This window comes from Carassius auratus, chromosome 22, assembly GCF_003368295.1.
Source record: "Carassius auratus strain Wakin chromosome 22, ASM336829v1, whole genome shotgun sequence".
In the NCBI taxonomy this organism is placed as follows: Eukaryota; Metazoa; Chordata; class Actinopteri; order Cypriniformes; family Cyprinidae; genus Carassius; species Carassius auratus.
In genome coordinates this window covers 7,248,941-7,321,029 of record NC_039264.1, presented here as the reverse complement: position 1 = coordinate 7,321,029, position 72,089 = coordinate 7,248,941, and the positions used below count along the sequence as shown (strand labels likewise).

The 72,089-nt window shown below is 35.7% G+C and overlaps 2 protein-coding genes across 7 annotated transcripts in view; both read left to right on the top strand.

Moving 5' to 3' along the window:
* The window catches only part of LOC113039552 (uncharacterized), a 30,489-nt gene extending 7,594 nt beyond the window's left edge, over positions 1-22,895 (top strand). For 3 of the 5 annotated variants that reach the window (XM_026197456.1, XM_026197455.1, XM_026197458.1), the window contains one exon: positions 6,553-8,086. In XM_026197456.1, coding sequence (XP_026053241.1) covers positions 6,553-6,597 — 45 coding nt within the window. In that variant the 3' untranslated portion in view covers positions 6,598-8,086. Of the gene's footprint in view, positions 1-6,552; positions 8,087-12,171; positions 12,331-13,290; positions 13,618-13,890; positions 14,218-20,317; positions 20,441-22,758 lie in introns of those variants that run through there. The other 2 variants (XM_026197457.1, XR_003275044.1) reach the window with 2 other exon arrangements.
* Positions 22,896-45,986: 23,091 nt separating this feature from the next.
* Positions 45,987-53,096, top strand: LOC113039550 (uncharacterized). 2 transcript variants are annotated; one of them, XR_003275043.1, is made up of 6 exons: positions 45,987-46,117; positions 46,776-47,105; positions 47,633-47,971; positions 48,847-48,978; positions 49,108-49,133; positions 52,846-53,096. XR_003275043.1 is itself a non-coding variant. In XM_026197451.1 (5 exons), exons 1-4 carry the CDS (start codon positions 46,075-46,077, stop codon positions 48,951-48,953), a joined length of 819 nt encoding a protein of 272 aa, XP_026053236.1. In that variant the 5' UTR covers positions 45,987-46,074; the 3' UTR covers positions 48,954-48,978; positions 52,846-53,096. The 2 variants fall into 2 exon arrangements, 1 of the variants encoding a protein (XP_026053236.1); XM_026197451.1 differs by lacking the exon at positions 49,108-49,133.
* The last annotated feature ends 18,993 nt before the right edge of the window (positions 53,097-72,089 follow it).

The window sequence follows — 72,089 nt, the reverse complement described above, 5'->3', positions numbered from 1 at the left end:
GGAAGAGCACGCGTTCCCGTACAGCAGAGCACAGCAGAGACATTCACTGATCAGAGCGAGAGCGAATGGGCTAGTTGCATATCTCCGCCATCTTGGATTTCCGGTCTTGCGAGTGTGTGCGTAGATATTTCCGGTTGTGCTAAACGTCAGTGCAGAGAACCGGAGAAGTCCAAATATTACCTTCTATATGTTTACAGGATTAATAATATCACTTCAAATACAAATAAGATATACACTGCTATTATTACTATACTATAAATGTTAACTGAGCCAGTGGATTTGAATCTTGTGAATGTTTGGGCCGGTGAATGGATTAAATACACTAATGTTCACTACTGTTCACGAGATGAAAGTTCAACTCATGGTGTGTATACACAGCTAGATAATGTATTTTTATCTTACCAAATATGTGAACGTACAAATTACTTATTTCTCGAAAATGTTTGCATTATTATTATTTTTGTTTATTAAATATTTACCTCTTGAGACGTGGGCTGCGATTTATCTTCAGAAGTATCCATTTCTCAATTGTACACATACATCAGTCTGTCTCATCGTTATTTTCACAACATATTTTATTATTTTACACAGTACACAATACATGACTAATTTTAATATCTGTTTAATCTGATAATTAATGCAAAATATTAACAATATACATGGCTGCTTATAGACAGATAATGATTCATGCTGCAGATCTTTCACAAAACAAATAAACAGATAACAACACACATGAATGCAAACAGCGATCTTTTATTTAAGGCAAACCTACCATAATTATATTAAGTTTAATTGTACAGTTAGTTAGAAATTATGTTATCAAATAAAGTTAATAAAACAAGCTTTATCAGAAATCTCTGTGCTTCTTGTTTGACAGTCAGAAACATTGATCTTACATAACAGTCAGAATAAAACCAGCTCTTCGAAAATGAAAAGTATTGCATATTTGAGTGGTTTGTGTTTAAAAGAAGAAATCCCTGTGGACCTTACCTGACGCTGATCCGCATAATCAACAGAAGAATAAAGCAATCTCCGCGTTGTATCTTGATGAATTTCCACACAGAGGTACGCAAAATATAGGAAGGATGTTTCCCCATGTTTTTGATATACCACTATCGGCTGTTAAATTTGAAAATCATTAATTATATACATCTAGCCAAGTTTCGTATGTAAGTTTCCCTTACAGTCAATGCTTGCGTCGCAAGACCGGAAATAAGTACGCACACACTCGCGTCGCTGAAGCTCACCGGCGCCATCTTGTGCACCTAGCCCATTGTCACAAAAGAACTGTGTTTTTGGTTGCAAGGGCAAGACAACCCTGCACAGATTACCAAAAAACAAAAAAACAAAACATCATTAAGGGACCAGTGGATGGAGTTTATTTTTACAGAGCATCAACGGAGCTGTGCAAGTGTTTTTGTTTGTTCCCTGCATTTCGAAGATGCTTGTTTTACAAACAAGGCCCAGTTTGACGCCGGATTTGCATAATCGTTTATTTCTTAAAGATAATGCAGTCCCAACAAAAAAGGGTCACGATCGTGTGTTGGAACCGCAGGCGGTGAGTAAAACTGCTTCAAATATCTCTCTGTTGTTAACTGAGCTATCGGCGCGTAAGCACATCAAGTAAACAACATGCGATGTTGTCATCAAACTGCACTTTCCACATGTACCGCTTAAAAAAAAAAAAAAAAAAAAAAAGACGTATAAAGTGGAACTTAGTCATTTTCCAAAACCGCTAAGCAAAAACACTGAGGAACGGAGAGCTGTCACGAGCTGCGCTGAAACATCGAGCTGCTTCTCTGTGAACAGTTTCAATACATACTAGGGCTGTGCAAAAAATCGAATGCGATTTTCATGCACCTCTCATCAGTAAAGACGCTCCTGTAATTAGAAGTATATCTCCAGCATGTGCGTTCAGATCAGGGTTGCCAGGTTTTCACAACAAATCCTGCCCAGTTGCTTCTTAAAACTAGTCCAAAACTAGCCCAGTCTTGTTTCCGGTAGGTTCCCCGATAAAAAATTGCTTCCCGGGGTTAAAATATAAATTTTTGGGAAGGGTTTCCCAGGTAAAATTAGCATTTTAGGGGCTAAATATCACGTTATTGGTATTAGGATTGCTTCAAACCGCGGACATGAAAAACAACCGCAGACTTGGCAACACTGGTTCAGGTGGAGCGGCAGTTACTACACAGAGCCGTAGTCTACCGACAACTAACACAAAATCGCTTTCAAAATCGACAAAGAATTGCCTGCGATTTTATCATCGATTTTGTGTAGATTGTCAGTGAATTACGGCTCGGTGTAGTAAATGCCAACCAGTGTTGCCAAGTCTGTGGTGGTTGTTTTTCATGTCCGCGGGTCACAGCGACCCCAATACAAATGACGTGATATTTATCCCCTAAAACGCGAATTTTACCAAGGCAACCCTGCTAAAAAACTTATATTTTAACCCCGGCAAGCAATGTTTTATCGGGGAACCTTCTGGAAGCGGGATTGGGCTAGTTTTGAGAAGCAACTGGGCAGGATTTGTTGTGAAAACCTGGCAACCCTGATCTGAACGCACATGCTGGAGATATACTTCTAATTACAGGAGCGTCTTTACTGATGAGATGTACATGAAAATCGCATTCGATTTTTTGCACAGCCCTAATATAGAGACGTCGTTGCTGATGCTGCTCTTGTTAAATTTCAGCCTCTGGATCTGATTCTGGATCATAAATATACGCTGAATCTGACTGTTAGCCATGGTTTGTTTTGGATGTTTTTTTCCTCACGGTAATGTCACAGCTTCCAAACGCTCAACGCAAAAGCCTACTCGTGCTCGTGATTCTTTAGCTCCAACCACACATCACGCTTCCAGGCGCTAGTGTTTTTCTGGGAAAAATCGGTACAGTATCTTACTCTTATAAATATAATAAAACTAAAGACTTTTTGGAGTTATGAAGGAAGCAATACTACTCTATAGGTACTCAAGATTAACAGGATATTGAGTGAAAACGAGCATTTCACCCCCCCCCCCCCCCCTTTAACATAATTTATTCATGACTAACGTAGTTAGGTACGCAGGAGCTTAACCATTTAGGGCATTATACTGTAGGTAAGTAATGATAATTTGTAACTGATACGGAACTTAATAGGTAGCGAATGCAGAGACTAAAATTGGGGTAAAATGATCATATTTTCTTGAACTGGTAAGGACTCTAGCTGCTGCATTTTGGACTACCTGTAGCTTGTTTATTGAAGAAGCAGGACAACCACCTAGAAGTGCGTTACAATAGTCCAGTCTAGAGGTCATGAAAGCATGAACTAGCTTATCTGCATCAGAAACAGATAACTTGTTTCGTAGCTTGGCAATTTTTCTAAGATGAAAGAATGCAGATTTTGTAACATGGGAAATATGATTTTCAAAAGACAAGTTACTGTCTAATATAACACCCAGATTGTTGACTGTAGAAGAAGTAACAGTACATCTGTCTAGTTGCAGATTGTAATTTACAAGATTCTGTGCAGTGTTAATTTCGCTGACTAAATATTTTCGTCATTATTTTCGTCACGAATATATTTATGCGGACGAAAACGAAACGAAAACTAAAAAAGAAGGCACTGATGGAGACTAAAACTATGACTAAATTGATTGACATTATCGTCAACGAATAAAGGACGAGACGAAAATAGACTGTGACGAAAATCAAATCAGCAGACGGGAGAGATGCGGGGAATGAGCAAAAGAACCGGCAAAACGGAACAGGCGAGACTGCATGAGAGAAGAGAACCAATCAGAGCCTGACTTATTGAGACGTGAAGCGAAGGTTTTCAGTTTTTAAATGAGCTCCCGGGAAGTCGGCATTCGAAGAGGTGATGTCTAAAAGAGCGACAAAATGTCCACAGCTCACTTCACGTTTGACGACGAACAAAACAAAACAAAGCGTAAAGCACGCGGAGCGCTCATTCGTGGCAAGAACACAACCAATTTGAAAAGACATTTACAGACAAGCCACCTGGACATTTTCTCAAATGTAATTTCACAACGATGTTCTTTTGTTTATTGAGCTAAGCAAAATTGGAAGACTGCAGTGCGTAAATGTTGTAGCATTAAATATTACAAACTAAAAAGTAGTGTAAAATAGCCCCTTCTTCAAGTTAGATGAGAGCACAATACTAATACGTAATATTATGATACATACATTTGATTAATACTAATGTTTAGTATATTTGATAATGTTTTACTTGTTGACAATATCACAAATATTTATATATTAGTCATGTGAAACGTGAATGTTCACATCCTATCATTATACATACTAATCTAGCAATATTGTAGTATTTAAAACATACAATATTGCTAGACAAATGAATACCTTATAAATATTAAATATTAAATATTTACTTTAAATGTATGCACTCCTTGTTCGGCTCAGCTGTAAGCTTTAAGGTCCTGGACCTAACTTTATTTTTCTTTTATTGATGGTCAATTGGCAGCTAGTTATTGTTTACATTATCATGACAGTGTTTGTTGCTGCATAAAAGCTTTTGAATCGAAATAAAGACACAGTTGTGTTGAAATAAAGTTGAATTTGTGTTTTATATATTTTGGTTAAGTTTGTTTCCTATGCCAGCTGTAAAAAATTGTCTAGTAAATCTGTTATTGATTTTAGTCTTATTTTAGTCGACTAAAACACCAAGCAATTTTAGTCGACTAAAATACCAAGCAATTTTAGTCGACTAAAATAAGACTAAAATTAAAACAAATCAGATGACTAAAACTTTACTAAAACTAAAAAGAATTATAGTCAAAAGACTAAGACTAAAACTAAATTAAAATTTGGTGTCAAAATTAACACTGATTCTGTGTAGTGTTTTTTGGTCCAGTAATTAATATCTCTGTCTTCTCCGAATTTAATTGGAGAAAATTATTTGTCATCCAATCTTTTACATTTTCAACACACTCTGTTAGCTTAGATAATTGAGAAGTTTCATCTGGTCTCGTTGAGATATATAGCTGAGTATCATCAGCATAACAGTGGAAGCTAATTCTGTATTTTCTAATAATATTACCAAGGGGCAACGTGTATATTGAAAGTAGAAGGGGACCTAGGACGGAGCCTTGTGGCACTCCATATTTTACTGATGATAAATGAGATGACTCCCCATTTAAATAAACAAAATGGTAGCGATCAGACAGGTAGGATCTAAATGATCTTAGAGCCTGCCCTTGAATACCTGTATAGTTTTGTAATCTATCTATGAGTATGTCATGATCTATGGTGTCGAACGCAGCACGAAGATGAAGTAAAACTAGAAATGAGATGCAGCCTTGATTTAAAAAACCTTAAATATCTTGGCAGTGTGCATAGGGTCATTGTTGGAAGGGGGAACCTTCCAGGTTTTCATTGAGGTTATCTCTGTACATTGCTCCATTAAGCTCTTCCTCAACCCTGACCAGTCTCCCAGTACCTGCCGCTGAAAAACATGGTGAGCGGTGCCTGGTTTCCTCCAGACCTAATGTTTTACTTTTTTGCAAACTCAAAGCAGGAGAGACTTGCGTCTAGCCACTGTGCCATAAAGATCAGATCGGTGGAGGGTTGCACTGATGGTTGTCTTTTGGATCTTTGAGTGACCATCGGGTTCTTGGCTTCCTTCTCTCCTGGTTGCTCAGTCTGGCCGGGTGATCGGCTCTTGGAAGAGTTCTGGTTGTGCCAAACTTCTTCCATTTGATTATTATGGTGGTTTTCACAACGGAGGAATTTCATAGTTCCTAGAACTATTGGTGGAAGTACTCAATTTTTGGCATGATCAAACCACAGGAAATTATCATGTTTTCTAGGAACTCCGTTTGGGGGAACTAAATTAACTCCTACTTCGGAGTATGGTCTAAAACAGTTCTATAGGAACTACCAGTGACACAAGTGTACACTGATCGGCCAAACACATATGAAACACAAGATACCCTGCATTTAAAAAAAAAAAAATCCATGTAAAAACAGCGATAACAATGACCTGTTGTCTGTAGCATTTTTTTTTCAGCCTTGATTATATGTAACACTGCAAGTTTTCATAGGATATTCAGTCACATTTTTGTGCTCTTTTAATCATGTAAGTGTTTAATCATGTTAGCATTGCATCTCCGTTATCACAAAACTCACGACACACAACAAAAACAGCTCCGATCATGGTGTACTTCATTCACCGGTTAACGATGTTTGTAAATGCTGCGCATAAAGATGTCACCCATAGTTCCTGCTGCCAGGGCAGATGCAGACAGAAAATGGGCCTGAGTGGGAAATTGGTTTTCTGAGAACCACCCTGCTGGCTAGTTCCTTGAACTAAGTTCCTAGAACTACACAGTGCAAAAGATCATGTGACACTGAAGACTGGAGTAATGATGCTGAAAATTCAGCTATGATCACAGGAATAAATAAGTGTTTAATATATATGTATATATATATATATATATATAACAATTAAGTAAAGAATACACTGCAATATTATTTTTTTTCTCAGTCCTTTCCTTCTATTCTTCTTTACCATCAGTGACTCTGTATATGTTTACAGGTGAATCAGAATGATGCTCCAGTGAATAAAGAGTCCTTACTGTAGGAGACTGCGACATACTGTTGAACACTACTGATGGGACAGGGACATCCTTAAATCAGACTGAGTCTTATTATCAACTGAAAGTTTTGACCTAAATATGTTTTTCAGTTAAAATGATTAATCCTAAAATAAACATTAGTAACCTACATTTTGTAACATCGGTTGCTTGCACACTCACAAGATCTCCCGGTTCTCACTTGTGAATTAATTAATTTTCCACTGGTTGAAACTCACAACACTCACAGAAAAATAGTGTTATGATACCAAATTTTCCCTATTCGGTAGACCGGTCAAATTTCAACACACTATTTTACACATCAATACCACCACAGTAAAATAATTATTGTTCATTATTAGTCATTTATATGATAAAAAGTTTTGCCCATATATTTTTTTAATTATAGTAACATTTCTTCTCCTTTAGAATTCTACTGAACTGAGTCTGTTCTACTGATACTGTAGGTGTTGTTACTGGTATCATTGCTGTTACTGGATAACACTGCTATTGTTACATTACAAATGAACCTATAGCCCAGGGATCCTCAAATCTGGGCCTTGAGGTCCACTTTCCTGCCGAGTTTGGCTCTAACCTTAATCAAACACACCTGAGCATGCTAATAAATGTCTTTGGGATTATTAGAAAAATCACAGGCAGGTGGCTTTAATCAGGGTTGGAGCCAAACTCTGCAGTGCATTGGACCTCCAGGGCAAGATTTGAAGAAGGGGGCTTGCTATAGGCCTTTAACTATTTGAACCAGCAAATGTGCCTTCGTCAACCATCTTGGTCAAGAAAAAAAAAAAAGATGACGAACAGAATGTTTTTTTTTTTTTTTATAGCTATAGGAGCTATACACCGGCATTAACCATCTTGTTGATTTATTGTATAGACGCTGAAACACTGAAATGTTTTTTTTTTTTAACATTTAACATGTTCCATGTCTCTACCTGTATGCACAGATACATCTGTACATCTGTGTTAAATGTTGTTACTCTTGTATTCAGCTGATAATACTTCATGCACTTTTGTGTTTGTTTTTCGTGTTTCTTGACAAAGTCTGCTTTAATTGTGTCATTATGTGCAGGTGTGTCTTGTCATTAACATTTACTCACCCATATAAGTTCAGTGTGTATTTGTCTACAAATATGTAGAACATTAGTCAAACAGAACAAAAACATTTTTGATGTTTTAGTGTTAATCAGTTTATTTTTGCTGCAATTTTTTTTTTCTCATTTATACATTTCATGTGAGGAGGATGAAAACTGTGTGGGTGTTACATAGAGACACATTCTTGTATTATTGTTATGCTGTGTTTATCGATGTTTTCATTTGTTAGTATTATTAATGGTAACCCTATTTTAAAGATCATACATTAGACAGTACTGAATGATTAATAACTTAATTTCTGTTTTATTTTTATCTTGCAGTGCTTTATTGCTTGTTTCTGAGCTAACACAACTAATTAGCCAAGAATAAAACATTTGTGCAATTGAACTTGTTCTCAGTACACAGTGTGAATGTGTACCTTATTAGTATGAAATACACATAGAATCGTCATTTCAACAAACATTTAAATGAATCGAGAAACACTGATGTTACATAAAATCACAGTCTTTAGCAGTTGTTTTATACTAACAAATATGTTTTTATGTTCGTCACCACTCCAGTAATTCAGCTTTTAAGAGGTCTTTGAGCATTTGTTCCCCTAGATCTCCAGACTGTAGTCTCGCAGACTCCTCAGAATCTCTCAGTGTGTTGAGTGTGAGCACCTGTCTGAGGATCAATGAATACCTCTTTATGGTTCACAGTTAGATGGTTAAATCCAGCATCTCTGAGACAGTTCCCAGCTCTCCAGCCGTCTGACACAACAGTGTTTCTCTGTCTAACATCAGACAACTCTCAGAATGAGTCTTCAGCACTCCTCTTTGACCCCAAGCATTCAAAACACCCATGATGCCCTGTTGCTCTGTCTTCCACAGTTGTACTAAAATGACTATTTATTTTATCATTCATCTTTACTATAAAAATACAATTGTTTTTATTATTATTATTATTATTATTTTAAATGCCAATATTATTTTAAATGTGTTCAAATTTGGCTTTATTGTTATTTGTTTTAAAGATATCGTTACATCCATGTTAGTGTTTCAGTTATATTGCTACACTGGACATCAGAACACTGTTTTGCGTGTTCTGATTGTCTCAATTATCCTCATTTGTGTCTGTAACTTAAATCCTCAGTTCCCCTCTGTGTTTGTTGATTCTCGTCTAAGTTCATGTGTGTTTCAGCCAGTTAACTCTGTTTGAATCACTATTCTGATTCTCCTGCCTGTTTCTGATCTACTCACACATGTGACAAAATACAGAGATCTTACCAACACAGAACAGACTGACGTGACATATTTAATCCCAGTGTCAGTCACAATTATGTGCGAGTATATATATGTTCCATTATGTTATTACTTCAATATAGGGTGTTAAATCTAAGTTATCCAATTGTATTCATTTTTACACAGTTTATTATGTAACAGAATTTGTTTATAATGTCACACATTTAGATATGCACGTTGCAGCATTCTAGTGCACAGCAAAATCCCCAGTGTTAATTTAACACTCTGAGTGTGGATTATATAAACACTGAAGCAGTGTTAAAAGTAACACTGAAGCAGAGTTGAAGTTAATGAGATAATTAAGAAGTTAATTGAGTTATGATTGAGCATTATTGAAGACACCTGATGTTAACAAGCAGAATCACCAAACGAGAAAATCACAATTTGTGTGTCACCATTATAGTGGTCAGTGATTGCTTTAGTTGGGATCTTGGCTTGTGACGTTTTAAATTAAAAGTTTGTTTGTCAAACCAAGAGCAAAAATCACTGGGTGTTGATGATTATGTTTTAATGTAATTGTTGCTTGACCTTAATCACTGAACTCTTTTACAGTCTCTTCTCTTCTTATGGATCATTATTGATTGTAACAGCTTTGATTACACAACAAAAGAGTCTGTATTTTCTATACATTTTGTAGGCATCTCTTGTGATTCTGTGATTCAGATTTTTTTTTTATTAAAGAGTTTTAATTTTAGGCACACACAGATAACAATAATCAGCGTATGAATCTCAAAAACGGTGACAAACAACATATTCAGATAAACAGACCAACTCTGAACATCACAAAACTAGATACTAAAAATTCACATAAAAACAGCAAAAATAAAATATAGTTAGAATAAAAAGTTAAAAAGACAGTTCAGCTCATAATTTATTCATGCCACAATGCATGATGGGAGCCATGGATGAGTTTTTATTGGCTACAACATGCTTTTTTGATGGTCACCATGTTGTGATGCTCACGCTGATTCTTGATGTCTGTGTGTCTAAACTAAAAAACTTTTTCTTTATGTAGAACTAAGTTTTAAAAACATGTCATATTATGGCAAAAATGCTGGATCACTTTTTTATCCATCTTATTTATGTACACAGTAAAGAAACCTGAACTCAGGCATTCAGGTCAATCCATGACAATTAGTCCAAACCACAATCTGTATGGTATAACTCAGTTAGCACAGCCACACAAAATCTAAAGTTAATAATTGAAGGGTCAAAGTACCAACTAAAGCAAACAGTGACCACTATAATGGTGACACACAAATTGTGATTTTCTCGTTTGGTGAGTCTGCTTGTTAACATCAGGTGTCTTTAATAATGGTCAATCATAACTCAATTAACTTCTTAATTATCTCATTAACTTCAACTCTGCTTCAGTGTTACTTTTAACACTGCTTCAGTGTTTATATAATCCACACTCAGAGTGTTAAATTAACACTGGGGATTTTGCTGTGCATGTGAAATTCCACATACTACTGCACAACCAAGAAATGGTTCTCAGGTCTGTTCAGACACAGTCATTTTTTGAAACCCATATCCCACTCAAGAGGGCTGAGGGTGAACATGCAGCGCTGAATGAGAATCAAGAGTGTACTATGTGATGTGCAAATGAACCCTCGTGAAGCACCCAGGCTTTTCTCTGTCTGTCTCGGGTAATGGTTCCAAGCTTTGAAAGTTTCGAAAACAGCGCTATCTGGTAGTTAATAAAAAAATATAAATAGCAGCCAAAAGCCTGTGACACATTCCACAGATCGATTTAAGTTAGATGGACAAATAAAAGCCCAACGGTGTGTGTGTGTGTTATTTATTATTATTTTTTTATGTCTCTGATAATTTAACTAACCCATTAAACTGTGCAATTTAATACCAGAACATAAACATGCGCATTGTTAAAAAAAAGCACAACTACAAATGCAGTTATTGCTATATTTTGCTATATTTTTTTTTCTCGCCAATGTGAGCTGTTGACAACAGAGGACGCCGTTTACAAGCAGCAAAAATGTTTATAGTTATGGATGGACGTTTATCCTTTTTGGGGAACAGAGGTTGAGCCCGCAAGGTGTTTTAATTTTCAATCAGGTTTTTAAAATAATTAAAAAAAAATGTATATGCATAAATGTAAGTGTGTTCAGTCAACGACGCGCTTTGTATTAGAGCCTAGCCTGACGTTGTCAGACTCGATATTTGTTCATCTTTAATAGGTTTCCCCCATGTATAAAACTAAAAGTTTTATAATGTAGGAAAGCAAACACTTACTTAAAAATAAAACATGGATATTAAATTACCGGATTAATTTAGTAGATGCCTGCAGAAGTACTTAAAGGTCATTTCCACTCCCTAATAGCCTATATATTTTTGAATTCATTAAATTATATTTAGACATTATGAATGACAGTAATAAAAGATGTAATATGTTTGCTACATCTGTAAGACGTCTGCCAAAGGTCTGGGAATCATCTGCTGTGTAGCCTACTCTGATAAAGGTCTCAGAAGCAGTTTTACATGCATTCTAATACATTTCTGTTTGACATCTGACAGGAAACATCTTAGAGACGTACTGCAGATGAACAAGCACTCTTAAAAATACACCTTGAATGTAAATGCAGACATTAGATGTCTCCGAGATGTACATGTGTGATTATGGTGAGTGCCTTACTGTCAGGTGCTAGAGCCACCTTCTGAAGAACTTATTGGCACTAGTTCTGGTGTCCTCAAACGTTAGTTTCATTAGTCTGGAGACCTACAGTGCTTCTCGAAGTCAACAGTGTTAGAAGAATGTTCTCTGAGGGAACTTTTCACTGCAAAACAATAATACAAATGCTGCAAATAACATCGCAAATTTTGAGAAAAGCCGCAGCAAAATCAGTCATTTCGATCGCAAAATAATACTAAATAAATAAATAAATAAATAAATAAATCGTGAAATCCTGGAGGGACTGTATAATAAAGATAACTAAGAAAGAAACATAAAGTATCATTATTATCACTATAATTCTTATTAATAATTATGTATTATGTACTTATGTGTATAAGTAAATACATAATACAAAATTATGTATTATGTATTGCCTCTGACTCGCCCCAAACCCAACCGCCTCGCCCTACAGAGTTTCCCGGTTGTCGGTATCCAAACGTAGACAGGTATGGACTCGTCAGTAAGGTAACGAAGCAGGTCACGTGACAGGATCGTGTAGAAACTTGTCGCGATCCTTGACTAAACGTTCGAAACTAGGTGTCCAGGTGAAACTAGGGATATACGTTTCTATCTTTTTTTTTTTTTTTCTTTTTTTTTTCATGGCGATTGTGGAATGGCGAATTTGTTATTGTTCTTTTGGGTTTTAATCCACCATGGTAAGCCATTTGTATGCTATCTGCATGCTAACGATAAAAAAACGAACGTTTCTGTTTGTTTTTCAGCTCTAATCGCCTTGCTACCGTTTCATATTTTGCTCAACTATTGTTAGAAGATCAGCTTAGGCAATAAATATGATAGACTGTCGAAGTAAAATGTGTCAAACTTTAACTAAATAACATGGCATCACCGTGAGTAAATGTTGATAGATTTCAACGTTATGTTAGTTTAAAAACTGATTAAATGTTGTCTGCCTTGATGGTAATGTGAGCTTTGTTTTAAACCTAACAAAATGAAACTAAAAATATACATCTCACGTGTAGTATTCAAAGTAGTCTTACTAAAAAAGATTTGAAAATTAATGTTTTTGTTTTGTTTTGTTTTGTTTTTTTTTAGGGTGGGAGGGGGGTTGATAACAATTTGTATAATCACACAAATAGTTAATGGTTAAAACCAAGTTTAATTTGTGAGTTTGGTATAACTACAATAACCAGTTTTTGTTGTTATTTAGTCTGTTTTTTTCTTTCTTTTTTTTATCTTTGTGAAACCATTGTTAATTTTCATGAAGATAATTAAAAACAATATTTTGTAATTAAAAACACAATTTTCTTGTTTATGGATAATTTTCATCAATAGTATTATTCATAATGAGCCATTTTAATTAAATGGTCTATGAAAACACTTTATTTCATGACTACACTTGCAGTGAAAGCAGCTAATACATGAATCAAGATTTGGTTTGTATAATTATCATTAATTTGCTAAAGATTATTCATGACTTGAGTAGGCTATTGTGTTTGCATGGATTGAATTCAGACGGGTTTCTCTACCTATAATCTGTATGATCTGGAAAAAACATTTTTCGCAGTTCTTAAATTTTTTATTTTATTTTTATTATTATTATTATTATTATTATTTTGGGGGGGCTTATAATGAACTTTTCTTCATTTCTTTTTCAGGTTTTGCTCGTGTTGATTTCAGAGTATCAGTGAATGAGGGACAATCAGTCACTCTAAGCACTTCTGGTGAAACAAACCAACAAGAAGATATTAAGTGGTATTTTAATGACATTCGAATAGCTGAAATCAGTGAAGATCTCAGTGATTACTGTACAGATGTTGAGTGTAATGAAGGGACTGAGAGATTCAGAGACAGACTGAAGCTGGATCATCAGACTGGATCTCTGACCATCACAGACACCAGAACCACAGACTCTGGACTTTATGAACTAAAGATCATCAGAAGCAGCAGTATCAAGGAAAAGACCTTCAATGTTACTGTTTATCGTGAGTCACTTTTTTTTTTTTTTTTTTTTTTGCAGTAATAGAGTAGTTATTTTCTCTCAATGTATTTGAATGCTGTATATACTCAATCTATTTGAAAACACATTTACAGTTAAAGTATTTAATTTAAAATAAGTTTGTAAAATATGTGCAAAACAAATAAAATACTGCAAACAGCATGATACATTTTCATATTCACAGTGCTTTCAAATTGTTGTTATTGTTTGTTGTTTTTCCCCCAAAAGATCCTTCAGCCGCTGTTGGTTTATGTTTCAGGTGATCCTGTTGAAAAGTCAGTGAAGGAGGGAGAATCTGTCACTTTACATTCTGGTGTAGTAAGACAACCAAATGAGGTGATGAGATGGTATTATAAAGACATCCCCATCGCTGAAATCACTGGAGATCAGAGTAACAGTATCTGTTCAGATGTTCAGTGTAAAGAGAGATTCGGAGACAGACTGAAGCTGGATCAGACTGGATCTCTGACCATCATGAACACCAGAACCACAGACTCTGGGGAATATAAACTGGAGATCAGCAGAAAGGGTCGTCTTGGCAACAGTGCGATCAATGAGAAGAGCTTTGGTGTTAACGTTGCTGTTAGTGAGTATCATTTAGTTCCCTTGTGCAATTCCTGTGGCTCAGTGGTAGAGCTTTGCATTAGCAGTGCAAAAGCTTGTGGGTTCAATTCCCTGGGAACACACATACTGATTAAAAAAAAAAAAAAATGTATGACCTGCATGCACTGTAAGTAACTTTGGATAAAAGCATCTGCCAGATACATAAAATGTAAAGGCAATTTGAAAACACACACATATAGATGGATAGATAGATACAGTAGATAGACTTTGAGCTGTTTGTTATGAACAAATCAAACAAAAGTAATTGAAATATCTCATCACTGTGAATGTTTCAAGTGTTTTCCTAAATTTATTCAACTGAAAATGCAACTTTTAATGACTTGTGCACTCTCAAAATTATTCTCGAAAGCTTCTTTAGTACTTAGTAAAGTTCACTATTGCTGTAATTAACTGCTGCAAAAGAGATACATACAGAGATGGGGACTCGAGTGCGACTTTAGTCGCACAAACAGTGACTTCAGACTCGACTTGAGACTCTTCCTCGAAAGACTTCAGACTCGACTCGGACTCGAGCTCCGGGACTCGTGAACAATGTTAATTTTTAGTAAACGTCAGATGAGCTCGCTGTTAGAGTTGTGACGTTCGCGAACGAACCGATTCTTTTGAACGGCTCATAAACATGAACGATGGGAGCCGAGTCACGGCTGGAGGGGAGCCGTTCTTTCTGTCGCTCTTTTTTCCTATGCGCGTTTCAGAGCGCGTGTTTCACACAGATGCACACAAATGAGCTCCTCCGCGAGACCGAACAGTTATAGGGGAGGGGCGCACCCAGCGCAGGCCAACCCTTTATAGCGTGATGATATTAGTTATTAGTTGTGCACGCATCCTTCACGTGAGTACTCCAGTGGAAAAAAAACCTGAGTGCCTCTGTCATTGGGTAGGAGCGGAGCCATGACGTTTTGCACAGTAATTCATTGCAGCCCACTTTGTTATTGTTCATTGACTTGAAGGGGCTGATGTCCTATTTGCAAAGTTTACAGTAGTAATAGTATGTAGACATTTCCATTTTATTTATTCTAATTTTATCTACTTTAAATATTTTTGGTTCTCTATCAAAATGTTCTTGTGTGATAACAATGTTCTTGTGTGGAAGTGTTTGTAGTAAAAGCTGTTTTGCACAGAAATTCATTGCAGCTGGCTTTGTTTTTGATGTTTATTTGTGAGTAGGTATTGTATGAATAACATAAGTCAGCGTAGCTTTGTTCATTCTTAAGCCAGACAAGAGGTGTGCAGCTATACAGCCAGGACAGACAGAAGGCCATTACTGAATCCATAAATGCAAAATACAGATATTAACTTAAAAGTAAAGCATTCTTGGTGTTTTTGTCATGTTGCAATAGCCTGTTTACACTGATTTTATACCAAAATCAAAGTTGATATTGTATGCTAATAAATAGAGTTGTCATAATAACATATTACATGCTTTGAATTTCTTATATATAGCTATGCAGTGTTCTAAGCAGCTCTGATGGGTCGCTGTACGTGATGCAACATTTATTATAACCAGAGACTTAATATAATAAAGAGACTTGAGACTTGACTTGGACTCTAGCTCAGAGACTTGAGACTTGACTTGGACTCTAGCTCAGAGACTTGTGAGCATCTCTGGATACATACATAGCCAGACACCAGCTTCTGGGAGTGTTGCTGGAGAATCTTTGCCCATTCCTCATAATCGATGGCCTGCAGTTCAGTAATATTCTTGGGTTTAGATGCTGAATCTTACAGGACTTCTTCTGCAATCAAGTCTTGGTGGAATTTGAAGCATGCTTGGGATCATTAGCCGCATTTTCACTGTCGGGCCAGTGGTAGCTAGTGCTTTGTACGGGCCGGGCGGGGCTAATACGGGGAAGTCGTGGCCTAATGGTTAGAGAGTCGGACTGGCAACCGAAGGGTTGTGAGTTTGAGTCTTGAGCCAGCAGGAATTGTAGGTGGGGGGAGTGCATGAACAGCTCTCTCTCCACCTTCAATACCACGACTTAGGTGCCCTTGAGCAAGGCATCAAACCCCCATCTGCTCCCCAGGTGCCGCAGCATAAATGGCTGCCCACTGCTCTCTCTGTGTGTGTGTGATCACTGCTCTGTGTGTGTGCACTTCGGATGGGTTAAATGCAGAGCACAAATTCTGAGTATGGGTCACCATACTTGGCTGAATGTCACTTCACTTCACTTCACTTAATAGCCACGGACCTGTAGCACCGAGGCCAGAATAGCACAGGGTTTCCACAGTCTGGGCCTGAAGTACGCTGCACCTCACTAAAACACACCCTTTAGACGCCTCTCATGAACAACGTCACACAACCCCATCATTTATCCAACAAAGAGAAGTTATCCGAAAACTAAGAAATAAGTCACTGGAACATGCGCAATAAAAAAATGAATATGCATGCTTTGTTAAACATTTTAATTTAAAAGCATCAATGTTTTACTATAGAATAAGTTATACATTGATCATAATGAATTAATTTATCAGGACTCAAAATTAGAGCCCGACTGATAAGGATTTTTGGGGGCCGATGCCGATTTATAAGCCGATATTTTGAAAATAAACTGGATATTAGACCCATTTCCTATAAACTGCACTTATACAACATTCAATAGCAAAATATCTGCCTGTTCTATGTATGTGGGCTGTATAAACCATTTTCCAGAAGGGATTTATGTTTTAAAAAAAAGCCTTAGATTACAGTCTCAATGACTAAACAATTGCACATCAAAAGTATATATTTTTGAATTATCAAAAAAACTGTCTGATTTTAAACATTTAATACTTTTACTCTCTTCCAGTTGAAGCTGGTTTTAACAGTCTGTGTGTGTACTGTAAATAAATTATAATACTAAAGTTAAAGTATTTGCAGAAGTAGTCCCACACTTTGCTGCTACAGCATTCACCTTTTTCAGCCATCTGTAGGGCAGAAAGAGAGACAGAGAAAGAATAAGCATGTGTATTAATATTATCACCATGTATCATTACTCGTGTCATCATTAGAATTAGAATAATAATAATAAACAGGGATCTTCTAAATAGGCAAAAATGAGATATATATATATATATATATATATATATATATATATATATATATATATATATTATTTGTCAAGCAATAGGTATGACCTATTACCTACTTATATTTAACCATATTATTATTTTTTTTTCCTGTTATGTCTGTAAAGCTGCTTTGAAACAATCTGTAAAAAAGAAAAAAAAAAGAAAAAAGCGCGTGTTCAGCTCACATTTATTTACATGTCCCCTCTGGTTTAATAATTTCTGACGCACCTACTGTAGTTACTGTAACTACACTATATTTGCTCTCACAGACACATTCACAACGGACCCGTATATCTTCTCCTCTTCTCTTTGTGCAGTCTGAATCAAAACATCATCATGCGCTGGCGAACGTAAAGTTAGCCTACCGTTACCGGAAGATTACGGAATCAATTCAAAGTTGAATGGTTAACGTTAGTGTCATGAACACACCGCTGTCAATTTTGAGAAGAACCACCTTCAAACAAGTAATGCACACTGTAAATAACTTCATAACCAGGCGCGTCCGCACTGCATCGAGTTAAAAACATCTCAACTTTTCAGAATGCCGCAAGCGCACCGCAGGTCATGTGACAAGAACTAACCAATCAGCTTCATTCTTTCCCGTAACAAAGTTGAAAACTCAGCCAAGATGAAGGAACAGATGTTCATAGCTGTATATGGATTGCCATTTTGAAATAAATTTAGTAGCAGAGCTACTGCGAGCGTTTTTAGTGCTGTGTGACGAGTGGGGCGGGGCCGATAGACGTGGGAACGAGGAGGGAGGCCAGGTGTAGTGATTGGAGATGAGCTGCACCTGCACCCCACCGCCGGTCTCGAGTCCCACATAGGAGATGGAAGGATATAAAACTGGAGCGACGACCGTGAAGGACGAGAGAGGACCAGGCCAGGGCCATTATTTTATGTTTTGCTTTTTATTTATTCTGTTTTGTGTTTATTTGTGATTATTAAAGTTTCATTTTGATTGTGCGCCGGTTCCCGCCTCCTCCTTCCGGATGAATATGGAGATTTTATCATTACATGCTGCAAATCCATTTATCCTTTGCTGAAATTTCCGCGTCTTCATGGAGAGAGCACGTCATGGTTGTTTAGCAAAGGCAGACGCCTCAGGAGTGCTTCTGCCCGAGCACTTTGGAAAGAAGGAAAAAGCTGCGCGCCTAGCGTTTTCCACGCGTTTTTAGGCGCGATATGTGAACGGACGGCCCTTTATGCGGTCATTATGTGGGAAACACTGCAGATATATTTAGAATAAGATAAACGCTAAAGTTATAGTTTGACCGCTTATTAACGTTCGCGTTCTTCCACTGATAAACATGGTATTAGCTTTGTGGCTAATCTAATATAGCAATGCATTAGCGGCTGTAAGTGATGTTACAGAATATTTAGAAGTGTTAATGATAGGACCGTTAGCTAGAACTACCACACCGTTTTTATAAACAGTGTATGAACTAAATCATCTCACATGACGAACGACAGACTCACCGTCAAAACAGTACATCTCTGTGGCTTGGCTGATCGCTTTCTTCTATAGTGGAGTTGCAGACTCTCTGCAACTGCGGAGCTCCCTCTGGTGGGCAAACTATGCAACACTCATAACATGAGTGAAGCATGAGACTCTGTTTCTCATGTTTCATCGGCCGTTATAAATGCTGATGCCGATTTAAATGCAATAAGCTCATATCGGCCGATATATCGGTCGGGCTCTACTCAAAATTAATCAAACTGAAATGAGATCATTTCTATTTCATTTATTTATTTTTAACGCTTATGAAAATAGCCTGCTTATTCAGTCGAGTCTGTTTATGTTTATTATCCACGGTAGCCTATACGTCACATTAAGAATGAATGATAATATCTCTGTTTTTATAAAAGCTCCTGAACAAAAACATTGTTATATTTTTATATTTTATATTTTTATCAGTTACTTTTGTTTGCAAACAGCTGAAAGTCATTAAATCTTGCTAATAAACCTGATTTGCTGTGGGGGTTGAATTGGTCATCCTTAATTAAATAAATTTCAAAGGTCATCTAAAACCTACCCCAACTTAGAGTCCCAACTCCAAGGTGAATTTTAGTAATTTATCCCACTGTGTTTGTGTGTGTGTGTGTGTGTGTGTGTGTGTCTATCTATCTACAAACCTGATTCCAAAAAAGTTGGGACACTGTACAAATTATGAGTAAAAAAGGAATGGAATAATTTACAAATCTCATGAACTTATATTTTATTCATGATAGAATATAGATAACATATCACATGTTGAAAGTGAGACATTTTGAAATGTCATGCCAAATATTGGCTCATTTTGGATTTCATGAGAGCTACATATTCCAAAAAAGTTGGGACAAGTTAAATGAACAATTTTGCAAAACCATTTACTTGGGTTATCTTTATGTAATACTAAATTAGTTTGATCTGAATGTTTTAAGTGTGACAAATACGTGAAGGCAAAAATATTTTCACTGATAATCCACAGGTCGGGTAATAAAAAAAAAAAAAAATGCATTCTAATTATTTGCAGGTGATTCGTGGGCCGGGTGGATAAGATGATGCAACTATTAACTACATTTTCAAAAAAAAAAAAGAATAATCATCATCAGGCAGACAATTTTATTTGTGTGTGTGTGTGTGTTCGTTTGTTCGGGAAGTTGCAGTGAAACGTTACATTGCAGATAAAGTTTGAAGAGAGTTAAGCCTGTCTTAAAGCTATTGAGTATGCCAATATGGTCATTTCAGAGGCCAGTTGCATAAACCGCTTAGACTAGTCTTAAAAAAATGTATAAAAATGATGTATAAAATCAGTGTTTCAATGAACATTGATTTTGTTTTGTTTTTTCAGTGCAAAATGCTTTGATGCTGTTTTAACTACTGTTTTATTTATAAAATTGCTGCTATTATAAGTTAAATCAATGTCATACAAAAGATGACCAAAGTATAAAGGTGTAAATATGAGACGAAGATATCGGTAGAATTGGTGATCAATGACTCTCTATTCATATTGACTCTCTCTTCTCTTCAGATGTTCCAGTTTCAGGTCGGTCTTCAGCTGCTGCTGCAGGAATAGCTGTTACTGTCATTCTGCTTTTAGCTGCGTGTGCTGCGGTTTTGATTTACTAAAACAAACATCAAGCGAAATAAGAAGGTGAGTATTGGATACAGCTGATTTAACAAGGTGGAGATTATGTGTGAAGTATTTGAAAGATGTGGAAATATGTTGAAATTTTTATTGCTTAAAGACAACAGGATGTAGAACATCCTTATACAGACTGTCAATTTTTTTTTACATATCTCAAATTGAATCTGATCACATTTAGGGCTGGATTTTCTTTTGACATTAAAAAAAACTACTGTCTGCCTTTACCAAAGACACAAAAAAATGTCTCATTAATCTATACTCATTATACCATAATGACGAAGTGAAAACAGAATTTAAGAAATGTCTGTAAACTTATTGAAAAGAAAAAAACTGAAATACATAAGTATTAAGACCCTCTACTCAGTATTTAGTTGAAGCACGTTGGGCAGCAGTTACAACCTCAGATCTTTCTCGGTATGACGCAACAACCTTTACACACCTGGATTGGGGGATTTTCTGTCATTTCTTCTTTCAAATCCTCTCAAGCTCAGTCAGGTTGCTAGTTTCAGGTCTCTCCAAAGATGTTCAATGGGGTTCAAGCCAGGGCCCTGGCGGGCTTCTGTAGGACATTCCCAGAGTTCTTGTGTTGTCTTGACAGGTTTTATTTGTGGATATCTCTGTACTTTGCTGTACCAGTTACATACTGTAAGTGTACACGAATTGGCCAAATGCATATGAAACACAATATACCCTGCATTAAAAAAAAAAAAAAAAAAAAAAATCCATGTATTCCATAAAAATGGAAAACAGTGATAAAACTACCTATTGTTTGCAGCATTGTTTTTTCTCAGCCATGATTATATGCGACACTGCAAGTTTTCATAGGATATATATTCAGATTTTCAGCTACAGTCCTGTCTCTGAGCTCTGCAGGCAGTTCCTTTGACCTCATGGCTTGGTTTTTGCCCTATGCATTCTGCCTTGCAAAGGCAAAATACCGTAACTTTGATTTTTGTCGAAAATTTGTTATTGATATTTTTGGGGCATTCAAGTTTGGAATTATTTGGTTTTCTATCTTTGTTTTACTGTCCATTAAAGTCTGCTGCATTTTTAGATCGCAATCTACCAAAAAGCTCATTATAACAAAGCAATGTAAAGACTAGATGCAGCAATGCATTGCCTAATTGTGAAAGTTTTTTATGTGGATTGTTCATCAGGCTGTCACTAAAAGTTGGCTGTGTGTGAACTCGAATGTCGTAGCTAGCATGATCAATCATAAAGTCAGTAGCCTACTAACAGTTCACAATTAAATCCATATCCTACCTTTTCTTATAACCTGATAAAATCAATCCATGGTGATGAACGTCTTGGCCACATGCCACTTCACTTTCATCAGCAACCAAATATTGATAATGTGGAAGTTACTGCCTTTTGCCTTGGTGTAATGTCTGCAGACATTGCTAAGGCAAAGTACATTAACTTCAACATAGGGGTAAAATTTTTAAGTTTTTTATTTATTTATTTTGAAGCTCACAATTAAGTACTAAAATATCTAATTGTTAAATTTCCAATGTCCTACCTATAATAAATTTTTCTGGACAAGTGAAAAAATGAAAGTCATTTTTCTAAGTTTCACACTCTAGCAAGTTAAGGTCTTTTGCCTCTGTAGGGCAGTATTGTCACCTGTGAGGCCTTTCCAAATCCTGTTCAATCTATTTAATTTACCATAGGTGGAATCACAGGCAATAATGGTTTTAGAAAAAAAAAAAAAAAAAAAACCTGCAATGATCAAAAGAAATGGGAGTCACCAGAGTCAAATTTGTAAATACTTATGTAAATACGACTTTTTTTTTCTTTTTACATATATACATATCTCAAGTCTTGTTTTCATGTTGTCATTATGGGCTACTGAGTGTAGAATAATGAAAAGAAAGATAATCTAAGTGATTGTAGTATCAGGCTGCAGCATAACAAAAAAAAAAAAGTGATGGGGTCTAAATACATTAATGTGCTGGCATTTATGCAGTGAAACAGTTTAGTGCACGGTCAAATTAGTTTTAACTTGTGTATAACTTGGCAGATGACCATGGAGTAAGCGGAATAATCAAAGGCAAGCTGTGCATTAAAGGATTTTAAAATGCACTTTGTGGAGCCAAACTTCACATTGGGTGGTTCTTTGCCTCCACGTAGTGCATTTAAAATCCTTAATTGCATGGCTAGCCATCGATTATCCCTTACATATATATATATATATATATATATATATATATACACACACTGTAGTTAATATTTGAAGTGGATCCAAAAAGTTAATTAAATATATATATTATTAGTCCTGTTTTTCTCTTCAACTTTACCATCAGTGAATCTGTATATTTTTACAGGACAATCCGAATGCTCTAGTGACCCAGGAGTCCTCACTGTAGGAGACTGTTGAACACTACCGATGGGACGTCCTCTAATCCAGGGGTTCTCAACCTTTTGGAAGCTGGGCCCCCCCAAAGCTGGATCATTGCAGTTGAGGCCCCAGCGCACCCAGACCTCAGATATTAATATATGCTTTATTATTGTTATTACTAGGCCTAATAGTAGGCATCACCTGCATTTTTTTACAGAAGCTTGCAGCTAGGTGATGTTAATGTAAGACCTGAGCCTGCTTTGCCTTGCAAAGATCCTCAATTCTTGGCTTAATGTTTGATCAACATAGCCTCAAATCATCCTCAATTTGTGCACTTGCGGTATTTCGTTTTGAGTGCAGTCATTTTTGAGAATCCTGCCTCACACAAATATGTCGACGCGAAAGGAAGGAGAATCTTCAAGGCAATGCCACAGAGTTGAGGCTGGTTCAGCACGGAGTCAAAGAGAACTGGCATTTTTTTAGCAGCTAGTGCTTCGCGATGGACCATGCAATGTGTCCATTTCACAAGTGGAGCTACTTGCTGAACGCAAGCAGCTAGGCCACGAACACGCCCCGTCATTGCCTGCGCACCATCCGTGCATAGGCCAACGCATCGGTCCCAAGCCAAACCATTTTCACGGATAAAAATATCAAGGACATTGAAAATGGCTTCTCCTGTAGTGTGTGACTGAAGAGGCCGCCAAAACAGGACATCCTCCTCAATCGCCTTGTCCCGCAGATACCTGACATAAGTGAGGAGCTGTGCCTGCCCAGCAATATCAGTGGATTCGTCCAGCTGCAGCGCGTAGTAAGGACTCTTTTTTACAAACTCTATCAGTTGCTCTCTGATATCATTGGACACGTCTACAATTCTCCTAGCGACTGTGTCATTGGACAGGGGTATTGCACCAAGTTTGGCTGCTGCACTATCACCTATCATTATTCTGCACATGTCTTGCGCTGCCGGCAAAATGAGAGTCTCGGCGATTGTATGCGGTTTACCCAGTTTACCAATTCTTTTGGCCACTACATATGATGCCTCCAAACACTGTTTAGACACAGTGCTGTGCACTGAAATGGTTGCCTGTTGCTGATGGAGGCCATCAAGCTTTCTTTTAAAATATTCAGCCGGTTTATTTTTAATGCCAGCATGCTTTGTTTCGAGGTGCCTTTTTAATTTGCAGGGCTTCATACTGTCGTTAGCCAGCACCTCGGCACACACGACACACTGAGGTCTCAGATCAGCCGTGACTGTAAACCCAAATTGCAGGTATGCTTCATCGTACCTTCGAAGCTTTTTTGCAGCTGGTGGTGCGTCGGTTGGCTTGTTGGTCCTCACAAGAAATTTCTCCATTTTTGTTATGTGTTTTCAATAAAGTTTAGGCAATATGTAACTGTGTGTGTGGCTATGTTGAGAGACGTATCAGGGGCTAATCAGTCAGGACTTAGGCACGATGTTTAATTAACAAAATAATTATTTTGCAGACAATTCAGATTTTATTTTAATACTAAATGATTGTAGTCCTCGTGTATGTGTGTGTGTGTGTGTGTGTGTGAGAGAGAGTGAGAGTGAGTGTGTGTCTTAGTCGCATGGGTAGTTTTAGCTAGGTGTAGCTAAAAAAATTACTGGCTAGGGCTGAGATTTTATATAATCTTTAAAAAGAATGTTTGTGGGTTTAGTCTTTAAAAATACTGTTGGGGTTCTGTAGTAAAGGCCTATGTAATTCGAGATTGATAACAGAGCGAGAGCTGGCACAAGCGAACTTGGCAAGAGACTAGACTAGAGTGAATGGAGAGCTATGTCGTGAGTCAATTTAAGTGCAGTGATTTATTTATTTTTTATGAGAGTGAGTGAACATTAACATAACTTGCACCCCGCTCTGTAAGCCAGGGCGGGAACAGCGGCGGCCATGCGCATGCGTGATTCATTTGCAGCCTGGACGCGGAGGGGTGTGTGTGTCTGCTCTCTGCTCTGACTGTGACTGCAGGGCGAGGCTACTGAGACCGCCTGTGAGTGCTTTTGGACGGGAGAGGGGCTCACGGCAGCGAGTTGAGCACAGTAGGCCTAACTGCAGAGTGATTCATACTTTCGAGTCTCCAAACACCACAAAAGTCTCCAAAAACATCAGTAAAAGTCGCTGGATTTGTCGCTTTTGACAAAAAAAAAAAAAAAAGTCGCCAGGAGGATGATTTGTTTGTGTTATAATCAGTGCTTGAGGTGTGTGTGTGGGGGGGAATTGGCAAATTATGACATTTTTACAGTGAGAAACAAGACTTGGAGATATTGCTGTTACAACAATTTATTGTTATTTATTTATTAACAACATAAATGTATTTAAACATGTTTGTGTGTGCGTAGCTGCGTGCGTGTGAGAATTTCCAAAAACTAAAGGAAAGCTGTAGTCTATATTCTGACTAGTTTATTCGTTCATATATATATATATATATATATATATATATATATATATATATATATATATATATATATATGAAATGAATGGAGAGCAATCAAGTTATAGTCGTGGTCAGACGTCATTGTTAGGAATTAAAATAGGGCAATTACAATCAAACTGAATTAATATCTTGGCTAAATTTAAGTTTTCATTCAGCACCTGCTGCGAACACCACCACTCACTCCGCCATCTTAGGACTTCTGACTCCCATTCATTTTGGCGTCACTTTGACAGCGAATAACTTTACATTTGAGGCGTTTAAAGACTCCGTTTGTCCATTATTTATTCCTAAAGATACACGACAATGTACAAAGGGCTCCATTACCTTCTATGTTACATTATGGCCCCGTATAAACAGTTTTTGTAAAAAATAGGCTAACGATTGCGTCATAACCACTCGTCTCTCTGTCGCATTACCGTACATACAGGTGGAGAAGCTCGCAGGCAATTAACTTAATATGGCGTACTGGCGTTACATTTTAAAATACTATACAAAATAATTAATCAGTATACTTAATCCTGCTTACTCACGCCAAAGAACTCCCCGCTCAAGCTCGCCGTCTCTGCAAGATTAACGATGGCAGTTTGCACACACAGCCACTTAGAAGATTTACATCTGGCAGACAGGTTGCTGACGTCGTCAAGCTTCGTTTTAGTCTGCGCGTCAGAAACAGAAGTGCTAAAAAACGCTAAAAATGGGCTTCACTTGTCTCAATTGAGTTCCAATGGGGTCGCTGTGTCCATTTCTTTTACTGTCTATGGTTGAGAACCAGTGCTCTAATCAGACTGAGGGTGCCAGTGAAACTACAGTATAATATAATTTATTACACTGATACTTAAATTGAAAGGGAGGCAGTGGAAAGTGATCTTACAGTATACCAAACGTATAAAAAAAAATGAAATCCAGAAAATATAACCAATTTTACCCAGAAACATGGACAGTGTCCACAGTGGCCTGCCAATGACGTCATAACCCCCCGATTTCTAGTTTAGTTTTTTTAGAAAACATGGAAACACCAAAGAAGCCCCCCCCCCCCCAAATACACACAACTAGGAGGAGTGAAAAAGGTAGACCGAAAAAAAAAAACTCTGCTGCTTTCAAACTGCTCGTTCAGTGGCCTCGTTTCGCTTCGACGTCCTTCAGTCTCACCCTGCTTCATTTTACTACATTAATAAATCATTAGCTCATCCTAAATAATAGTGCCTTTAAATAATAAAACATCTTGACTAAATATTTCTAAATTACTAACATTTCTTAAAAAAAAAAAAGCATTTCAGTTAAAAAAAAAGCACTCTACAAGCAGCAGAACTGCAAGTTCTTGACATTTTACAGTATACTGTACAGAACAGAGGTTGGGAACCCTTTTATATACCAATGCTAAATGGTTAAAAAGGTTTTTTTTAAAGGTGCTGCAGAAACTCCAATGATCTATGCTCATTTGATTAAAAATGTGTTTTTGGGAAGTAAAAAGGAAAAGTGATTGTATAATTTACACTGATAAACCGTAATTTGTCACTCCCAGAATTCCCTGCACTTCATTTCATATGTTGTTGAAATAACATGTTTCTTAGTTGTTGTTTTTTTGTTGTTGTTTTTTTTTTTTATCAGGGTTTAATCTTGCATCTAATGTTGTTGGTTGAATGTTTATTGCATTATTTTAGAATTGTGTGTCACCATTATGGGGTTTAGAGTTTGCGTGAATGACACTGTGTGCCTTCTATATATACTGTAAGTATTAACCTCCTCAGCTCATAGAAAAGCAGTTTGTGATGAGCCTTGGTTCATCAAGTGACTTTCTCCTCACCACCAGTTTTGGTGATTTATGAGTGCATTTTTCAAAACAGATATTAGTATTTCAGTTTACTGGTTTATTAACATTATATCAGTTAATGAAACTGTATTTTTTTTTTTTTGTGTATTTAAGTCTGTGAAACCTAAAACATTTTACAGTGAATTTATGACAACCACATCGGCCATTATTTTACAGTAAATGTCAGAATTGTTTTTTATGGTGTAGCTTACACAGAGACAGTAATGGTATTGTTTTTAAAAACTTGCACTTTAAAAACAGTTTCCAAAAGGCCCCCAAAATGGCATTGCTGTGTAAAAATGAATGGCTAAAATGCATAAAGCTTTCAGAATTTATTTGAAAATGGTGTCTTGCAAAAAGACCCTTGTACTACAAAATAGAATATAAAAGTGCAAACGTACTGTTCCTTTGATGGTTACTGGTATCAAACACTGATATTGTTATATTACAAATGAACCTACTGTATAGGCTTTTTACTATTTGTTTTTTATACTGTAGCTCTAGAAGCTATACACCAGCATTAACCATCTTGTTGATTTATTGTATAGTTTTTGAAACACTTTACTGAAATAATTTAATATGTTCCATGTCTGTACCTGTATGCATACAGCTGTGTTAAATGTTGTTACTCTGGTGCTCGTGGGAGTTCATTCAACACTGTTTGTAAACAAAACATTTGTGATATTTAAGTGTTAATCAGTTTATTTGGCTGCAAATGTGTTTTTTTGTTTTGTTTTGTTATTTATGCCATATCATGCGAGGAGGAAGATGACACTGGGTGGGTCTTTTATACTTGTTTCTGTCTTTAAACTGTACTTTACTAATAAGCTGAAAATAAACAAACCAATAGCTTGAACTTTGCAAATATGAAATAAATATAGAATAGGCATTTCAGCATTACACATTTACATTTACATTAATCAAAAAACACTGTGATGTTATATAAATCAGTCTTTCTAGCAGTTGTTTTATACTAACAAATGATTTATAACATTCCCTGAATTAATCAATAGCCAACAAGCACATTTCTCACTAATAAATGCTATATTTCTTTAGATTATGTTCCATATTTGCATGACCACAATCAAACCAAAGCAAAAACATAGGTTACGCAGAAAGACATCAGGATCATAACACATATCCTAACACCCAGTTATGTTATTAACATTGCTGACAAGTATAAGTTCTGATATTATCTCCTTGAATATGCTACAAAATAGTTTCCTAAACACAAATACAATAATATAAATAATGTCCCTGTCTAATGTCACAGAATCTTTTATCTGTTAGAATCAGTATTACACAGTGAATCTAGAGCGGACGTTCTGGTGAGCTTTATATGAGTATGAAAGGAAAAAACACCCTCAACCACATGCTATTCACAACTCAAACACAAGCATCCTACAGTGTTCTCATGCTGTCTGGCCACCCAACAGATCGATACATTTCTCTTCAAAATCTACATATAATACTATTAGCAGATCTTTATCACTAAACATGTACAGTGAAACAAGTGGAGCAATCTGCCTTCATAGTAAATACAAATACACGAATCCATACAGAAGTTTTACTCAATAAAGACAAAAAACTGTTCAATTTATAATGCATTACAATACAATAAAATTTCAAAAACATCAAATGTACATAAATGTAAACATTATCTACAATAAAACAGAGAGTGACAAGTGCTGAGAGTGTAATGTAAGAGTCATGCTGAACTGTATAGTCCTGACAGGTTTTAGTTAGGAACCTGAGCCTCGGGTTCGAGGTTCCTTCGAGGACAGCGAGCTAAGTTTGTGTATTATGAACTACTAAGACTGAAAGCTACTCTTCTCTTATATCGAAATCCTTTGACATTTCTCTTTAAAACTTCTTATTTTAGACTTTAGACTGATTTTAGTATTTTGAGTGAACTATACCTTTTTAATGTTCCTGTAGCTCAAGTGGTAGAGCATTGCCAAGGTTGATTATCAAGATTATCAAGGTTGGGGGATCGATTCCCTGGGAACACATGATAGGTAAAAACTGATAGCCTGAATGCACTGTAAGTCACTTTGGATAAAAGCGTCTGCTAAATGCATACATTGAATTTAATTTAAATTTAAATTTAATTAAAGTGTCAAACATAAGTTTTTTTCTGCTGGATTATTTCCTGCTGAATATTGCAGGATTTTGGATCTTTTGTTGACAGGCATATGATTCCCCGCTTATAACCTGTAAAAAAAGAAAAAAAAAAAAAAGATATGCAAACATCAAATAACATCACACAATATATAATACTAATAAAACAGTTATATTACAAATGTGTTGTCCTGAAGATTGGTTGAGATTGAATGTGAAACAATGTCATATGCTTTAATGCTAAAACTAATATCTTCTTTTGCTTCAGGATCAGCTTTTTACATTGGACATCAAGTGGTGACGCAAAATTGTTCATCTTTTAAAAGTAAACATGTCCATGAAATAAAATATTGAAATGAAGTAATATTACACTGTCAGAGACCTGACACCTTCTCTACCCCTTCTCTACTAATGTAGGAATATGTACCCAAAAGACAAAAAAAAAAAAAAAAAAATACACAACTTAAAGTACAACTAGGGATATAGAAGGTACAAGGTATTACTTTGAGGGCACTGGCCCTCAAAAGATAACGAATGTTCCAGCAATATGTTATCGGTGGCAATTAATTGGCAAACTGATATATATATATATATATATATATATATATATATATATATATATATATATATATATATATATATATATATGTATGTATGTATGTATGTATGTATGTATATATATATATATATATATATATATATATATATATATATATATATATTGTAATGTAAATGACTGATCATTAAACAAAAATAAAAACACATCAAAATCTGATTCACGACTAAAATAATACATGACTAAGTGCAGAGATTGAAGTTTCTTACCAATGTGTGTACATTTCTTTTGTTGAATGTTGTCTCAACATAAGTTATTTCTTAATCAGAAGTCGGGACTGCTTAAATAATAATAATAATAATAATAATAATAATAATAATAAAGCAATTTATGAATTTGACATTCCAACATAGTGTACATAAAAAGCCCTTGGACTATACAATAATTATCTTTAGCGATCTTTAACAATATTCCAAACACAGTTTACATTATAAAAATTGTCATTCATATTGATGTAAATTTGAACACCAGCAGAGAGCTGATGTAATATCATGTAAAACTGTGCTCATAAATTGGAGAAAAGTTGTTTTGTTATGGAAATAATATAGATAAGTATTTATGAGTAAATGTGAGATGAGTAAGGAATATGCAAATATGTTCAATAACCTAATAACTGCACACATTATTTTGGTTTCTTTCATTAAAAAGGAAATTATTGGCCATAACTTCATAATTGTTAGAATAAGATTAAATGATAATTGGGGCTATCAACTGATTTGAATATATTATTATTATTATTTTTATTATTATTATTATTATTGTTTATTATAGGAAATACTTGCCAGTTGTTCTATATTTCCTGCAGAAGAAGAAGATCCCGACTGCAGCGACAATCAACAGAGCTCCAACAACAACAACAGAGATCCACACTTTCAGGGAGTCTAGAGGAGGAGTAAAAGAATAAAAGAGAGTCATTAATGTAAGGCAAGGCAAGTTTATTTATATAGCACATTTCGGACACAATGGTAATTCAAAGTGCGTTGCATAAAAGAAAGTAAAATGATCATGAAGAACAAAAATAAAAAAAGCTTTGGAAATAATTTAAAAATGAACTTATTTAAAGTGAATTTAAAACAGAAATAAAAAAATTCTAAATTTCTAAATCTAAATTTTACGTAAAATACAGTGAACACGTAAAATACAGTGCAATCAGTTCGGACATTGCACAGTGCTTATTCAGTAAATGCACAGCTAAACAGCTGTTTTGCGTTAACCCGTGGTATTTCTAACTGACTTGATCCTAGTGATCTGAGTGCTCTGTTAGGTTTATATTCAGTGAGCATATCTGGAATATATTTCGGTCCTACACTGAAAAAAGTAATAAGTAAATTTACTTAATTTTTATTTGGCAAGTTTTTGCACAAGCATTTTTCAAGTAAATTTAACACATTTGGAAATTAAGTAAATCTACTAAACTAAGTTAAGTAAAAATAATAATAATAATAATAATAATAATAAGTACATTTTATTGAGTAAAATTTAATTAGATAATATTAAATTAATGCATTTAGCAGACACTTTTATCCAAAGCAACTTACAATGCATTCAGACTAACGATTTTCACCTATCATGTGTTCCCGGGGAATCGAACCCCAAACCTTACACTTGCTAATGCAATGTTCTACCACTGAGCTACAGGAACACTTCAAGATCTTGTGAAAAATAAGTGAAGATTTCACTAACTTACTTTTTTATTTTGGAAAAGTTTTTACACTAACAAAAAACCCGAAACAGATATTCTAGAAATTTCTAAATGTAAAATATTTTTTTTCAAAACAGTTTTATCAAATGAGGGTAAATAAGTCTCTCACTTCTGTCCCTTTAAACCAGTTTACAGCAAAGACAGCACGAAGGACTGGATGCACATCATAAATATTCTGCAATTAAGAAAACAGACAAAAGAAATATCACTGTAAAACCCGAGAAGTAAACTTTACTCAAACCGTTTGAGTAAACAGATTGCCTTGTTTTAAACCCTGTAAGTTTTAAAACTTTGCAGTCAAGTAATTAAGTGATTAACTAAGTGCTGATTGAGAATTAGTGATGAACAGCTGCTGTTAACAAACAGAATCACTGAAGAAAAGAGAAACACAAGAACTACTACAACTGACTTCAGACACAGACTTAGATGAAATCAACTGAAATAAAATACATGAAATCTCTCAAGATCTGATTAAACAACCCCACAAACAGCATCACCAGATCCACTTATTAATAACCAGACTAACTTTATTTCTGTCAGACGTCTACAGAAGATCTTATTGAGAATGAACTAAGGTTTAGATGTTGATTTATTGTTTCATTTGAAGTAACCATGTTAGAGATCACTGTTTGTATTAGTTGGGCTCTTGACCCTTGAGTTCAGTCTTTGTCTTTTCTCTGGCTGTTATAACCGTGTGTTTCTAAAACACATTTGTTGTAACTCAAAAGCCAAGAAGAAAAGCCACCAGGTGTTAACCTGTACCTAGGTGTGGATTGTTATACTTTATATTGGTGATGATAATAATAAATTATTGAACTGTACGGAGTCTAATCTCTAATGAAACAGGCGTTGTGTAATTTGATTGATTATAGTAAAAGTGATTCTAAGCGAAAGTGGTTCTGTGATAATCAGTTAATCTGCAGATGCTGATGTTTTATTGGTTAAAATTATGCCACCATCATGGAGATCAGTGTTTGCTTCAGTTGGGCTCTTGACCTTTGGTTTCTTATGTTAGATATTTCTCTGTAAAAGTACATGTGCTGTTATAAAACAGTGTGATCAGTGCTGTGCAGAAAACCGTTACTAGCCGGTTTTACATGATGAAGTAATTATTAGGCATCAGCCTGTTTATTTCCAAAACAATTTTATGTATTTATTATTAACAAATGTTCAGTTTTTAAATAACCTACCTTGTGGAACCGTTGGTTTAATCACTATAATGAATACATTTCCTAATGTATGTAATAAATATACATTTTTCAAAATCTTTTCCTAATAAGACGCACAGACATCATGACCCAGCATATGAATCTCAACAATGGTGACAATCAACGAAACGCTTCAAGCTGAAGTGCATGCTGGGTAACACCATAGTAAAAACTCTGATTATGCACTGTAGCATGAATAATTATTGTAACCACTGTTGAGGATCATATGATAAGTGCTCATGTCTAAAATCCCGAGCCTGTACAATTTTTCCCCCAATATTTAAGCATTACAATAATATTTGTTTAATAGGACTTCTTTTGTAGTTCAACATAATTTAACAAACCAAAGAGAGACACCTTCATGAAGTTAATTAAAATGTTTTAGATGAAAAAAGGGCAATTAAATTTTCTACTTCAAGCTTTTAATTCAGCAATGTGTTAATGTTTACTACGTAACACAACCGCAAGTGTTTAAAAGCAAATTACTTTGAATTATTAAAAGGGTCAAGAGCCCAACTAAAGCAAACACTGATCTCCATGATGGTGGCATAATTTTAACCAATAAAACATCAGCATCTGATCCTCTGTAACGCCCAATAACAGCAGGTGTTCATCACCAATGCACAATCATCATTTAATTAGTCTCTTAATTATCTCATTGACTTTAACTCTTTGAGGACTTGGGATTTGAGTTGAGACTAGTTTGTGACTTGGAAGGAATGACTTGTTTCCTCCTCTGGTGAAATCAGCTGCTGAGTTCATGGGTGGAGCAAAAATGTGGCAGGACTTTTACTTTCTGACCCCTGAACTCTCCACCTCTGTTTAAAACTTACAGGGTTTAAAACAAGGCAATCTGTTTACTCAAACGGTTTGAGTAAAGTTTACTTCTCGGGTTTTACAGTGATATTTCTTTTGTCTGTTTTCTTAATTGCAGAATATTTATCAAGTGCATCCAGTCCTTCGTGCTGTCTTTGCTGTAAACTGGTTTAAAGGGACAGAAGTGAGAGACTTATTTACCCTCATTTGATAAAACTGTTTTGAAAAAAATATTTTACATTTAGAAATTTCTAGAATATCTGTTTCGGGTTTTTTGTTAGTGTAAAAACTTTTCCAAAATAAAAAAGTAAGTCAGTGAAATTTTCACTTATTTCTCACAAGATCTTGAAGTGTTCCTGTAGCTCAGTGGTAGAACATTGCATTAGCAAGTGTAAGGTTGGAGGTTCGATTCCCTGGGAACACATGATAGGTGAAAATCGTTAGTCTGAATGCACTGTAAGTTGCTTTGGATAAAAGTGTCTGCTAAATACATTAATATTATTTAATTAAATTTTACTCAATAAAATGTACTTATTATTATTATTAATTTTTTTTTACTTAACTTAGTTAAGTAGATTTACTTAATTTCCAAATGTGTTAAATTTACTTGAAAAATGCTTGTGCAAAAACTTGCCAAATAAAAATTAAGTAAATTTACTTATTACTTTTTTCAGTGTAGGTCATTGAGTGATTTATAAATGAGTAAAAGTACTTTAAAATCAATCCTAAATGTAACTGGAAGCCAGTGTAAGGACCTGAGGACTGGTGTGATATGCTCAGATTTTCTGGTTCTAGTCAGAATCCTGGCAGCAGCATTCTGGATGAGCTGCAGCTGTCTAATGGTCTTTTTGGGAAGGCCATTGAGGAGACCATTACAATAGTCCCCCCTGCTGGTGATAAAGGCATGAACAAGTTTCTCCAAGTCTTGGCTGGAAACAAAACATCTAATTATTGAAATGTTTTTTAGATGATAGTATGGTGATTTAGTTACTGCTTTGATATGACTATTGCATGTCTCCAGAATCACACCAAGATTCCTGACTTGATTTTTAGTTGTTTGACCCCTAGAGTCAAGGTATGCATTCACCTTGAACACTTCATCTTTGTTTCCAAATGCAATGACTTCAGTTTTTTCCTTTTTTAACTGCAGAAGGTTTTGACACATCCAACTATTAATTTCATCAATACATTGGCAGAGGGAGTCAATGGGGCTGTAGTCATTTGGAGATAAGGTTAGGCAAATCTGGGTATCATCAGCATAGCTGTGGTAGGCAATTTGGTTCTTTCTCATAATTTGACTTAGTGGGAGCATATACAGCAGGGATAGGCAACTCCGGTCTTGGAGGGCCACTGTCCTGCAGAGTTTAGCTTTAGCCCTGATAAAAACTCACCTGCCTGTATCTATCTAGTAATCCCGAAAACACTGATCGCCTTGTTCAGGTGTGTTTAATTAGGGTTGGAGCTAAACTCTGCAGGACAGTGGCCCTCCAGGACCAAAGTTGCCTATCCCTGATATACAGTCTAAACAAGAGCGGTGTAAGAATTGAGCCTTGTGGGACTCCGCTTGTCATGGACGTCCAGTTAGACTCTCCCATACTCACATAATAGCCTCTCCCTTCTAAATATGACCTGAACCATTTGAGTACCATCCCAGAAAGCCAGACCCAGTTTTCCAGTCTCTCTAGTAGTATGTTATGATCGCCAGTGTCAAATGCATCACTGAGATCTAGCAATACCAGCACTGATATTTTGCCAGAGTCAGAATTTAAGCGAATATCATTTATTATCTTAATGAGTGCTGTCTCTGTGATGTGATGTGTTCTGAAACCAGATTGGAAATTGTCCAGGTATCCATTTGAGTTTAAGTATTTGTTCAGCTGATTAAAAACTACCTTTTCTATAATTTTGCCTATAAAATGAAAATTAGATATTCGTCTAAAATTGCTAAAAATAGTGTTATCAAGATTGCTCTTTTTTCAGGAGGGGCTTAACGACTGCAGTTTTTAAGGAGTTTGAAAATGTCCCAGAAAGAAGTGAGGCGTTCACCACTTCTAAAAGATCTGCTTTTAAACAGTTAACACACTTTTGAAAAAAGATGTGGGAAGTGTGTCAAGACAACAGGTTGACAATTTTAGTTGCTACACTATGGCATTCTATGTCTTTTGCTATCAACTGCTTCAAAAATAGACATAGTATTTTTTTGATATTTTGGCCAAATCTGTCTGACCTCTGCATTACTTGAGGATGTGCTAATCGCCTTCCTGATATTGATGATCTTCTCAGAAAAGAAGGAAGCAAACGCATTGCATTTGCTGTCTGAGAGCATTTCACTGGGAATCTGACTTGGGGGGTTTGTCAGTCTCTCAACAGTGGCAAAAGGAGTACGAGTGTTGTTTAAGTTACTGTTTATAAGGTTTAAGAAGAAATTCTCTCTAGCTGTGGCTAGTGTAAGTGAATATGTCATAAAAAATCAGCGCCGCTGTACCTGAACATGGTTGACAGAGTTGAGTGATGTCCAGATGTGTGGTCTGGTTTCTGATGGGATTGTTGATCACACAGCTGTAGCTGTTTTTCTCCTGATATTCCACCTCCAGAGGTAGAGAGAGACTGATGCTGAGATCAGACACACTGATGCTGGACAATAAACTGTTTCCTTTGTACCAGGAGAGAGTCACATGACCCACATTCGCCACTGAACACAACAATGAACAATTCTGCTCTGATGAAGATGAAGATGAAGAACAGTTTCTGTTGATGACAGGAACTGGCAGATGAGCTGGAAAACATCAAAGAATAGAGAGAAATATGAACAAATCTAATCAGCAGTCATTTTCAGTTTAGTGCACAGCAAAATCCCCAGTGTTAATTTAACACTCTGAGTGTGGATTATATAAACACTGAAGCAGTGTTAAAAGTAACACTGAGGCAGAGTTGAAGTTAATGAGATAATTAAGAAGTTAATTGAGTTATGATTGACCATTATTGAAGACACCTGATGTTAACAAGCAGAATCACCAACCGAGAAAATCACAATTTGTGTGTCACCATTATAGTGTTCAGTGTTTGCTTTAGTTGGGATCTTGACCCTTCAGTTATTAACTTTAGATTTTGTGTGGCTGTGGTAACTGAGTTATATCATACAGACAGACCACAGCAAAGGCAATCTTATGGTATTGATTGTGGTTTGGACTAATTGTCATTGATTGACCTGAATTCCTGAGTTTAGGTTTCTTTACTGTGTACATAAATAAGATGGATAAAAAAGTGATCCAGCATTTTTGCCATAATATGACATGTTTTTAAAACTTAGTTCTACATAAAGAAAAAAATCTTTAGTTTAGACACACAGACATCAAGAATCAGCGTGAGCATCAAAACAACGGTGACCATCAAAAAAGCATGTTGTAGCCAATAAAAACTCATCCATGGCTCCCATCATGCATTGCGGCATGAATAAATTATGAGCTGATCTGTCTTTTTAACTTTTTATTCTAACTATATTTTATTTTTGCTGTTTTTATGTGAATTTTTAGTATCTAGTTTTGTGATGTTCAGAGTAGATCTGTTTATCTGGATATGCTGTTTGTCACTGTTTTTGAGATTCATATGCTGATTCTTGTTATCTGTGTGTGCCTAAAATTAAAACTCTTTAATAAAAAAAAAAAATCTGAATCACAGAATCACAAGAGATGCCTACAAAATGTATAGAAAATACAGACTCTTTAATTGTGCAATCAAAGCTGTTACAATCAATAATGATCCAGAAGAAGAGAAGAGACTGTAAAAGAGTTCAGTGATTAAGGTCAAGCAACAATTACATTAAAACATAATCATCAACACCCAGTGATTTTTGCTCTTGGCTTGACACACAAACTTTTAATTTAAAAAGCCACAAGCCAAGATCCCAACTAAAGCAAACACTGACCACTATAATGGTGACACACAAATTGTGATTTTCTCATTTGGTGATTCTGCTTGTTAACATCAGGTGTCTTCAATAATGCTCAATCATATCTCAATTAACTTCTTAATTATCTCATTAACTTCAACTCTGCTTCAGTGTTACTTTTAACACTGCTTCAGTGTTTATATAATCCACACTCAGAGTGTTAAATTAACACTGGGGATTTTGCTGTGTGTGTTGAGTGAATTTTTCTCACGTAAAAATATGAATAATTAGACATTTCAATATGTAAACAATTAATAATAAATAAAAAAATATGTAAAGTGCAGGATTGGTGATCTCTGCTCACCATAGACAGAAACACTGAACGTTTTTGAGAACAGTTTAGCTCCAAACATCTGTAGTTGATATACTCCAGTATGTTCAGTTCTGCTGTTTGTGATGGTCAGAGATCCAGTCTGTCTGTCCAGATTCAGTCTGTCTCTGAATCTCCCATCGGGAACATCATCAAATGTGGAGAATATTTGTTTCTTTATTTTAATTTTAGCTATAAGAGACTTGTTAGCTCCAAATGTCCAAGTTATGTCACCATTAAACATTTCAGTAAAATTAGTGTTAAGAGAGACAGAATCTCCCTCCATCACTGACACTGACGGTATTTCATCTGTATCTGATCCAAGTACACCTGAAGAAGATGGAGAGAGTCAGATTAATGCTCCTGTTGTTCTGCAGAGCCAGAAATCAACTGTGTATTGATATGTTTAACCCTAAAATGGGCAAAACCATTTTGCATCATATTGGGGCTCAGATAATACAATTTCATGGTTTTGTTTATTTTTCTGTTTAATGTTTGTATCCTGCAGGATACGTTTGCCCTTTGGGGTTATAGATTCACTGAAAACAGAAGTCTTGTTTACACGTGTTCAACATGGTTGTAATTCCTAAATGCTTTGGAATGCAGATTAAAGTTAGATTTTCAAAAACAAGCCACAAATCTTTAAATATGTTTTTACATCTTGATTTATACCCCTAAAAGGGCGACGTATCCTCTGAGATACAATCATTTATAGACAACAAAAAACAAGGTGTACACCTAACAAGCTAATGTTGAACAGCAGCTTTTTAAACATGTTAGTCCCCTCCTACGTGTGTAACTATGTAAACTAGATCTGCTTTTTTGAAAGATGAGTAGATTTCCCACAACAGCCGGCCTTACAGGTTTGAATGTTGCACATGAGCTAAACTAAGAATGTAGAAACCCATCTTTATCATAGAAACTCATCTAGATGTATGTTTTCTTCTCTTATTTATTCTTCTCTAAATTACATCAGGTAGATAAAACCAGTGCCCTAAATCTCACTCAGGGTTCTTACACATTTTGTCCGAAAAATGTCTGTGACTTTTGTAGTTATTTATTTATGATTAATACATATATGAAATATTGCTTAATTATTAACTAATAATGAGTTAAGGCAAGTACTACTCAAGAACTGACATGAGTCCAGAATTCATGTGTGAAAACTTACCCCAAAGTTTTATTAAAACATGAACTAACAAACATTTAGTCAAGGTGGTTGTTAATCGCTGATATGTACATAGTTAAGATTAATTATTGAATATGCCTTAACTTATCATTAGTTCATATTTAAGTAATATTTAATTTAGGAAAGTAGTATGATTATTTGTTTACTGTTACTGTAAAGTGTTACTAAAGTAGAAAATAATGTAGTCTGAAACGTAGCAGCAGCTTTGTAACTCTGAAATTTTAAATAAATAAATAAATAAACCATCAAAATGTTTTAAAACTTACCGATCAGACTCCAGCAGTACAAATAGAACAGAAAAAGCATGTCAAGGTATTGAAAGGTCTGAACTGATAAGACGTCTGGTAAAACACTCAACTGGTCTATCTAGTGTGTGAATTTTGGACACTCCTAGTTGACACACAAACACTGAAAATATTTCTAAACATAGGCATGTGTGTGTGTGTGTGTATATATATATATTTATATATATATATACTCCTAGTACTCCTATATACATATATATATATATATATATATATATATATATATATATATATATATATATATATATATATATATATATATATTATATACACACATGCCTATGACATTATTATTATTATTTTTCAATTAAATATTACTGGAAAATTTTTCAAAACATAAAAATAATAGAATATTGTGTAACACTGAGCCTGATTTAAATATGGTTGTATAGGCCTATGTGTAATCTATTGTCAAAAACAGACTCCATTATTTTTTAAATGTAAAAAAAACAAACAAACATTGTTTCAATTAATATCAGTTAAACTGCAGTTGGGTTGTTTTGATAATAATAACTTAAAAAGGCAGCTTACTAACAAAAGAAAGACTTGTTTTATGAAAATTAATAATAAAAATAAGTTATCTGTTTTTGCAAATAAACCCTTCATTAAGCAGTCGATTCAGTTGCTAAAAATATGTGGCGCCTCACAGTACCGGTTTGACTGAAATTCAGCTTGAGTCAAACTGAAACCTGCTGTAGTTAGTTTTCATCAGAAATGTTGTTAGATCTGTTTGGTGGACAAACCTGTTTTAGAGAGAGAATGGAGAGAGCACATGTGAATGTTAAGTATTTTAAATTCCCAGCATTGAGACTTTTTTATTGAAAAACTAAAAAGCAAACATAGAATGTGTAGTGCAAAGATTTTCTGCAGTCTTTCAGTACAGGTGTGAGGAAAAATAATGGCTCAAGTGGTAGAGCATTTCTTTAGCAGTGCAAGGTTGTGGGTTCGATTCCCAGGGAACACATATCAGGTAAAAAAAAAAAAAAAGTTAGCCTGAATGCACTGTAAGTTGCTTTGGAAGTCGTGGCCTAGTGGTTAGAGAGTTTGACTCCTAACCCTAGGGTTGTGGCACTGAACCCTCAACTGCTCCCCGGGCGCCGCAGCATAAATCGCTGCCCACTGCTCCGGTTGTGTGTTCACAGTGTGTGTGTTCACTGCTCTGTGTGTGCACTTTGGATGGGTTAAACGTAGAGCTTGAATTCTGAGTATAGGTCACCATACTTGGCTGAATGTCACGTCACTTTCACTTTCACTTTGTATAAAAACGTCTGTTAAATGCATATACTGTATATATATATATATATATATATATATATATATATATATATATATATATATATATATATATATATATATATATATGAACAGGTGCACCTAATAAAGTGGCCAGTGAGTTAATATATATATATCTACCCCGTGATTTTGTTTTCACACAGAAGGCGACCCGGCAATGTTCCGGCAATTTGCCGGGTCAGGCATGCAGTGTGAAAGGGGCTATAGTGATGTACCCAATAATGCTATTGAGCTAGCCGGATGCTATATGCTTCGGCCAGATTGGACAGGAGATGACTCTGGCAAGGCCAGAGGCAGTAGATTGTGCATTTATATTAACAAATTCTTGGTGTATGAACTCATTGTTGGGAGACACTATTCAGCTCACCTAGAATCAATCATGGTTAAGTGTAGACCTTTTTATCTGCTGCGAGAGTTCACGTCCACCATGATAACTGCAGCCTATATTCCACCAACTGTGGCCAACTGAATCAGACTATTTACTTCACGACAGGTTTCAATACACTGACTGGAGTATGTTTGCTTCTCAGGCTGCCTGACAGGGCTACCAAGGTCACACTCTCAGCAGTAGTGTTTATTATAAATAATTTATCCATGCACTTCTTTTTTTTTTATTATTATTAATTCATGTGTCCTCTTAATCTGTAATCAAAAACGTTAACCTCCCCGCCCCTTTAAAATGACTCCTCTACTCATCTGGTCACAAGCTATGGCGCAAGGGCGGAGCTAGTGATGTGAGGGGTAAACGCTGGGATAAGTGATGGGGAAAAGCTCAAGCTCGCTTGCTGATGCTTCACATCATACTTTATGCATAAGCCGTATGTGAACAAACAATACTAGAGAATAGTAACATAACCAGGAATCACCTCTACCATCTAATATAAGTAAATTCTTGCTTTTAGACACTGGGTTCATATTGCCAAGTTAAACAGTTATTGATTTGACTAAATGTCTAAATGACACATTTCTATGTTGATCTTCAGTTGTATGATATTGGTTGAACTGATAAATGGCATCTGGTATGTTTTTGAAGAACAGCAGTTAAACATCTTCAGCACTGTGAGCTCAACAGGAAACAGACTATTATGCTGTTGGTGTTCTGACAACACATGAGACCTATCAGGATGTGTGTATGAATCCTCCAATGCTATTTTTGCATGGTTTTAAGTAGAGGGTTAATATTTGGCCTTTTCACTTTAAGAGTGACTACAAACGTGATTCCAAAAAAGTTGTGACACTGTACAAATTGTTCGTAAAAAAGGATTGGAATAATTTAACATTTTCAGAAACTTATATTTTATTCACAATAGAATATAAATAACATATCACATGTTGAAAGTGAGACATTTTGAAATGTCATGCCAAATATTGGCTCATTTTGGATTTCATAAGAAATGTTAAATGTACATATAAGGAACAGCTGGAGGACCAATTTGCAACTTATTAGGTCAATTGGGAACATGATTGGGTATAAAAAGAGCCTCTCAGAGAGGCAGTGTCTCTCAGAAGTCAAGATGGGCAGAGGATCACCAATTCCCCCAATGCTGCGGTGAAAAATAGTGGAGCAGTATCAGAAAGGAGTTTCTCAGAGATTTTTTATTTTTCACCTGCCACCACTTATCACTTGCCACCGCAACATACAATGGGAAAAATCAACTGCAGTAGCCACCGTTCAACCTGAAGAGGGCAGCACTCAGACGTTTTTACACCTTATATTGTAGAATTAAAACACTTTATACTCAAATGTCAAAAAAGTTACTTGAATCAATGAACATCACTAATAAAGCCCCATTCTTATAGATCATTAACTAAAAAAGTTGGTTTAGGGTTTAGTTACTCTTTAACAATACGATTCAATGTTTTGAATCATTCGACAACATCACTCGCTGCCGACGTCTGTTGGTCAAACTGTGCTGTGTAAAAATTGGACAGATCACATGCTAGGATATTTTGATCCAGATTGTTGGGTTTCATCCTTTAACCCATTTGCTTGTTTTTTTTTTTTTTTACCGCGCTGTCAATCAATTCATTTCATATTAAATTTGCAAATTTAATACAAATTTATGGTTCACAGTTAGATGGTTATATCCAGCATCTCTGAGACAGTTACAGGCTCTCCAGCCGTCTGACACAAAAGTGTTTCTCTGTCTAACATCAGACAACTCTCTTGAGTCTTCAGCACTCCTCTTTCACCCCAAGCATTCAAAACATTCCCCTCTTTGGGATGCTCTTGCTGTATGATTTACTACGACATTTATCATGACACTCTATCAGTGGATCAAAGTATCAAAATAAACATAGTACTTAAAATGGTTTACTTTTTAAAGCATAGTTTAAAGACATATTAATAAAAACACTACTGTATATATAGAATAATAATTTCATAATTGAATAAATATTTGCTAGTAATAAAAATACAATCGTTTTTTATTATTATTATTATTACTATTATTATTATTATTATTATTATTATTTTAAATGCCAGTATTATTATAAATCTGTTTTGTTCAGGTCAAATGGAATCATATTTGTTTTCTTCTGTTATATTCCTCGGTCAGACTTGTGTTCCACACATCAGTCCAGCAGGTGGCGGGAAAGTGACTATTAGCTAGAAGAAGAAGAAGAAGAAGAAGACGAGATAGGAACGAGAAGGGTCTGGCTGCAGACCATGGGCGAGTGGAGCTCCACTCTCAAACCGGAAGTACGTCACCTCCACTTGAAAACATCAAGATGGCGTCGCCGGGAGTACTTCAAACTTAAAATCAGGTAATTTTATCTCTGCATCGCTAAAATGGTGAACTGACGCTGTTGTAACGTGCAGTGTAATAAAAACGCACAGGGCTTACGTGAAATTACTCACAAAAGGATTAATAAACACTATGGATTTATAGATTTATATCGCGAGCAATGTCAATGTCAATCCTGTAATGAAGAGACTTTGCAAATATCTTTAGTTCATTCTTCCATCCGCTGAAGTGAGGTTTAACCTTTAAAAAATTTACATCTATGAATCTAGTATTTGCACAAAGTAATTAAGTTATTTATCAAAAAGTCTAGGATCTTTTCCTTCAACAATACTCCAACCTTAACTGAGATCACAGTCAAAGGGTGTATTGATATCTCTTTGAAATGAAGTCAGTTTTGAAATTCCAGCCAAAAAGTCTGTACAGATTCACATTGGAAAAACATATGATCTACAGTTTCAATATCTTTCTCACAGAACCTGCATGACTTGTTCTCCCAATTAAATCTTTCTTGTAGGAAGTTATTAGATGGATAAATGTCCTTTAGGATTTTAAATGTTACTTCTTTGGCTTTAGGAAAACTGGATAAGTAAAATAACACTTCCTTATTTTCTTTGCCTCTTCTTCACTAAATTCTTGAAGAACATACTTTCTTTTCAGTTGACTGGGGAAGTACAGTTTGGATAATACATTTCTGAAAAACTTATTTGTTAATTGTTTGCTCTTTAAATTTTTACATTCAGTACATGATGGATAGCAAAGGTGTAACTTAGTTTTTGGTGGCTTGTGGTAAAATAATGTAGTAAATAATGAAAGGACACGATTGTTTTGTATGTGTATGCCTTTAGCATTTGCTATATAATGTTAAAAAGGTCATATGAGGTGGTTGTTTTCATATTTAATTTTTCATTCACCTCCAGGGATAGGATTGGCATGGAAGATGCAGCACTCTTTACATTTTAAATTTATGTTGCCACCCTAGAAGTCAAAGTCTTTTTACATGTGACATTAACATGTACATATTTTTCTCTATTTTGTTGTTCTGTTATTCTATTGTTTGACTTTTTTTTTGTTTCAGATCAAATGTATATCAAGTGTTATCCATCCTCATAACACCTCCACAAATAGAGACTGGAACTTCTGAGCACCATCACCTTGTCTGCTTTGGGACTGTCATAGGAGAATGATGCAGTACTATTCTGTGTTGAATTTACAAAACGTCAGTACACAGACATAGTTTTGTTCCAGTTTTGCTGTGCTCATGTCTTCTTTGTGTCCCCAGCCCAGCAATCAGATGCATCAGAACAACAAAGCACAACTGTGGTGCCCCAGGCACCTTCAGCAACAAGTAAATTGCTTTAACTTTAATGATAATGAAATGTCAGTATTGTAATTAAACTTGACCCATCTGACGTAATTGTTCATGCCAGAGATTTAACAACACTGTCAGTCAGGAGCATATTTAACAGGAGCCACACTCAACTGGCTTGATGGTGACTTCAGTAAGTGTGGTCAACCCTCTTGTTTTTGTGGCTATAATAATTAGGCTAAGTAATCTCACTCTCTTCCATTTCCCTAACATGAAACTTTTGACTGAAACATGAAAATGGTACTTAACCGGTGCAGTGAAGATATTTAAAGAAACACTATCACTATCTAAAGTACAGAAAGCCTTACATCATCTCTAGGTGCAGTCACCTACAGCGCAGCCAGCTTCACAAAGACTGTGGGGCTGGTCACCAGGAAAATGGACAACAGGGAGTGCTTTTGGGGTTTTACTCCTCAAATGATCACCCTGGCTACTGTAGCTGGGATTGCTTCACAGACGATGGAGGTCTTGAAGAGTAAAGTGTGCGTGCGTGCGCACACATTGTGTTTTTACTGTAACAATTATGGTCACTTGCAGTTAATTTGTTTTTAGTGTAGTGTAAGATGTGTTAATTATTATTATTATTATTATTACTCAAAAACCATTAAAACTTCTAAATTGTGGAAGTTATTCTTCATTATGTTACTGTGGTTATTTTGTATATGTTATTATTTCGATTAAAATACAAAATTCAACACACAAATTCTGGTTGAGGTATTATTTTAATAATTTATGTAATATTTCATAATTTTTTCACTGCTAAATATTACAAACATAGGGTTAACTTTCTAAAATGTATGGAATGTTACATTGTCAGTTGTACATTGGTAAAACAAACATGAACAAAAGGCAGAAGCCCTAAAAATATGGATTGTGGATGTCGGTAGTGCAAATTGCTGAGGGGAAATAAAAAAAAAATTGCTGTCGTGTCATAAACCGTGAAAGATTAGTATATTATTATTTTTATTATTTCTACTAGGTAAAAGTAACAACGATAAAAGTACAGAACATATGAACATTACGTACAAAGAGGTGACATAACTTGCAAAGCACCCCTTATACATGTATATAACAAGTAATAATATAAAACGAAAGTTTGGTGGAGTTGACGTATTTTCGCTCTTGAATGGAGCTCCACTCGCCGCCATGGAGGTGACGTAATTCTACGGAAAGTGTTGCCCGGTCCAACATGGCGGCCGCATCATTAGTGGAGGCGACGTAATTCCACGGAAAGTATGGCCCGGTCCAACATGGCGGCGGCGTCGCTAGTGGAGGTGACGTATTTCCGCTCTTGAGTGGAGCTCCACTCGCCCATATGTCTGCAGCCAGACCCTCTTGATAGGAACTGCGTCTGTTTCTTTTGTTTTGTTTTCTTTCTTTTTCTAATTTCATTTTCTTTTTTATGGAGATAGTGGAATGGCGATTTTGTTAATTTTTGTAATTTTTTTATCCCATCATGGTAAGTCATTTGTATGTTATCTGCTTGCTAATAATAACAAATAATTGTAATAATAAAAACGAAACGTGTTGTTTTTGGGAGGTCGCGCTCAGTTAACGTTACGTGTCCATACTGTAAACACACGCAAATGACCACATACAAAGATGACCGTTGACTAGTCATATTTTATTGAAAAACATCTAACCTACTCCAGACCTACTCTAAGAATAAAACGGACTAATATGTACATTTTCTTTAAAAAAAAAAAATGCTCTGTGGTTTGTCTGAGCGGCTGCAACCAGTTTTCTTCTTCTTCTTCTTCTTCTTCTTCTTCTTCTTCTTCTTCTTTTTTAATCGTGGTGGTAAATTTCTGTTAGAATACTTAAAAACAATATTTTGTAATTAAAAGCTCAATTTTCTTGCTGTTTATGGATCATTTTCATCAATTTTATTGTTATTCATAATGAGCCATATTTAAAATTATCTATGAAAACACTTTATTTCATTACTGCACTTATAGTGTAAACTGTGTATTGTTCATTCATTTGCTGAAGATTATTCATGACTTGTGTAGGCTACCGTGTTTGCATGAATATATTGAATTTAAACATTTTCACAGCTCTTAACTGTTGTTTATCTTTGTTTGGTTCATAATTAACTTTTCTTCATTTCTTTTCAGGTTTTGCTGGTGTTGATGTTGTCACATTATCAGTGAATGAGGGAGAATCAGTCACACTACGCACTGATGTGGAAACAAACCAACAAGAAGATATTAAGTGGTATTTTAATGACATTCGAATAGCTGAAATCAGTGGCGATCTCAGTGATTACTGTACAGATGTTGAGTGTAATGGAGGTACTGAGAGATTCAGATACAGACTGAAGCTGGATCATCAGACTGGATCTCTGACCATCATGAACATCACAAACACAGACTCTGGAGAATATGAGCTAAAGATCATCAGAAGCAGCAGTATCAGTGAAAAGACCTTCAATGTTGTTGTTCATGGTGAGTCACTGAATTAATGTTTTAAAGCAGATTAAATAGGTTTAAGCATTAATGTTTAGCTTTTTTTTTCAGTAACATTCAGAGTAATGTATTTTAATGCTGTGTATACTCAATCTATTTGAAACACAGCCTAATGGTAAGAGAGTCGGACTTGTAATCCAAAGGTTGTGAGTTCAAGTCTCGTTCCGGCAGGAGTTGTAGGTGTGGGGAGTGAATGAACAGCACTCTCTATCACGACTGAGGTGTCCTTGAGCAAGGCACTGAACCCCCAACTGCTCCCCGGGCGGCGCTGCATAAATGATGAACACTGCTCTGTGTGTGTGTGGTGTGTGTGTGCACTTCGGATGGGTTAAATGCAGACCATGAATTCTGAGTATGGGTCATCATATACTTGGCTGTATGTCACATCACTTTCACTTTTCAAAACAGCATGATAAATTATTTTCATATCCACAGTGCTTTCACATTGTTTTTGTTGTTGCGTTTTCAAAAAACGATCCTTCAGCAGCTGTTGGTTTGTGTTTCAGGTGTTTCTGCTGCAGAACGAGATGAAAAGTCAGTGAAGGAGGGAGAATCTGTCTCTTTACATCCTGATGTAGCAAGGCAACCAAATGAGGTGATGAGATGGTATTATAAGGACATTCGCATCGCTGAAATCACTGGAGATCAGAGTAACAGTATCTGTTCAGATGTTCAGTGTAAAGAGAGATTCGGAGACAGACTGAAGCTGGATCAGACTGGATCTCTGACCATCATGAACACCAGAACCACAGACTCTGGAGAATATAAACTGGAGATCAGCAGAAAGGGTCGTCTTATCAACAGTGCTTTCATTGAGAAGAGCTTTGGTGTTAACGTTGCTGTTAGTAAGTATAATTTAGTTCCCTTGTGCTATTTTAAAACACACACACGCAGAGATAGATAGACTTTGAGCTGTTGACTGAACTAGTAATTGAAATAGCTCATCACTGTGAATGTTTCAAATGTTTTCCTAAATTCATTCAACTGAAAATGCAACCTTAAATGACTGCTGCACTCTCAAAATTATTCTTGGCAAGCATATTTAGTACTTAGGAAAGTTCCCTATTGCTCTTATGAACTGCTGCAAAAGAGATTCATAGCCAGACACCAGCTTCTGGGAGCGTTGCTGGAGAATCTTTTAGCTCAAGGTGCGCGCCTGATCGGTCAAGTACATGCAAAAATGTGTCAAAATGCTGCGCTTGGTGATTATTAATGTATACATTCGTTGGTCATGTAATAAGTTAATTTTAAAGAGTTGAGAATGAAAATACGCGTGTAACAGTAATTTGGATCCGTGCGGCTCTTAAAGTGACAGCGGGATATATTTTATTTTACATTTGATTATTCATTTCTGCAGTAGGCTGTACCAAGTTACATGAACCTTTTCATATAAACTGCAATAAATACAAAACTAAAGCCAAACTTAAACTGAAATGAGACATTAGTAATAAATGGTATAGTGAATAAATCAAATCATACTGCTTGAGACTTGCATAAAAAAAAAAAAAAACCATTAAAGCACAGTTTGTTTAATTTGTATCTTGTTATTCTATTGTATTTGTTCCTTCGCTTTTTTATTACTGACGGTTTAATTATTTTCATTAATTTTGAGGACTTTTTGTTTGTTTGAAAATCCGCTGGTCTCTACAATGTATATGTCACAGCAAGTCAATTTGTTATCAGTCACTCTCTATTCATATTGACTCTCTCTACTCTTCAGATGTTCCAGATTCAGGTCGGTCTTCAGCTGCTGCTGCTGCTGCAGCAGGAATAGCTGTTGCTGTCATTCTGCTTTTAGCTGTGTGTGCTGCGGTTGTGACTTACTAACACAAACATCAAGAGAGAAGAGAAGGTGAGTATTACATACAGCTGATTTAACAAGATGGACATTATGTGTAAAGTATTTGAAAGATGTGGAAATATGTATTTTTATTATAATTAACCAAAGTGTGTTTAACTGAGTTAATTATTGTTCAAACAGACATCCGGATGCAGAACATTGGTCCGGTAAGATACTATAGCATCATTCAGACTCAGTTCAAGTCTGATCATATTAAGGGCTGGATTTACTAACCGATTTCACCAACACAAGCTTTATTTTGACATTAAAAAACTACTGTCTTATAGCTTATTGAAAATAAAAAAATGAAATCTATTTATATAAGTATTAAGACCCTTTACTCAGTAATTATTTGAAGCAGTTTGGTCACCAATTACATCCTCAAGTCTTTCTGGGTATGACACACAAGGATTATACACCTGGATTGGGGGATTTTCTGTCATTTCTTCTTTTCAAATCCTCTCAAGCTCAGTCAGGTTGGATGGGGACCGTTGGTGGACAGCTAGTTTCAGGTCTCTCCAAAGATGTTTGATGGGGTTCAAGTCAGGGCTCTATCTGGGCTGCTGTAGGACATTCCCAGAGTTCTTGTGTTGTCTTGGCAGTGTGCTAAGGGTCATTGTTGGAAGGGGGAACCTTCCAGGTTTTCATTGAGGTTATCTCTGTACATTGCCCCATTAAGCTCTACCTCAACCCTGACCAATCTCCCAGTACCTGCCGCTGAAAAACATGGTGAGCGGTGCCTGGTTTCCTCCAGACCTAATGTTTTACTTTTTTGCAAACTCAAAGCAGGAGAGACTTGCGTCTAGCCACTGTGCCATAAAGATCAGATCGGTGGAGGGTTGCACTGATGGTTGTCTTTTGGATCTTTGAGTGACCATCGGGTTCCTGGCTTCCTTCTCTCCTGGTTGCTCAGTCTGGCCGGGTGATCGGCTCTTGGAAGAGTTCTGGTTGTGCCAAACTTCTTCCATTTGATTATTATGGTGGTTTTCACAACGGAGGAATTTCATAGTTCCTAGAACTATTGGTGGACGTACCCAATTTTTGGCATGATCAAACCACAGGAAATTATCATGTTTTCTAGGAACTCCGTTTGGGGGAACTAAATTAACTCCTACTTCGGAGTATGGTCTAAAACAGTTCTATAGGAACTACCAGTGCCACAAGTGTACACTGATCGGCCAAACACATATGAAACACAAGATACCCTGCATTTAAAAAAAAATCCATGTAAAAATATTTATACCACGATCATGGAAAACAGCAATAAAAATTACCTGTTGTTTCTAGCATTGTTTTTTTCTCTCAGCCTTGATTATATTTACCCTATTTTCCAGACTATAAGTCACACTTTTTTTCAGAGTTTGGCTGGTCCTGCGACTTATAGTCAGGTGCGACTTATTTATCAAAATTAATTTGACATGAACCAAGAGAAATTAACCAAGAGAAAACATTACCGTCTACAGCCGTGAGAGGGCGCTCTATGCTGCTCAGTGCTCCTATAGCATACACTGAGCAACATAGAGCGCCCTCTCGCGGCTGTAGACGGTAATGTTTTCTCTTAGTTCTTGGTTCTAAATAAATGCAACTTATAGTCCAGTGTAACTTATATGTTTTTTTCCTCATGACATATTTTTTGGACTGATGAGACTTATAGTCCGAAAATTACGGTAACACTGCAAGTTTTCATATTGGAATAGGATATTCAGTCAGATTTACGTGCTATTTTAATCTTGTAAGTTGTGCATTAGCATTGCATCTCTGTTATCGCAAAACTCACGAAACGCAACAAATCAGTTCCAATCATAGTGTACTTAATTCACCGGTTATCAATGTTTGTAAGTGCTGTGCATAAAGATGTCGGCCATAGTTTCTGCTGCCAGGGCAGATGTAGACAGAAAATTGGCCTGAGTGGGAAATTTGTTTTCTGGGAAATACCCTGCTGGCTAGTTCCTTGAACTAACTTCCTTTTTTTCCCATTTTGTAGACCTCCCCAGATCTGTGACTAGCAACAATCCAGTCTCTGAGCTCTGCAGGCAGTTCCTTTGACCTCATGGCTTGGTTTTTGCTCTGATTTGTATTGTCAGCTGTGAGGCCTTTTACAGAGAGATGTGTGCCTTTTCCAAATCCTGTCCAATCTATTTATTTTACCACAGGTGGAATCACATGCAATCAAGGTGTAGAAATATCTCTGCAATGATCAAAAGAAATGGGAGGCACCAGAGTCAAATCTCAAATGTTACTAAGGGTCTGAATACTTATCTAAATATTACATTTTAGTTGTGTTTATATATATATATATATATATATATATATATATATATACACACATTTACAGAAAATAAATTTATTTCTAAAGTTGTCACTTTAAAAATCCTGCATCTGAAAAAACCCGCTTATGAAGTCTCATTTTGAACAGGAGTACAAAAATAAACTGAAACTCAGTGAAAACATATATATCTTGTCTGTGAGGAATGTTTTCACTGAGTTTCAGTTTATTTTTGTACTCCTGTTCAAAATGAGACTTCATAAGCGGGTTTTTTCTTTATTTTATAAAAGCACAACATAGACCCTTTGCAGTTACGAATGATGTATTACTCTTACCTTTTATAATTAATATATCATGTAATCACTTTGCTATTGCATACAAAACTGAACTATTTTAATAGCTTAAACTAGAGCTGCACGATTAATCGTTAAAAGATTTCACGATTCAGACACCCTCTCGATCTCATTTCTAAATGACAATGATTCCCTGAGTCTGTTAAGCCTTTGACAAAGTCTTACCAGATCATTCATTAAGTGTCTTAAAAATGTATTGGTCAACGAATTACGTTTTCATTCAAGAGAATCGTTCAAAAACGCTGATTCATCCAGTTATGAAACAAGCGTATAGTAGGTTTATGAGTGAGTCGTTGAATCAGTGATTTAAACAACTTTTTCATCATTCTAATATAAAAAACTGGGGTTTTAAATATATTATATATACACTACACATCAAAAACTTTTGACTGGTAATGTTTTTTAAAGTCATTTCTGCTCACCAAACCTGCATTTATTTGATCCAAAGTACAACAAAACAGTAAAGTTTTTAAATATTTTTTAAAATTTAAAATAACTGCTTTCTACTTTAATGTATTTTAAAATATAATTTATTCCTGTGTTGCACAGCTAAATTTTCAGCATCATTACTCCAGTCTTCAGTGTCGCATGATCCTTCAGAAATTATTTTAATATTCTGATTTGCTGTTAAAAAAACAATTATTATTATTATTATTATTATGTTGAAAACAGATTATATTTTTTTCTGTTTTATTTTTCAGAAGAACACAATTTATGTGAAATATAAATATTTTGTTATAAATGTCTTTGTCACACTTGATCAATTTAAAGAATTCTTGCAAAATAAAAGTATTAATTTATATACTTGTGATAATGATAATAATAATAATAGTGTTCGTGTAGCTCAATTGGTAGAGCATTGCGCTATCAAGTACAAAGTTTGGGGGATCGATTTCCCGGGAACACATGATAGGTAAAGAATTGTTAGCCTGAATGCACTGTAAGTCGCTAAAAAGTGTCTGCTAAATGCATTAATTTAATTTAATTTAATAAAAAAAAAAAAGGAATCGTAGGAGCATCGTGATCTCTATATGAGACCAAAAACATTGTGATTCTCACTTTATCCAGAATCGTGCACCTAAGAAGAAAGGCAGAAAGTTAGTCTATAGCCCTGCCATTTTAATATGCAAATTTATTATTAGAATTGTCAATGTTGGCAACAGTTTGCATTCGTTTTTTTTTTTTTTTTTTTTCTCATCAATCCTGTTCTTCTATTCTTTTTTTACCATCAGTGAATCTGTATCTTTTTTTTTTTTACAGGTAAATGATGCTCCAGTGAATCAAGAGTCATTACTGTAGGAGACTGCGACATACTGTTGAACACTACTGATGGGACATCCTTAAATCAGACTGAAGCTGATTAGCATTACATCATTTATTACACTAACACTGAAGAGGCAGTGGAAAATCGAGAAAAAGAGAAAAGCATCAGTCAAAACCAGTGGTGGACCTAGTGGTTAGAGAGTCGGACTCCTAATCGAAAGGTTGTGAGTTCGAGTCTCGGGCCGGCAGGAATTGTAGGTGGGGGGAGTGCATGTACAGTTCTCTATCCACCTTCAATACCACGACTTAGGTGCCCTTGAGCAAGTCACCAAACCCCCAACTGCTCCCCGGGCGCCGCAGCATAAATGGCTGCCCACTGCTCCGGGTGTGTGTTCACAGTGTGTGTGTTCACTGCTGTGTGTGTGCACTTTGGATGGGTTAAATGCAATGCATGAATTCTGAGTATGGGTGTCACTTTCACTTTCATACAAATATTACTCCAGTAAAAGGAAAAGTACTCCTTTTTTTTAGTTTTACTCAAGTGAAAGTACGAAAGTACAAACAATTTTATATACAGTAGGCTACTTAATAAAATTTTGTATTGGCACATATATTTTTTTTATACTCCTACTTCTCAAAATATCTGGGATTTTCCCAAAATAACCACTATATGGAGTCCAGATATAGTTTTGTTATTGATATTGACTGTGTTGATGAGAGTTTACACTGCGATGTACCCGAGAGAAAACAGAGTTGACCATATGATTTTCACCAGGAAGAAAAAGTTTTTTAAAGTTTGTTGTTTTGCAGAACATCGCAGTTACATATGACATGAGAATAAGGCCTGAAGTTAGGAAGAACATTTTGAGAAAAATATAATTATATTTTCATAATGATTTAATTCTTCTCAAACCTTGTCTGTGGTTTACAAATACCCCTGGCCAAACGGGGTGCACCTCTTCCCATCTTTGATAATTACTGTAGTTACCATGTTCTGAACATCACATCCTTTCTTTTCCACCAGATGTAATCTATCTAGGTGGTTGAAAAACAATATTTAGACTTTATATCTAAAAATTACCTCAACTTAGCACCAGCAAGCTTGTTAGCTAGACCGTTAGCATCAGCTAATAATATTAACTTATTTTTAGTATGAAGCATTCATATCTGTCTACTTGGCTAGTTAATTCAGACAATATAAAAATTCAGACTGGTAATAAACAATATGAAAAAAGACATCACATAGGGCATGCGTAGCATTTTAATAAAACGGTTAACATTACAGCAGCAGGGGATTTCAAAAAAAGTTATTTTATTAAATCGGTGTTATTTTAATATTTTTTTTTTTTTTTTTTTTTTTTTTACCTAAAACATAAAGACACTGATGTTGATTTGTCTGCAAGCATTTCAGTTGGCTTGAATAGAGCACGCTTTACAGTAGATTTAGTTCACAAACAACAGACAGTTTTGACCTAAATATGTTTTTCAGTTAAAATGATTAATCCTAAAATCGACATTGGTAACCTACATTTAGTAGCATCAGTCACGCACACTCACAAGATCTCCCGGTTCTCACTTAGTGGTCGACTTGAGAACAGCAGCAATCGGATCAAATTTGCGATCAGATTTAATGGTTCACTGAAAAGAATCAGTTCGTACCGCTTCTGCGCGTCAGAGCACAGTATATTATGAGGATTAATTATGTTTTATGAAATGTAGTGAAGTAATACGTACGATCTTATGCTTGGGAATGTAGTGAACTAAAAGTTGCTCAAAATAAAACTACTCCAGTAAAGTACAGATAACTGAAAAATGAACTTATGTACAGTAATGAAGTAAAGCTATTCTTACTGTCCACCATTGGTTGAAACTCACAACACTAACAGAAAAATACTGTTATGACACCAAATTTTCACCGTTCGGTAGACCGGTCAAATTTCACCACGCTATTTCACACATTTCAATACCACCACAGCAAACTAATTTGATGTTCATTATTAGTCATTTATATAATAAAACGTGTTGCCCAAGTATTTGTTTTATAATAGTAACATTTCTTATTCTTCTTAAAAAAAAAAAAACACATTTCAGTATTATGTTAGAGTATTTCATAGAAACAGTAGCTATGTCTATTTACATACGCTGAAAACTACGTCCGTTTTTAACGAAAGTTGAGGTTATCTTTTTACTTCACTGTAAATCTGATTATGTCACATTCCCTGCGGGCTGGAATACCCCCTTGCTCTTCAAAGAAAAGAGCATTTATTTGATTTGAAGGCAGCTGTGAGTCAAACAGGTTTTCAGCTACTGAACTGAGTCTGTACTACTGATACTGTAGGTGCTGTTACTGGAAAACACTGTTATTGTGATTGTTACATTACAAATGAACCAAGGCATTTTACTATAACCAGCAAAGGTGCCTTTGGTCAACCATCTTGGTCAGGGAAAAAAGACGATTAACAGAATGTTTATTTTTTATTTTTTACTTTTTTATAGCTTTGCAAGCCATTAACTGTATTGTTGATTTATTGTATAGTTGTTGAAACCGTTTACTGAGATGATTTAATATGTCCCATGTCTGTACAGCTGTGTTAAATGTTGTGACTCTGGTATTCAGCTGATAGCAAATACTTCATGGACTTTTGTGTTTGTTTGTTTTTCATCTCTCTTGACCAAGTCTCCTTTAATTGTGTCATTATGTGCTGGTGTGTCTTGTTATTAACCCTGATTTACTCGCCCATATAAGTTCAGTGTGTCTTGGTCTAGGTATCTAGAATATTAGTCAAACAGAACAGCAACATTTGTGATGTTTTAGTGTGGGTGTTATGTATAGAGACACATTCTTGTATTATTGTTGTGCTGTGTTTATTGATGTTGTCATTTGTCAGTATTATTAATGGTAACACTTTATTTTAAAAATCTTACATTAGACCGTAATTAATGACTAATAACTTTATTTGTAAGTGTCTAGTTATGGATTTTGCCTTGTAGTGCCTTATTGCTTTTTCTGACCTAAAACTACTAATTAGCAAAAAATAAAAACATTTTTGCAGTTAAACATGTTCTCAGTACTCTGTGTGGATGTGTAGCTTCTAAGTATGAAGTACACAGAATCGGCTTTCAACAAACATTTAAATGAATCGAAAACACTGTGATGTTACATAAAGCACAGTTTTTCTAGCAGTTGTTTTATACTAACAAGTGGTTTTATGTTCGTCACCACTCCAGTAAGTCCACTCGATTACTTTTAAGATGTCTTTGAGCCTCAGTTCCCCCTAAATCTCCAGACTCTTGTGGATCTCTCTAATCTCTCAAACTTAATTGTGGATCGTCTCCGATGGATCATTCTGAAATTGCCAAAAATTTTACCATTTACCATTTTACCATTTTACCATGAAAGACAAACCATTTTGATTCCATTTGAACTGAACAAAACATTTAAAATAATAATTTACAATCATAATATTATTAAAAACATATATATAAATCCATCTTCTATCCTCAAGGTGGCACTGTTTGGTGCACAATGATGACGTGATGTTTCATAATCACTGCAGGCATAAAACAAAGCAATATCATCAAAGAAAAAAATAGAGGCAAATAGAGACTTATGCTCTAAAAAATGTAATGACATGAAACAATACTAAATTCACATTATTCTTTTTTTCCTGGTAGTCAGGAGTATATGACTCATTTACTCCCAAAACAAACTTTAGTCATAATTAAATGGGTCATGACATGCTTTTTATTGCTATTTTCTACTGTTCTCTGAGGTCCCCCTATATCAATATTTTAACATCTCAAATCACCATAAATTCTAAGTAATAGGCTGTTTCTGTTCTGTTTTTAACCCCCCTCATCAGAACACCCTATAGACGTGTCAGATCTTCGACTTGGAAGTAAACGCCCACTGCTGTGATTGGCTAACAGTTGTGTGTGTTTGACTCTAGATGGAAGCTGCTGTGATTTAGGTCAGAAACTCATAAATACTCAGCAATAGTGATCACGTAATTAAAAAAGATACTCACACTCGTGTGTTGCGACAATACTGTCAGATCCAGTATAACGGGCACAGCATCATCGTTCAGTTGCAATCTTTCTAAAAATCCAGAGTTGAATTGTACTTTGTTTGTAAACTAGTCCACAGTAAAATGTAGTGAACAAAGGACCAAGTTCTTTCTGTCGTGATCTGGATCTTCATTAAAAATAAAGTTCATCCATTCTTTCTGACTGTTATTATCAGCAGGAAGGCAATGCAAATACTGATTTGGTACGGTACAGTACACCATCGCTTTTGAATCACGAAATATGCATCAAAACATAATGACATAATTTTTTTTCTCAATTATTGTAAACTGAGGCTGGTGTCTTTATAAGTACAGTATGTGTGCTGAAGTTTACATTAAAAAATCACAACAATCCCATGCAATGGATACATAAACATGCATGCCCCCTTTAAAATCAGTCTTCCTATCTCATATATACAGTATTGTTCAAAATAATAGCAGTACAATGTGACTAACCAGAATAATCAAGGTTTTTCGTATATTTTTTTATTGCTACGTGGCAAACAAGTTACCAGTAGGTTCAGTAGATTCTCAGAAAACAAATGAGACCCAGCATTCATGATATGCACGCTCTTAAGGCTGTGCAATTGGGCAATTAGTTGAATTAGTTGAAAGGGGTGTGTTCAAAAAAATAGCAGTGTGGCATTCAATCACTGAGGTCATCAATTTTGTGAAGAAACAGGTGTGAATCAGGTGGCCCCTATTTAAGGATGAAGCCAACACTTGTTGAACATGCATTTGAAAGCTGAGGAAAATGGGTCGTTCAAGACATTGTTCAGAAGAACAGCGTACTTTGATTAAAAAGTTGATTAGAGAGGGGAAAACCTATAAAGAGGTGCAAAAAATGATAGGCTGTTCAGCTAAAATGATCTCCAATGCCTTAAAATGGAGAGCAAAACCAGAGAGACGTGGAAGAAAACGGAAGACAACCATCAAAATGGATAGAAGAATAACCAGAATGGCAAAGGCTCAGCCAATGATCACCTCCAGGATGATCAAAGACAGTCTGGAGTTACCTGTAAGTACTGTGACAGTTAGAAGACGTCTGTGTGAAGCTAATCTATTTTCAAGAATCCCCCGCAAAGTCCCTCTGTTAAAAAAAAGGCATGTGCAGAAGAGGTTACAATTTGCCAAAGAACACATCAACTGGCCTAAAGAGAAATGGAGGAACATTTTGTGGACTGATGAGAGTAAAATTGTTCTTTTTGGATCCAAGGGCCACAGGCAGATTGTGAGACGACCCCCAAACTCTGAATTCAAGCCACAGTACACAGTGAAGACAGTGAAGCGTGGAGGTGCAAGCATCATGATATGGGCATGTTTCTCCTACTATGGTGTTGGGCCTATTTATCGCATACCAGGGATCATGGATCAGTTTGCATATGTTAAAATACTTGAAGAGGTCATGTTGCCCTATGCTGAAGAGGACATGCCCTTGAAATGGTTGTTTCAACAAGACAATGACCCAAAACACACTAGTAAACGGGCAAAGTCTTGCTTCCAAACCAACAAAATTAATGTTATGGAGTGGCCAGCCCAATCTCCAGACCTTAATCCAATTGAGAACTTGTGGGGTGATATCAAAAATGCTGTTTCTGAAGCAAAACCAAGAAATGTGAATGAATTGTGGAATGTTGTTAAAGAATCATGGAGTGGAATAACAGCTGAGAGGTGCCACAAGTTGGTTGACTCCATGCCACACAGATGTCAAGCAGTTTTAAAAAACTGTGGTCATACAACTAAATATTAGTTTAGTGATTCACAGGATTGCTAAATCCCAGAAAAAAAAAATGTTTGTACAAAATAGTTTTGAGTTTGTACAGTCAAAGGTAGACACTGCTATTTTTTTGAACACACCCCTTTCAACTAATTGCCCAATTGCACAGCCTTAAGAGCGTGCATATCATGAATGCTGGGTCTTGTTTGTTTTCTGACAATCTACTGAACCTACTGGTAACTTGTTTGCCACGTAGCAATAAAAAATATACTAAAAACCTTGATTATTCTGGTTAGTCACATTGTACTGCTATTATTTTGAACAATACTGTATACAGTAAGCGTGTGAAATAGTAAGATCTATAAAAAATGTCCCTGTCTTATGTCACAGAATCTTTTATCTGTCAGAATCAGTATTACACAGTGAATCTAGAGCGGAAGTTCTGGTGAGCTTTATATGAGTATGAAAGGAAAAAACACCCTCAACCACATGCTATTCACACCTCAAACACAAGCATCCTACAGTGTTCTCATGCTGTCTGGCGACCCAACAGATCGAAACATTTCTGTACAAAATGAAGCAGACGAAGCAGCATATAATACTATTAGCAGATCTTTTATTTACAATGAAACAAGTGGAGCAATCTGCCTCCATAGTATATTAAAATATGAATACAAATACAACAAATGCATGTACAAATCCATACACAAGTTTAACTCAATAAAGCTAATGCTACTATTCAATATATTATGCAATAAAATACAATAAAATCTCAAAAACATCAAATGTACATAAATGTAAACATTATCTACAATAAAACAGAGAGTGACAAGTGCTGAGATAGTGTAATGTAAGAGCGATGGTGAACTGTATAGTCCTGACAGGTTTTACTTAGGAACCTGAGCCTCGGGTTCGAGCTCCCTTCGAGGACAGCGAGCTAAGTTTGTTTATTATGAACTACTAAGACTGAAACCACAGGTAAACTTGTGAATAGGGCTGGGGGGGCTCCTCTTCTGTTATATCAAAATCCTCCGACATTTCTCTTCAAAACTTATCATTTTAGACATGTGATAGATTGTGTTTTGTGGATTTTATATTTTGAGTGAACTATACCTTTAAGCGTCAAACATAAGTTTATTTTGATGGCTCAAACTCATCTCAATTTTGCTTGATTTCGGATCATCTTGTGGTGACAGATGCATACACAACATCAGTCCACTCTTTGACGTTCTGTAAAAAAAACATACAAAATGTAATACTAATGAAATGATTATATTACAAATGTGGTGCCCTCACCCACTGGGCAAAGTTACGTCCAGTGGACGTCTTTTTATGTCTTTGCTGACGTTGAATAGACGTCCACTGAGGAGCCAGAATGAAAGTTTTTATGACGTCTTTTTTTGACGTCTTCTGTACGTCTGATTTAGACGTTCACAGAACCTGCTTACAAGGTTAAAAACTAGTTAAAAAGTGGTCAGTGGACATATTTTCAACATAATTTAAGGTTCATTTAGGCATAATGTATACTATTTCTGGACCAAATCAACACTCTCAAGGATGCGTTAGATTAAGACTCGTGTTATTTCAATGTAATTTTCAGACACTGTGTTTGTCCTAAAATCAAGAAAATAAAATAATCTTTATGAAATAATGAAATAACTGACGATTGAGCATGTGGTAAAATCAGATGCAAATCAAAGACATTAAATCTCTGAAGATCTCAGCAGAGGTTTAAATGGTAATATTTGATTCATTTTGTGTTTGGTTTAGTTAGGATCTTGGTCCTCATACTTCTTGTGTTAACTTGTCTCTGGCTGTTGTAACTGTGTGTTTAAAGCACTCCTATTGTGGCAAAGAGCGTGGAGCTCAGGTGTTTGCATCTTGCTGCTAATAGTGACAAAATTATAGCAAAATAAGGTATTAGTGTTTTGTTGCAACTATGTTTATTTTCTTGGATAGAAATCTTGTAGAAAAAAAATAATGTTTTTGTTTTTAACATTATTGTTTTTTTATGTAATTTTGGATATGCATCACATCAACGTATTGAAAAAGGGAAAAAAAGGATACGTTTGTGCTATGAAGTGGTTTTTATTGTCACCGTTGTTGTGATGCATAGCTGGAAACTTGATGTCTGTGTTTGAGAACATGATGCTTTTACTCAAAATATTTAAATTGCATGCATTTTGTCCATCTTCAAAATAAGCAAGTATTTTGCTCTTAGTTTTTTGTACTGTAGATTTAAAAGGCTTGGGGGCTATAAATGAAACAAAAATAAACAAAGCTAACTTTATAACTTCAGGTACTTAATATATGATGACTTTTTCATCACCAACAAAGAACTGATACCACCTGAGCTCTCTTAATTTTGATTCTCTTTACTGCAGTGTTTCACAAAAACACAATTATAGCAGTCAGAGACAGGTTAATCAAAGAAGTAGCTGGACCAAGATCCCAAATAAACCAAACACTGATCACCACAATGGTGACTTCAAATGAATCAAGTATCAACATTTAAACCTCTGTTAATTCTCAATAAGAGCTTCTCTAGATGTCTGACAGAAATAAAGTCAATCTAATGATTCCATGTTTGTGGAGATGTTTGATCCTCCTCTGCTGAGATCTTCAGAGATTTAATGTCTTTGATTTGCAGCTGATTTTACCACATGCTCAATCGTCAGTTATTTCATTATTTCATAAAGATTATTTTATTTTCTTGATTTTAGGACAAACACAGTGTCTGGAAATTACATTGAAATAACATGAGTCTGAATCCTGAGAGTGTTGATTTGGTCCAGAAACAAGGGAATGGAGTCTATAAGTTATGCCTAAATGAATCTTAAATGATGTTGAAAATATGTCCACTGACCACTTTTGAACTAGTTTTTAACCTTGTAAGCAGGTTCTGTGGACGTCTAAATCAGACGTATAGAAGACGTCAAAAAAAGACGTCATAAAAACTTTCATTCTGTCTCCTCAGTGGACGTCTATTCAACGTCAGCAAAGACATAAAAAGACGTCCACTGGACGTAACTTTGCCCAGTGGGGAAGATTGGTTGAGTTGGAATGTGAAAAAACAGTCATATGATTTAATGATAAAACTTCCTACTGCTGGCTAACATTAAGCAGTTTGAGACTGGATTCTCAGTGCTTTTTCTTCAGGATCTGCATTTTACATTGGGCATACTGATAAGGCAAAATTTGTTCATCTTTCAAAAGTAAACATGTCCATAAAATTGAATATTCAAATGAATATGGCTTTTAAAAATACCTGATATGATGCTGTTGTGTGTAATGTATATGATTGATCATTATACAAAAATAAAAACACATCAAAATCTGACTCACAGCTAAAATAATAAATGACTAAATGCAGATATTGAAGTTTCTTACCGGTTTTTGTACATTTCTTTTGTTGAATGTTGTCTCAGCATAAATTATTTCTTCATCAGAAGTCTGGACTGCTTAAAGAGTAATAATAATACTAATAATACTACTAATAATACTACTACTAATAATAATAATAATAATAGATTAAACAACAAAACTCAATCTGAATGGTTTCTTCACAACACATGTATTTTTATTAAGGCTCAAACGTTACATTTAACGTTAGTGTTACATTTAAAATAAAATAAAAATTAAATACTGCAAAAAAAATGTTTAAATGCCATTTATGAATTTGATATTCCAACATACGAGCCCTTGGACTAAACAATAATTATATTTAGAACAATATTCCTAACACAATTTACATTCACAGTGATGTTAATTTGATCAAAGATGATGTAATATCATGTAAAACTGTGCTCATAAATTGGAGCAAAGTTGTTTTGTTATGGAAATAATATAAATAATTATTTATGAGTAAATGTGAGATGAGTAAGGAATATGCAAATATGTTCAATAACCCAGTAACTGCACACATTATTTTGGTTTCTTTCATTAAAAAGGAAATTAGTGGGCTTTAACTTCATAATTGTGAGAATAAGAATAAATGATAATTAGGGCTAAAAAAAAGTATTCAAATATAATATTATTATTATTGTTTAAAAGGAATAGGAAATACTTGCCTTTTGTGTCAGTTTTTCTATATTTCCTGCAGAAGAAGAAGATCCAGACTGCAGCGACAATCAACAGAGCTCCAACAACAACATTAACAACAACAAGAACAGATATCCACACTGTCAGGGAGTCTGGAAGAGGAGAAAAAGAGAGTAAAAGAGAGTCAATAATGTAAGTGAATGTGTCGTAAATCATCAGCGCTGCTGTACCTGAACATGGTTGACAGAGTTTGCTGATGTCAAGATGTGTGGTCTGGTTTGTGATGGGATTGTTGATCACACAGCTGTAGCTGTTTTTCTCCTGATATTCCACCTCCAGAGGTAGAGAGAGACTGATGCTGAGATCAGACACACTGATGCTGGACAATAAACTGTTTCCTTTGTACCAGGAGAGAGTCACATGACCCACATTCACCACTGTACACAACAATGAACAATTCTGCTGTGATGAAGATGATGATGATGAAGATGAAGAACAGTCTCTGTTGATGACAGGAACAGGAAGATGAGCTGAAAACATCAGAGAATAGAGAGAAATATGAACAAATACAATCATCAGTCATTTTCAGTTTAGTGTGTTGAGTGAATGTTTCTCGGCTCAAAATATATATAATGAAACATTTCAATATGTAGACATTTAATAGAAAAATATGTAGAGGGCAGAATTGGTGATCTCTGCTCACCATAGACAGAAACACTGAATGTTTTTGAGAACAGTTTAGCTCCAAACATCTGTAGTTGATATACTCCAGTATGCTCAGTTCTGGTGTTTGTGATGGTCAGAGATCCAGTTTGATTGTCCAGTTTCAGACTGTGTCTGAATCTCTCGTCAGGAAACTCATATGTGGATAACATTTGTTTCTTTATTTTGATTTTAGCTATAAGAGACTTATCAGCCCCAAATGTCCAAGTTATGTCACCATTAAACATTTCAGTAAGATTTGTGTTTAGAGAGACAGAATCTCCCTCCATCACTGACACTGACGGTATTTCATCTGTATCTGATCCAAGTACACCTGAAGAAGATGGAGAGAGTCAGATTAAGGCTCCTGTTGTTCTGCAGAGCCAGAAATCAACTGTATATTGATTTGTTTAACCCTTAAAAGGGCAAAACCATGAAGAGAAAATGTATTTATTGCTATTTTCCATTTAATTGGTACTCAAATAATACAGTTTCATTATTATTATTATTATAAAAAAAATTTCTTGACTCTTATTTTTGATTTTAATGTTTGTATCCTTCTGGATACTTCGGGGGTATAAATTCAGTGAAAACAGAACTATTGTTTACACATGTACAACATGGTCGTTATTCCTGAATGCTTTGGAACGTAGACGTAAGGTTTGTCTCTTTTTAAAGAAAATGCATTACAGATTATTGCTGAAGTGAAAGCATTTTATAGAAGTTCAAGTTTACAGCAAAGATAAAGTACTATACAATTTTTTGTTTTATATAAAACTAATATTTTATAAAATATCTTGCACTCTAAAATTGCTAAATAAATAAATGTCATATGTCTAATCAAGTTACGTTTTAAATTTGAAGTTGATGTTAATAAAATTGAGGTTCCAAGATGTTGTTTGGGCACTGAAAATAACCACTGGGTTACACCCAAAATCTATTTATTTTCTGCAACAAATTAGTCAATTTATGTCACAATACGTGTGTTCAACTTCACACAGCACTGCGCAAACCGATCGCAGTCTGACTTGAAGCAGTGCATGCCATTAAGAAATTTTGTCTGACTTGAGATGGCACCGACGCCACATGATTGCCACGTGGGCATCAAAGTACCGCGAGAGTGTTTTAAGAGCAGCCGGCTGACTCAGCCTCCACAGTTTCACCAGGGGGGCAGGGTTTCATATTTTATTGAAGCACCCCTGGGCGCCGCCATTGGCTAACAAACCCCGCTGTTAGCATTCCATTGACTCCCATTCATTTTGGCGTCACTTTGACAGCGAATAACTTTACATCTGAGCCATTTAAAGACTCCATTTATCCATTCATTATTTCTAAAGAAACACAAAAATGTATAAAAGGCCTCATTACCTTGTCTCTTACGTTGTGGCCCCGTAAAAGTTTCTGTAAAAATAGGCTAACAATTGTTTCATAACCTGTCGCACAGTAGAGAAATTACTGTATGGACAGGAGGTGAAGCTTGCAGACAATCTTTTACTGTCTATGAGGCTATCGGCAGGACGTGGAGGCATAAAATCAAGGGAGAAGCCCATAGAGAGTCCATAAAAGCCACGGGACAAAATTATTCAACAACGTCTGCAAGATTCGGTGGGTGTATCAGATTTCTCTTGGCACAGCAATTAGAAGAATTACAATTGTCAGACAGGTTGCTCACGTGACATCTACGTCATCAAGCTCAGTTTGAGTCTGTGCAGTACGCTCGACCCCCAGGAAGTGAGTGCTTCTTAATTGACTTCACTTGTCTCAGTTGATTCCAATGGGGTCGCTGTGTCCATTTCTTTTGCTGTCTATGAGTTTCACCGAGGCGGCTGCAGAAGCGCTGATGACAACACAGCTGTCTCACGATTGGCCAGATTCACCACATGACAACTAGGGCTGAAACGATTAGTCGACATTATCGACAATGTCGACAATAAAACATTGTCAACAAATATTTTTGTTGTCGAGTAGTTGTTTGATTAAATTTGACCTAATTTACAGCCAGTGTGGCGCTGTAGCACAAGACTGTAATTCAGCCCTCCTTGATGCAATTCAAGAGAAGAAGAGATACAGCGCTAAGCGCTTCTTCAGAGAAACGCACCTGAACCGAATGGCTTTTGGATATGAAAATATTTGACGCACACTTTTCTCTCAATAATGAAATAAACAACAACAAAAATCACAGCAGTGTGAAAGCAGCAGTTAAAAGTACATCTTATCACACTGATGTGGATGTTTGAACGAGCTCAGTAAAGCATTCATGTTACGTCTATAATATTTTATGTAATACCTTAAATCAAGTATCTCTACAGTATTAAACATTATTATTAAATATTTGATTAAAGTGATAGTTTGGTTTGCAGAGGTCAAAGCTTAATCTAGCTCATGACTGTTTTGATTATCATAACCCAGTAAGGCAGTGGTTTTCAACCTGTGGTATTGCAGGTGGGCCGCCCATTATTATTAAAAGAAATAATAATATTGTTAATATTTGTAAAGATGTCTAAGTCATAACATACTAACATCATTTCATATATATATAATTAAATAACAAAAAAAAAATATTAAACTGTTACCATGCTTCCACAATTCGAGCTCGCTGATTGGTTTAAGAATAAACCACCAATTTATCTTAGATGTTTTTGCTGCATATGCTACAGAACAACAAATTCAGATATGTATAAATGGCTGTCAACAGGGTCAACATAAATGGCTGTCAACATGTTCCCCCCTGACTGCTGTCTACCAGCTGCCGAGCTTGGCCTGGATCTGGTTTTCCTGAGTGTTGCCAGGTCGAGTTATTTTCTGTTCATTTCCAATCCATTCTAGGGCTGTGTGATTAATAGAAATCGTCATAAAATCATGATTTGAGTGTGTGCGATTTCTAAATAGTATGATTTTCCACAGCCCTGACCTCCCGCAGTATGCTATCCAATCCAATCAGAATGCAACTCGCCTAGCGCGAGAACAGAACAGACTGGGCATATGCCTAACTCCAGGTTCACACACTGTCTGTGATGCTCTTTTTTCTGAGCCCATGTTAATGGATCAGAACGTTCACACTGAACGTGGTAAAAATCTAGAAATAAAAACGTGCGAAAATAATTAATATCTAGCACATGAGCATAGAGTTAGTTTTGAGTGCAGAGGACACAGTTTAAGTGAGAGGAGACATGTTTTAAGTGTGCGCAGAGCAAAGGAAATCTGCGTGCGAACAGAGAGACTCGCGCTTTAAAGCTCTCGTCGAGCATTATTTTAATGTGCTTTACAATAACGTTACAATAACTCGCTGCTGCTTCTGCACCACATACACACTGCAGACAGAGTATGTGTGAACCTGTAAGCTATAATGTATAACAAATCTATTTCAACACCCGAGGCACCCCTAAAATGAGCTCTATGAACAATGCGTGGCAAAAAAGAAAAAAAAAGTCCCTAGACACTGGGTTTATTTATTTATATTTTTTGCCATAAGCCTATAAAATGACTTTACAACTTTCTGATAAAGCTCTAATTTGTTTTCTTTTGGAAATATGTTTCAAATTCATCCTGAATGCATTTATAACTGTAAACCATATATGTGTGTCTAAATTGTGATTAAAATTGAAATGGCAAAATTGATCAAAGAAATCGCGATAGTTATTATTATTTTTTTCATATCGCATTGCCTAGTTCATTCAATAAAGACAGTTAACAATCTAGCTTCTGAGTATTTATTAACCCAATAATAGCGGGGGTCAGTTCATTTTATTTTTTTATTTATTTATTATTTTTACAATGGGCCGCGCAAACATATGTGTTTGGTTGTGTGGGCTGCGAGTTGAAAAAGGTTGGGAACCACTGCAGTAAGGTATTTTAAGAGAGAAGTCTCTTCTGCTCACCAAACCTGCATTTATTTGATCCAAAATACAGTAAAGGCAGTAATATTTTGCAATATTTTTACGATTTAAAATAACTGCTTTCTATTTGAATATATTTTAAAATGTAAATAATTTTTGTGACCAAAGCTGAATTTTCTCCAGTCTTCAGTGTCACACGATCCTTCAGAAATCATTCTAATATACTGATTTGCTGCTCAAGAAACATTTATTATTAGTATTATTATTATTATTATTATTATTATCAATATTTTAAAAAAAATCTGTAAAAAAAAAAAAAAAATCAGGATTCTTTGATGAATATAAAGATCCAGAGATCAGAATTTATCTGAAATAAAAAGTGTTTGTAACAATATGCACAATATCGTTCAAAAGCTTGGAGTAAATATCTTTATTTTTTTATTTTTATTTTTATTTTTTTATTAATACTTCTATTTAGGATGCTTTAAATTGACAAAGACATTTATAATGTTACAAAAGATTTCTATCTCAGATAAATGCTGATCTTCTGAACTTTCTATTAATCAAAGAAACATGAAAAAAATATATATTCAGCTGTTTTCAACATATACAATATAATAATAATAATGTGTTTTGAGCAGCAAAGTGACTGGAGTAATGACGCTAAAAAAATCAGCCTTCTTATTAATCACAGGAATAAATTACATTTTAAAATATATTCAAATAAAAAAACAACTGTTATTTTAAATAGTAAAAAAATATTTCAATGTTACTGTTTCTGGTGTACTTTTGATCAAATTCATGCATGCTTGATGAGCAGAAGATACTTCTTTAAAAACAATATTACTGTTAAAAAAATGTTTGACTGGTAGTGTACATTGTTAATAAAAAATTTTATCCAAAAATCAAATCAAATCAAAACATCTAATAACTTACCTTTATTTCGTTTCTTATCCATATTATATTCTTACGAAAGGAGATGTTAGGCAGAATGAGGTGTCATTCAGTTAATTTTCATATAGTAATTAAATGGTAAATAAAGAAGGTCATCTCATTTTGTTTGTCAAATGTATTTATTTATATAAATTAATTGTAGAATAACTGTAATTACTTTACAATTAATAATCAAGTACTACTACTTATGAAATATTACTTAATTATTAACTAATGATGAGTTAAGGCAAGTACTACTCAAGAAGTCCAGAATTCATGTGTGAAAACTTACCCCAAAGTGTTATTAAAACATGAACTAACAAACATTTAGTCAAGGTGGTTGTTAATCGCAGATACATAGTTAAGATGAATTATTGAATAGTGTATGCCTTAACTTATCGTTAGTTCATATTTAAGTAATATTTAATTTAGGAAAGTAGTATATGATCATTCATGTACGGTTATTGCAAAGTGTTACTAAAGTAGAAACTAATGTAGTCTGAACTGTAGCAGCAACTAATAAATAAATAAAATAAATAAAATGTAAACTTACCGATCAGACTCCAGCAGTACAAATAGAACAGAAAAAGCATGTCAAGGCATTGAAAGATCTGAACTGATAAGACGTCTGGTAAAACAATCAACTCATTTTTCTGGTGTGTGAATTTTGGACACTCCTAGTTGACACACAAACACTCTGAACGAGTTTCTGAACAAAGGCCTTCATATATATGAACTCACAATGGTGGAAGACATTATTCTCTCTTTTTTTCAATGATATATATATATATATTAAATTAAATGTTCAAAACATAAAAGTAAAAGAACAATGCGAGATACTGCCTAAATTCCTAAATCCTGACCCTAGTGGTTTAAAAATTGTTGTATATGCCTGTGTGAAGAGTATTTGCAAAAACAGACTAATTTTTAAAAAATCATGTTTTTTTTTTTTATTCTGGATTCCAAATAATATCAATTAAACTGCAGCTGGGTTGTTTTCATAACAGTAATAACTTGCCGCTAACCAACACAATAAAAACATGATTTATGAAAATGAATAAAAACAGTTATCTGTTTTTGCAAATAAACTCTTCATGAGCAGTCGATTCAGTTGCTAAAAATATGTGACGCCTCACAGTACCGGTTTGACTGAAATTCAGCTTGAGTCAAACCAAAACCTGCTGTGGTTGGTTTTGATCAGAAATGTTGTTTGATCTCTTTGTTGGACAAACTTGTTTTTGAGAGAGAATGGGAATTTAGAGAACGTGTGTTTAGTTTGCAAATGAAGGGCTTTTTTCTGTTTCTATATACAGCTCATACATACTCTTTCATCTACAGAAAGAATAAACCAAGATGAAAAACTACTGTTGGAAAGGTGTTGGGGCTACAGTAGCTGCAAGCGGAAACCTCCAAACAATCAACTAGATAGATGCAGTGATAGAAAGGCATGACAAATTATGGCAGAAAGTAGTGACTTTAAAGGGGAAAAATCTATTAGAACTTGATGTCAAGATTTTTTATTGTAGTTTAGTTGTTTAGATTTCACATGTGTTGTCAGTCCAACTGGAAACAAAATCGCTTTGTTACTACATGTAAGAAAAGCCGTTGGGTTTACAACTGTGACAATGAGCTCTTACCAAAATCAATTAAATGCTGGATTTACAAAGTATGTCAAGCTCGCAACATAGATACTTTTTTGTTGAATACATGACAGAAGAAAACAAAGAAATACACAAAAACCAAAGACTAACAGGTGAGCAAACATAGAATGTGTAGTGCAAAGATTTCTTATATTGTTTTTAACATGTTTTTTTTTTTTCTGTATGTTCAGTAGGAAAGTATATATAAGGAAGTAGAGGATAAGTTCTATGCCAACTTCTTGACTTCCTGTTGGGTGGAGCTAATGTCTGTGGTGTGGAAGTTGCCTGGCTTGAATATATATATATATATATATGTACAAAGCTTTGTGATCATACCTGAAAAGGGATGTGCTTCAGTGTTCCCTAAAATTACCATTATCTAGATGGTGGTAATAGAGCGCCCACTACCTGCCCCTGTGTGAATCTTGGCCAAGCCATAACAGGAGATAACTCTGATGACTCAAAGCAAAGGATGATAAAAATTGAAGCACGATAACTACCTCAAAAAGACACAAATAAACATAAAAAGGATAATAATGGTTAGTGTTGCCATGGCAACAGTATTTGAAATGGGAAAAAAAAATTCCCTTAATAATTTTAAATCTGTACTTTAATGTTGTTTTTATAACACATCTGAAACAATTTATAGAAAAAGGAAAAAGGGATTTTTCAAACTTAGTTAAAACTTCTGCCAATTGGTGGGCTACAACCGTTGGCTACATAAATGTGTTTTGCTCCAACTACAGCTCAACCTGGCAAAGACTGAGCCTCTGGTCTTCCCTGTCACTCCAACTTTACAGAATAATTTCAGCATCCAGTTAGGTTCATCAACAATTACCCCAAGTTTGGTCAGAGAGGGGATATCCCATATGCATAGATCTCACCTACAATCCCCCTTGGGGAGGATGTGGCTTCTGCAATGTTCCCTTTTACACTAGAAATGGCATGTTTTCCCAGTGTTATCAAAACCTCATTCAGTGAGTAGTGCATGAACATCAGTGACTGGCCTCTTGGAGTAAGCATGTTCCATGTTCTAATAAGGGATACACTGATTGGTAGCAGCATCCATGGCACCTTCTTGTGAAAGGCTTTGATGGCAGTGCGTCCACACTCCTTGGCTTCTCTCTGTCACGACAGAATGGTGTTTTTGTGTTTTTTGTCTTGTGAGTCGCAGTGTTTTTGTACGTCGTCATCGCGATTACCTGTCTTTAAGCACGCATACAGTTGTGAGTTTCTGCTGGATGTCGGAATTTTACAGTTAAACTCAGCACACGTGGAACAGCTGCGGGATCTCGGCCTGCTACGGAGGCCTACACCATCACTGATCCCCACTTCTGCATGTCACTCACAGCACCACATGCGGTGTAAGAGGAAGCAGAAGAGGGGTAAGCACGCAGGTATCCGGGCTAGGCTAATGGCTAACCCAAAAAAGCATATCCCCACCATCATACTGGCTAACGTACGCTCAATAAACTGGACTACATCTGATTACTACGTTCAACTCAGAGGACTTTAAGAGACTGTTGTGTTTTTGTGTTCATGGAAACATGGCTCAGCAACAGCGTTCTAGACTGCACTATTCAGCTCTACCAGCTGACGTGCTATTGAGCGGTCAAAGCTCTCGTCACGGGAGGAAGATCCTGAGGCGGCAGGCTTTGTGTTTACATCAGTGACGCATGTCACCATCACACAACTCCAACCTCTTTATTAAGTTTGCGGATGACACGATTGTGGTGTGTCTCATTAGCAACAGAGATGAGACAAACTACAGGAGCGAGGTGAGCCGCCTGGCCGGGTGGTGCAGTCACAACAATCTCTCTCTGAACGTGTAGAAGATGAAGGAGATTGTTGTTGACTTCGGGAGAGCACACACTCAGCACGTTCGTCTGTCCATCAATGGTGCGACTGTGGAAATAGTGACCAGCACCAAGTTCCTGGGTGTGCACATCACAGAGGACCTCTCCTGGACTGAAATCACAGTAGCACTGGCCAAGAAATCACAGCAGCACCTCTACCTTCTCCACAAACTGAGAAGAGCCAGAGCCCCAGCCCCCATCATGTACACCTTCTACAGAGGCACCATCGAGAGCATCCTGACTAGCTGTATCACTGTGTGGTATGGCGCCTGCAACATATCCTGCCAGAAGACTCTGCAACGCATAGTGAGAGCAGCTGAGAAGATCATTGGTGTCCCCCCAACCCCCCCTCCAGGATATTTATGAAACCTGTCTTACTCGCAAAGCCCCAGGTGATCCCACTCCCAACCTGTCACACAGCTTCTTCAGTCTGCTGCCATCAGGGAGGA

What these genes read in the sequence shown, in the direction of transcription:
- LOC113039550 (XM_026197451.1), top strand. Translation starts at nt 46,075, where the DNA reads ATGGCGATTTTGTTAATTTTTGTAATTTTTTTATCCCATCATG. An exon ending in AATTTTTTTATCCCATCATG is followed by an intron (nt 46,118 to 46,775) that starts GTAAGTCATTTG and finishes ATTTCTTTTCAG; the next exon opens with GTTTTGCTGGTGTTGATGTT. An exon ending in CTTCAATGTTGTTGTTCATG is followed by an intron (nt 47,106 to 47,632) that starts GTGAGTCACTGA and finishes TTTGTGTTTCAG; the next exon opens with GTGTTTCTGCTGCAGAACGA.